Raw genomic sequence first — 72089 nt, 5'->3', positions numbered from 1 at the left:
ATTCCATACACAAACCCATACTAAAATGGGAGTGGCTAGAGAACAAAAAAGGAGAATTTTTACTTATAACCCTGATCATAATATAGTAGAGAATCAGCTACAAGGCAAAACCATGTTAAGTTGCAAGGAGGTGAGGCAAGTTTAAAAGGTTCCGACACACCTAAGTTGAGATGAGTTGGTGAGAGTCCTAGTTCAACTATAAATATCAATGTTACACTAAAGCCGCCTAGTATTCGTGTGCTACATGCAAAATCAATCAACATGGTTTGTCTAGGTGGAAATTTGCACCATTTGGGCCTCATTTAGACTTTTGTGCCCCATATATACATATAAATATTGTGTTGCAAAATGTGTATATGTTGAGTCCTATGTGTCTTAAGATCATACTTGCCAACTCTCCCTGAATGTCAGGGAGACTCCCTGAAATAGGGGTGATCTCCCTCACTCCCTGAAGAGTCTGGCATTCTCCCTGATGCTGAGCCAGTACAAGACGTGGTTGGCTGTGGCATGATGACACAGTTCAGAAATTGTGTCCTATGTCCATGTATTGATGCCAATGGAGGTGGCCATTTTCATGGAGACCAAGATTTAATCAAAGACTGACAGGTAAGACAACATGACTTCAGTAACGGAGACAGAAATGTAAAAGACACTTCAGTCTCTAGAGAGTCATTAGCTTCTTTTCTTTAACGCATAGTTGCCTACTCTCCCGGAATGTCTGGGAGACTCCCGTATTTCTGGGAGACCTCCCAGGCTCCCAGGAGAGCAGGGCAACCTCCCGTTCAAGCCTCCGCAATAGATAAATGGGGGACTTAATGACACAAATATTCCGTCATTTTAGCCCCACCCCTGCTGTAATTGGCCAAAATTGTGACACTCGTTTAGGGGCGGGGCCAACATGATGCAATCTGTCAAGCCCCCCCCCCCCACTTCCACCTCCCCCGGGATCTCCCTAAAGTCAACGAGGAAAAGTTGGCAAGTATGCTTAAGATGTGTCCAACTCAATGCAAAGCAGTAATTCTGCGGAATACATATGTCAGGTGTACAACAGTATTCTTAACAGTAAATGTAAAAGTCGCATTAACCTATTCGTACACAATGTAAGTTAATAGAGTCATGTACAAAAGAGAGAATGATGTCTTCCCACTGTTATTAACTTATTTGAAAATGACAAGTAAGTAATCCAAATAGACCGACTGGATCTGACATACTCATTAGCACCGCTAATGAATTAAGTCCAACTGGAGGGGTCAATATGCGAACAGGCAATTAGAAATGGTTAGTTAGAGCTGCTGGTGTCATCATTATCGTCAAATATCTTTACACCAGGCTCCAGTATCTGCTTCATAAGCAGTATATATAGGGATATGTTTTTTTCCCTTTAAGATGTTTTTGTAACATATAACATTAAACATTAACATGTCACATTAAAAAAAAAAACTAATTTAGAATTTCTGTACTTTTGATAGAAAAATATCACAGGGAACACATTTCAGTGCAGGATGTTTTACTCAGTAATATGATCATATCGGGTCTTACCATATTTTCAATATTCAAGGGTCTGAATACTTTTCAATGTACTGTATTTACTCTTCTTAATATAATTTTTCATTTATTTATGTGTTTGTTATTCATTACCAAGCTTCTATTTTCTAAGGAAAATAATGGAGAAGGATGTTGGGTAGCTTGGTATGAGCATGTGAGGTGCACAACTTGGGTAGTGCTCACAACTAAAGCATCTAAACCATTTTTTTCTTTCATTATAACTCTTTATCACCTCCCACTGAGCTGATGGAACTCAATCTTTGTATTTATGAAGGACATGTAGAAGACAGATTGCACTGCAGTTATAAGTTGAATACATGGTATTTTACAGTAGGAGTATGATGCACCTCCTGTAGAAATGTGTCATGTCTGATTAAATACATACTCATAACTTTGTCTTTATGTATTTTCCTTTCACTTCTTTGGCTGCACTTTACAAAACGAATAATATTTACAAATTATTGATGGTAACTACACATAACAACAATGACTATACTGTAATATACACAGAGTTACACAAGAATAGAAGATTGTACCATGAACGACATACACTCTTAAAGAGCACGTTGAAAAGAGATTGATCCAGGAAATTTATCCAACTTCCAATTTTGGGTCAGGACGGAATTTTTTCCCCTTTTTGCCTCTCTCTGAATCAACACAATTAAAATGATGACAGACTGAACTCCTCACTAATTATGTCTAAAAAATGCTTAAATATAGCATTCTTTGCTAGTAAGACCGTGTATATTTGTGACAGGATGGACCAACTATGCCACCCTGTCTTCTGCTGCTGGGAACCGGATGGGCTTACTTTGCCACCGTTCCCTTACATTATCCCAAGTGCGCCTTCTTGCCGCAGGAGGAGGGGCTTACACATGCTGCCACCACTGGACTCCTTACCGGCATCTAGAACCGGATTTTTTCGTGGTGACTGACGCTGCTAGCGTGCCCTGTTACTGGTGTACCTGGGCTGGTAGCCCTGACCTCCACAGTACCACCACTCTGCCCGCTACCCAGCAGCAGGGCCGGATTAACCCGAGGTCTAACTGGGCTATAGCCCAGGGGCCTCGGGCATCCAGAGGGCCCTTCAAAGTCCTCAGCAGCATTATTGATCGGTCCAGGGGCGGGGGCGCCACCAGGCCCGATTAATGCTGCTGAGCACTGTCAATGCAGTCCTCCGTCCCCGGCGCTGTAGTCTGCTTACTGAGGAGATCTCGCTAGAGTTCATGAACTCTCACAAGATCTCCTCAGTAAGGAGCTTACAGCGCGCTGGGGACGGAGGACTGCACTGACAGGTAAGCGCTTGGGGGTTGGGCATCACTGGGGACGGCGGGCGGCTTACATTGGGGGCCTCGGGGGGAATGGAGGGCCCATTAGCCCAGCCAGGGGCCTCCATTCCCTTAATCCAGCCCTGCCCAGAAGCTCTATAACACGCCCACCTCCAGGGCTCCTTGTACTTACCTACTGACATACGTTCTCTGCAGAGGTTCCTCGGCCATACTCTGCAATTGCAGGCATCCTGACAGCAATCTGAGTTGTTGCCTTGCTATCTGTCTCCATTAGATTACTTACAGGCTGGTCCAATTAACCCCGATCCTTCCCAAATAGCTCCACCCCTCCCATAGAGTGAATTAAAAAAAATTAAAGAAGACAAAAGAAAAGTTGGTGGTCTACAGTACGGGTCCCCTGGCATGCCTGGCCCCGGTAATTAGTACCTGCCTCTCCCCCCTCTCGGTGCCCCTGGGTCCAGGCAAACCCGCTGTTTGATACATTATACTTCAAATGTCTTTTTTGATCCCTCCAGTCTAATCTGTTCAAGTACAAGTATTCACCAAACAGATCAAAAGCATAGGTGGGTGTTCATAGACACTAAATGGTAAGGAGCTTCTTTAGACAACACAAATCTTATTGTGGCACAGAATACTGACTGTATGGAGAGAAAAAAAAATCAGAATATTTAACCACACTGTTCACTTTTTATACATAGGAAAGTATTGAGAATGTCACTCTTTACAATGACTTTTATATGAAGTATGGTGAAAGTATAATGATTTTTTCTGCTGGAAAATGTACATGTTAATGCATCCCCTACTGTGCAACATAAGTGTATTAGAAGTCTCTGAAGAGTTCCCATACCACATAGTGTTGAATGCATGTAGTACATATATCCAGAACCTTGTGTTTAATTATCACTTATGTTACTAACATGTCATGTGTGTTACAGACAATCTACCACTGTAGGGAAAGTGCCCATTGAATGGACCTACAGTCGTGGCCAAAACTATTGCCTCCTTTGCAGTTTCAAATAATGTAATATTTCTTGCAGAAAATTGTAACATTAAAATTTAAATAGAACTATAGAAAATTTGAATATATATTTTAAAAACTATATTGGCATCCACATATGTATTTCCTTGGTTTGCAGTGGAATAGAACATAAAAAGTTATAGCTTATTCACAATTATTGGCATCTTTTACAGCAAACTAAAATGAAAAGAACACCTTCCCTACAGTAAAACATGGAGGAGGTTCAATGATGTTTTGGGATTGCTTTGCTGTATCTGACACAGTGCCAGAAAGCTGGGTGTCCGTCAAAGGTCCTGGGTCTTCCAGCAGGACAACGATCCTAAACACACTTTGAAAAACACCAAGGAATCTAACAAGAAAAGACGCTGGGACTGTACTGAAGTGGCCAGCAATGAGTCTAAATCCCATAGAGCACCTATGGAGAGGAATGAAAACAGCAGATGGGAGAAGGCAACCCACAAAACCCAAAATACTATAACATACAAAATGGTATGATATAAGGGGCCACTAAAATCACACTTGGTTTACATAAAATAAATACTTGTATAAGTAAATGTATAGGAGCTTATCAGAACTAAAGATAGCATAAAGATTTAAAATGAATGTGTTAAATAAGTGTGGTCCAGTTTGAAAGTAGGATTTTCTCTCTAAACAGCTGATGTAAAGCGCTACGGAATATGTTGGTGCTATATAAATAAATGATGATGATGATGATGATGTATATGGTTTGGTGAAAAGATATGCCCCTATTGTTGCAGAAAAGTGAATACTTAACATGTGTGTTATGGTAAAAAATAGATATATCATAGTCTATATTCCAGACTAGGAATAAAAGGATTTATTCTCTGATTAATGTGAGCACAGGATACCCCTCATTGCCAACCATACATTTTACTGAGAAGCCCCCACTGTCAAGAGTATACTGCACCATATATTGCAAAGAAGGTCCCCATTAATGTACCAGACATATAGTGCAACCTTCCAGCACCTCCATGCAGACTAGAGAATTTCTGTGGTCATTGAGGGCTATGCACAGTTCAGAGCGACCTTGAATCTACAGGGTGAGGAGAAAGCCCTGCACTATGTAGGGTCTGTGGACATTTATGAATAATCCTAGGTATATGAATCAGTGACAGCAGAGGTGACTGCAAGAGTAGCCTTCAGGTCCATGTACGGAGGCCAGGAGAATTGTTTGATTCCTTTACATAGGTTATATGGCTCCTGGGTATCCCTTTGTGGACAAAAGATTCCTATGGACCCTCCCTGACTGGGCAGCATGGTGGCTAAGTGGGTAGCACTTCTGCATCACAGTGCTGGGCTCATGAGTTCAATTCCCAACCATGGCCTTATCTGTGTGGAGTTTGTATGTTCTCCCCGTGTTTGCATGGGTTTCCTTCGGGTGCTCCGGTTTCCTCCCACACTCCAAAAACATACTAGTAGGTTAATTGGCTGCTATCAAAAATTTACCCTAGTTTCTCTCTCTCTCTGTCTGTCTGTGTGTGTGTGTTAGGGAATTTAGACTGTAAGCTCCAATGGGACAGGGACTGATGTGAATGAGTCCCTGTACAGTGCTGCGGAATCAGTGGCACTATATAAATAAATGGTGATGATGATGATGATGATGATGACCCTGGGTAACAGGGAGGTCTGGTACCTTTATGAAATGATATTTGTAACCATGCCTTTGATTTCAAAATAATGCTTTGATGTGCAGACAAAAACATTCAGTAGAACAAGTGCAGAGAGGTGTCAGTTACTGGACAAACTGAATTCAGAAATCACAGAATTCCTCAGGACAAGGGCTACAAACAAATAATTCAAATGTCCTCAGTGCTCCCAAACGCTGATTGAATTATAAATGCACTGTGCTCTGTGGTCTTACCTCTATGACTCATCCAACATTCACTATGTACTGTTGTTCTGTACTCGATAGGGATCGCCTTGGTAAGTATTGTACATGCTGCATCCACAATGTGGTGAATGCAGATCAGGGGAGAAGCACCCATGTCTACATTTCAGTAGCACAAAGTGATTTCTCATACAGAACAATCACAGCATCCTCCCTTCTCCTCTTATTTGTGAGATCAGTGATAGCACCTTCTCTTTTTTTTTTTTTTTACAAATAGATGAAATTCCTCCAGCAGCATCCTAACTGTACCTACTATTCTGCTGCATTGGAAAGAACATGATTAAATATATAAAATGTCAATATATAAAATGCAATCTGAATGTATTATTGGTGATAGAAAACACACCATCTAATGAAAACAAGTTGCAATATTGCAGTTTATTTCATATCATGAATAGTTACAAAGTAATTTGTCATTGTAACTTCCGTTACAGAATATCACCAAAATAGTAACAAGGAATCTTTGGTTATAGCTGCAACTTGTGTGCGACATTTGATTAGTTAGGTGCTATGCCTTGACTTTATTTTGTTTTTATATTTATTACATTTAGTTTTTATCACTCTCAACTAGGCTTCTCGAAAAACATGTCTTACACAATGAACAAAGTACAAAATACTCAGAACCTAAATTGTATCGAGCAAAATAAGGGTAATTTAGCAAAGTGCAAACCCCCTACCATCTACTGCAGTGTGCACCTGTTTCTGTGCACCTGTGAAGATCTTATGTAAAGTGAATAGAGTTTACATGTGTCAATGGCGATGTCTGTGGCAATGCAACATTTTATATGAGAAAAGGCAATTCTAGGCCCACTTCCACAAATGTAATAAAAACATTTCAATGCAGAAGAGGGACTCATAATAAATAAATAAATACAGTCCCATTGTCCCCCTACTCTAAGGATTATTTTACAACATAAATGAGGCTAAACTGAGCTGTACTTTATGAGAAAAATCAAAACATTTTCAGTAACAAAGGGAAGGGTCATGAAGCGTTATTAGGATGGACTTTGAAGTGAAATTTTCTACTGTTTCTAACACAGACAGGGAATGTCTGAACAAAGCATTATTACTGAGGCGATTCTAAAAACCAGAATAAAAGCAATAACTGACTGTGCTCCTTGTTATACATAAAGCAGAAAATTAGGTGCATTTGTGCAGCTAGAAATGTATTGCAATCCCAACTATTTTGCATTTTCACACCTGTCCCCTTTTTGGACTTTTCGTCCATTACTAAAAGCATTAAAAAGAGATAAATAGGAGTCAATGGTGCCATTCCCGCCACTGCATTCTACAATGTTGCTGTCAATGGTGACGGGCAAATGGCGGCCCGCTGAACCTTCACCTGTGGCCCCCAGTCAGCTTCACCCACTCTTATTTTCTGCTTTAGCAGAGTATAAGGTAGACCAGGGAAGGCGGCTTCCATGTCACGTGACCACCCATGATGCAGGGAGGTCGCACTGTATAATGGAAGAGGACAGAGTGCAGTGTGCTCTCCCTCCTTCCTCAGTGCTGCTCTTTGTCTTCTTGGAGGGAGCACATGTTAGAATCTAGCACACCCTATTTTTTATGTGTCCCTTGTACTTACCTTCAGAGGCTAATAGCTCTGCGGCCGCAGTCTGAAATGAGATGCAGCCTGGCAGTAGTCTGATTTGTTCTCTGACTACCTGTCTCCATTAGTTCACTGACAGGGCCCTCCCAATTTGCTCCGCTCCTTTTTCAATTATCCCCGCTCCCTGCCTGGCCAGGTGAATGAAGAATGAACAGAACAAAAAACGTAATTTGTGATCTGCAGGGCTGGCCCAGGGCCCCTGGCATGTCCGGACCCCGGTAATTAGTACCTGCCTGCCCCCCCCAGTGCTTCTGCTAGTATATTGCACTGGCAAAAGCATAACGTATGGAAAGCATGTTGAGCACATCACTGACACATGTCTAAAGTAGTTTTAATGTGTTTTTATTTTTCTCCAGTGCTTATGTTTAAATGAGCCTTTATTATTTTACAATTATCCTAGTGACAGGATTGTCTAGATCTTTAAATAATTTCATCAAAATATATGAAATAAACTATTCTACATTGAGGCACTTGTCACAGGAATAGTAAACTGCCAAAATTACCTGAGGAAATCACATCTAGCACCTGGTGAAACAAGATGTCAGTAGGCTGGTGACAGAAAGTCAGCTATTAAGGCTGCTTATAGTTAATCATCAGTTTACTATGACTGGGTGGGTGGCAGTGGGAATGTCTATGCGCTTAGAAAGTGCAATATTCAGATCACTGGTTTAATTGTCATACTTATTTATTATACAACAATTCATCTTTATCTTGCTATAGTAGCAGGAATTTGTTTGTTACTTGTATCTGCACAACTTTAGTCCCATCACCTCACTCCAGCATTCAGGGGTAAATCATTGCAATACAGTTGTTTTTCTGGCCTGTGAGTGCAACATCTATTATTCAGAATTAATTATATAGCTTGAGGTTGTGTAAACGACAGTTTTGTTTATAGCCATTAAGAATTCCATTGTCGGATGTCACGGCACTGAGGTTTCTTTATAATGTTACGAATGTATTGATTTTTTTTGCATGTTGTATATTGTTTATATAGTAAAATAAAGCTTTTAATGCTAGATGTTTCCGGCAAAACTACTTTAGGTTCTTTCAGGCTGCAAGGAGTTAAAGATTCGTGACCACAAAGTTCAAATATCAATCTTTTATTGCAAACAAGTAAAATGATAATAATAAGGTACTTAGCTTGGATAGTTCTCTTAGAAATGTGTTTAATCAGCAATTATCCAGGGCCCCTCTCTCTCTCTCACTCTCTCTCTCTCTCTCTATCGAGCTGGATAGACTAATGACTGGCAACATTAGAGACGGTCCAGGACGAGGCACCTTGGGGTAAATGTATTAATGTCCGTATTCTTCAACTCCGGCGTGTTCAGCGTCTTCGGCGATTAAATTTAAAGCGTCGCTGCATTGTAAAGGGAAACTTCCCTCTACAATGCAGCGCCGCTTTAAATTTAATCGCCGAAGACGCTGAACACGCCGGAGTTGAAGAATACGGACATTAATACATTTACCCCCTTGTGTCAAAGCCAGCTTTTATAGAAAGGAAATTAAGGGTGCCGGATATCACTAACATATAAGTTATAAACATAATTAAGAATTTCTTATTTGTACAGCTATGAGTATTAAACAGTTACACTTATTCTACACCGGTGCAATCAGGGCTGCCGAGAGGAATTCAGGGCCCCAGTACAACAACTTCATGGGGCCCCCCTTATAGTTCAGCATGTAAAAAAAAGTGGTAGTGGGTGTGTTCATACAATTGGGGGTGTAACTATGCATCATTGGGTCGTGGCTAGCAGGTGAAAAGCACTAGGACACCCTCCTACAGAAAAAACCCTGCATTGCTGTGTACACCATTGGCACAAGGGTGCAGTGCCCGCTCACCAGAGCGTGACATATGTCCCAGCACTCCTGACTTTCAGGACATCTGCACCATAGTGTAGTATATAAATAATGTAGTGTGTACATAAAGTTTTGGCCTGCCCCTTACATTGAACAGAACAGTCACAAAAAATTTGGATTGTCCCACTAGAATCACAACATTTCACACACTGTCCTGCTCTCTCCTACCTGTTCTTGTCACTTTCACCAGCTGTGGCTGTAGGTTTCTTTAGTTGCAGATTGTCTAGATCCTGGAATATTGGGGACTCTGTTTGGAAAAAAAAATGGGTAAATTTAGAAAATTCCAACCAGCCCCGGCGTTAATAGCACCACGAGTAATAAATAGGCCTTCCTCCTGCTCCAACATTAAAATAATAGTATTCCCATTTAATAAATAAACCTATTTTCCTCCCTCCAAACAGCCCCAACAATAAATTAATAGTATTGACATTTCAGAAATATACCTATTTCTCGCAACCATCACTGCCATAAAATAATTCATAGTCACATTTAATAAAGAGACAACATTCTCCCTAATCTCACCCCCTCATTCAATAGCCCCCAAACCACCCCATCTTAAATTAATAGTCCCCACTATTAAATTGTCCCACCATCACCCCACAAACAAAATTGCACCCATTAATTAGCCACCACCTACCTCACACTACATTGCCACAAGCCCCCTGTGCCATCACACACACATTACCACAAGCCCCCTGTGCAATCACACACACATTACTGTGCCCCTTCATCATCACCAGTCTGTGCCCCCTTATGAACACACTGCGCCCTCCATGCTGCTTTTCCCCCCTTCACCTGGCATCCCTTCATGACATTGTGCCATGCTGCTCCCCCCCCACATCAAACTGTGCCACCCCCCTTCCTTCTTCACTGTGCCATGCTGCCCCCCTTCATTGCTGTGCTATTCTGCCCCCCCTCTCCTTCATCACTTTGCCATGCTCCCCCCACCTTCATTACACTGTGCCATCCTGCCCCCCCTCTCCTTCATCACTGTGCCATGCTGCCCCCCTTCATTGCTGTGCTATTCTGCCCCCCCCTCCTTCATCACTGTGCCATGCTGTCCTCTTCTCCTTCATCATTGTGCAATCCTGTCCTCCCTTTATCACTGTGCCATCCTGCCCCCCTCTCCTTCATCACTGTGCCATCCTGCCCCCCCCACCCATCTCCTTCATCACTCCGTGCCTTTGTTTTCCTCCCTTTGCCTCGGTTCCTTTACTTACCTTTGTATTGGCTTCTTTCATCTCTTCTCTTCTGTCTTCGGTCTTCTGCCATCTGGGTCCTCTCTATGCCGCTCCTCACCGAATGTTTGCACTGAATGTCGGGTGTGACATCATCACGTCACGCCCGACATTCAGTGCAAACGGAGCAGAGAGGATGGAAGAGGGACACCGGCGCGGCGATCATGTGAGTATTTTATTTTTATTTTTAGTACCCAACCCCCCTGCGCTGCAGGAAAAAAAAAATAACAAAGAAAAAAAGACTTTTATGGGTGTATGGCATCATAGATTTTTCACAGTTAATGTTTTGTAAGAAGACATTATGTCACATGATTTGGAGAAAAATTCATCAAGTCCCAATTCTCAAACAATATTCACTGTTTCCTCTGTCCCACACAAGTTCGCCATCAGTTTTTCTACACTAGCAGAAATGCCCCTCATTAACAGCAAGATCACGATACTCAAACCAATTATCCTGGGACGTAGCTAAGGGCTTCTTCTAATCACTTGCCCTTATGTGTTTCTAGGGTACAACCTTTGGGAAGGAAAATAGACAACATTTGTATCACCTTCCAGTAACTCATAATAAGTCTGTCCTAAACCTTGAGTCCCAATTTCTCCCTTCAGCTTCTCTGTCTGCTGTCCTGCAGGGAGCACCCAAACCTTCCTACCAGGTATTGAGTATTCAATCTCTTCAGAGATATGCACTGTTTTGGGCATAACCAGTTCAGAGCCTATGGGCGCTCCCTCTATTAATTAGAGGTGAGCATGAACTGTGAGGGCAAAGCACCACTCCCCTGTCTCATCTTATGCAGCTCTATCTTCTCATTCAATTGGGATTTCATCCCAATGCCAAAACCTCACATGAACCTCACTATCCTCTATCTGTAATATACCTGTAACAAAAACCAAAGCAACTACTCCATCCTGCCTGTATTCCCCTGGAGGTATATCTTCCCCATATGTTTGTGTAAAAGGTGAATACAGTGAAATGGCATGTTGACAATTAACGTCTAAATGGTTCTTTGTACAAATGATTACAGCAGGTGGGGCCTAGGATTTGGAGAAGTCAGTAATCTTTCTGATATGACTTATATGAGTGATATGACTCTTCCCACTGACCTTTCATTCAACAGACACACTGCATTCTGAAGGACTTTATCCCACCCCTTCGAAGTATGTATGGGCATTCTTTTCTTAATTTGGTCCTTCAGCCCATTCATTCAGTTAATCCTGCTGCTTGAGGATAATAGGAAATGTGGTAAAGCCAGTAAATATCACAATTTCGATTTTTCACTACTTGTCCACTTGTCTAGCAAATTGCATTAATATATATGTTATGTGAAATTGAAGATTATTAATCAGTGCTTTTTTTGTGTATTTAAACCTGCACCACCTAGGAAAACGTTTTCCTAATGTGGACCTCCTCCATAGTTGGGCTGCTCCATCTCTCTCCGAGCCCTGGCTGAAAACTGTGGTGGGGTGGGTGTGGAGGTTTGGGGTTTAAGAGGAAGGACCTATCAAAAGCCGAAATTAAAAGTTTGCTGCTTGTGATTAACACTAATGCTCATGCACCCCCCACCACAGCCATTTAATGTTGAGATAATAGTGTGGGTACACTGATTATATTCTGTTTTTTATAATTGTTATCACAACAAAACATTTAAATGATTCTGGTGATACTGTCCTTTGCATTTTAAAAATGGTTTAGCTTTTGAGTGTATATGTTAATTATTTAGTACTGTACTAGTAGTGCCTTACAGAGGAAATATAGCATCATGATTATATATATTATTATTATCTTTTATTTCTAAGGTCTGCATCACCGTACAAAATAATGATGAAAATATTATGTTAATGTTTGTCATGATCTATCCTATTATCTGAATTTACTTTAGACAAAATGGTTTCCAGCAATCACTGTGGATAAGCAGAAGGGGTCAATGCAATTTGATGAAGGAAACAGACATATTTCATAGGCTTGCTTTCTGTCACCCTACCTTAATTATTTACTTAGAGATACCCTGTCTACACAGAAGAGCAATCAACCCATTTTATTTTTCAATAAAGAGTTCCAAGATTGGTGAAAATTAATTTTGCCAGAAAGAAGCACATTTAGATTATCTGAAGTTCAGTGTACAATTCTTATGGGAAACATATGGATCAAAACAATGCTTCCCATACATGTTTGTGAAGGCCTCTGTATAAATATGCACTCACTGAAAGTAACCAGATATCCTGTGTCAATTATATATACAGGCCTCATAAGAATCAAATGGATTTGATGTATCTCCCCAAGGAATCAATATAACATAATGATGTTTCAAATGTATATGTGCAGAAAATTATACCATGTTTAATGGAACTAATGCCAATTCTCTGCTGTGTTCCAGAATGGAATTATGCAGGGGCAGATTGGGCAAAGGCCTTATCGGAGGCGGCCTCATACATCCCTTTTTTTCTAACATGGTGGGAGGGTTGACATGAGGGGGCAGCGCAGGGGGGGGGGGGGGGTTAGTGATCAAAAAGTTGGTGGTCAGTGGACAGAAAACAGGCAGCCAATCACTAGGCTGCCTGTTGCTGTATGGGGTCCCACAGTACTGTGCAGCAGACAGGAAGTCTCACTTCACCTCCTGTCAGCCTGATCTGAGGAGCGATGCCAGTCAGAGCAACTAAAGGGAAGTGAGCAGGAGGGGGGTGCCTATACTACACTATGGGGTGACTGCCTATACTGAACTATAAGGGGCGCTGGCTATGATAAACTATGGGAGGACTGCCTATACTAAACTATGCAGGGCTACTTATACTAAACTATAGGGAAAGAGGGCTGCCTATACTAAACTATAGGGAGGAGGGGCTGCCGATATTAAACTATAGAGAGGGCGGCTTCCTATACTAAACTATAGGAAAAGAGAGGTGGGCTGCCATACAAAACTATAGGGAGAGATGGGGCTGTCATATAAAACCATAGGGAGGGAGGGGGGTTGTCTATACTAAACTATAGGGAATGAAAAGGGGGCTGTCATACAAAACTATAGGGAGTGGTGGGGGCTGTCATACAAAACTATAGGGAGAGAGAGGGGGGACTGCCAAACAAAACTATAGGGAGGGGACTGTCTATACCAAACTATAAGGAGAGGGGGGCCGGTTATAATGTGTGAGGGAAGAGGGGGGTCTTAATATATTGTGTGATATGTGGGAAGGGAGGGGGGGCTGTCTTAATAGCACTTTGGTGGGAGGTAGACTTTTAATATAATGGTGGAGTTTAGGTAGGGGCTAATTATTTAATGGGTGCTATTTTATTTGTGGGGTGATGGCGGGGCAATTTAATTAAAGATGGGGTGACAGGACTTTTAATTTAATGTTGGGTTGGTTTGGGGCTATTAATTGAATGTGGGGCTGAGTTCAGGGAGGAGAGCTATTTATTAAATGTGAATATTAATTATTTAATGCCGGGGATGGTTGTGGGAAATGGTTTTATGAAACGTAAATGCTATTTAATTTATTGTTGGGGCTGTTTGGAGGGAGAGAAACAGGTTCATTTATTAAATTGGAATACTATTACTTTTATGTCAGGGCTGGATAGAGGGAAAGAGATCTATTTATCAAATGTGAGTACTATTGTTTTAATGTTGGGGTTAGAGAGAGGCCTATTGATTAAATGTGGGAGCTATTGATTTAATTCCGGGACTGGTTGGGGTTTTCTAAATTTCATGTACCCATTTTTTTTCCAAATAGGGCCTCCAACTTTCCAGGATCCAGACAAGCAGCATCTGATTTAAAGAAACCAGCAGCCACAGGTGGTGAAAGTGACAAGAACAGGTAGGAGAGAGCAGGACAGTCTGCCAACTGTCCTGAATCTGTTGGGGCAGTCCCGAATTTGGGTGACTGTCTCGCTTAGTCAGCATTTGATCCAACAACAAGGAGAGTTGGGAGGTATGTCCTGCTTCACACTGTTGTGCTCGTGAAGGCAGAGCTGCGTGCAGCTTTGTCTGTGTATTTGTCTGAAATGTATCTATTATGATAGCCCCCCTGTTTAAAGTGCCCCAGGGCCCCAAAGAGCCTTACTCCAGCTCTGGTCATACTTAAGTGGTTCTTGCATTGATTCCATTGCCTTCCTTCTACCTTTCACTGGTCCCATTCCCAGATCACTTTGTTGAACATATGGCCAGCCCCCATCACACTGACAATATCATTAATCCTGCCTTGTTTCCACTTAGCATATCATCAGCAAACCCTTGTCTGCCATCCCTCCCTGCACTTGTTACTAATTCAAACCACCACCAACCACTGGGCACATTTAGGACTCATACACAATTGTTAAAATATAAGTGTTTTCTTGCAGATGCTTGAAGCATTTCACCTTTCTGGTGATCGCAATGGATAGCCATTTATTATAATTTTTAATGCATTTTATGAAACACACAGTACACATTTTTATATATTAAAAGAGAGATTTGACTGGTAGTTTGCAGCTCACGATGTCAGGGAAAGATGCAACAGTGCGGTGAGGTGCTCATATGCTGCTCTGACAGACTGATCAGATACGATTGTGCAAATATGTTTCATAATAGTTAAACTTATTAAAGAAAGTCAAATATGTTTCTATGTAGGGAATTTTGGGAAGATGAGTTAGTAGGTAACTAAACAAGTTTTAGCACAGAGGCATAAACCAGTCGCAGATCATGCAAAATTATTCATGTATTTTTATAACACAGGACTGGCAGCCTTTTCCTTGCATTGCTTTAGAAATTACACACTGTGTATTAAGTCAGCAAATCTAGATTTTCCTAAATGTTACTACAACCAAATTCCAGTAGTTCTAAATGCTGTCTACATTTGTATGGGCCCCACCTACCGTTGATTTGGTCCCGCCCACATGAGTACACTTCAAGATTTTTTTCCAGGGCCACTTTAAGTTCCCAATCTGCCCCTGGAGTTATGATATATTTTTACAAACCCATTATTAGAATCGATCTTGGAGAATAGGGCAAAAATCTTCTGTAAACAGCACACCTCTTTCAATGATCTCACAAAGGGGAGCTTTGGGCAAGAAAGAACAAGATTTAAAATGTAATGGAATGATTTGGAAAATGGTCAGGTTTAGGGGATCATTTTGTTATTGATAAATTGTACATATCTTCTAACCTCCCACAGGTGGCAAATTACCTAAAAAAAATATTTGAGTGTGGTTGTTCATTTTCTGTGTTTAATATCTGTTTTATTTTAAAGAAACTGTTTTGCATTTATATTAATGTATTCAATTTGTTGTCACCATTTTTATTCAATGAGCATTGTGATTTTTTTCATATCTCACATTTACTTATGTTCTGTCTTTGTGTTCTTAAATGGTTCTAAAGTCAGATAGGCTTGGTTTTTAGAACACTCTGCTTATGTAGGTAATATTTTGGTTTACAGTATCACTAATTAATTAACTTTCGATTGGGATAAGTCAGGGATTAACTGAAGAGATCCAGAGAGTGTCAGCTCTTGAGCAAAATATTAGTGGTGGCAGTACTTGAGGATTTTATAATTTTAGACAATTAGGATGGTTTTGTTTTGATTGACTCTTTCACACCCATATGTCATGCCTGCCTAGCTGGGCCTTGTGGTGACATACAAAAATAAAAAAAAAGGGTACACAATAGTGTGTCAATAAAATAGTAAACATGAGCATGTCAATAAAATTGAAAACTACAATATCTGCAAAGAACTGAAGACACATGTGGGAAGTATAAGACATGACTAATAGAAATGAAATGAGCACCAGATGTTGATGCAGAGCTCTTCCAAGAAAACCATTTAATCAAAGAAAGAGACACCTATCTGTAATAACACATCAGCAGATACATGAAACAAGTATAATCTATAACAAACAAATCTGACATTAAAGAAGGAAGGAGCTGAGGGCCACATGTCGCCCATCACTGAACTAGACAGTAGAAAACACAGAGAGGATATAATAAATTGCAGACTAAGAAATGTTGATCACACACTTATAGAGACTATGCTAGTTCTACAAGTTGAGTTATAGGCTTTACAGAACAAAGAAGAAAGTGGTCTAACAAAAAAAGATGTGACCTAGATAGTTTGGAAGTGTGGCGAGTTTGGTCCCAATTTTTTAAACTAGGTACATTATATATTTTGTATTCTCTCTTTATAAAACACTTAGATATAAGCAGTGCTTTAAAATCATAGAATGTTTATTTATCCACACCAGTCCCTGTCCCACTGGAATTAGAATTTACACACACACAGACAAACACACATACAAAAATAAACCACATACAAGCTTTTTAACCTACCAGTATATCATTGTACAATGGAAGGAAACCAGAGCCTCCAGAGGAAATCCATGAAAACATTGTGAGAAAATACAATGTAATATAATAAAATGCAAAACAATACAATATAGTATAACATTAGATACCCACTCAACAGCTCCAAGCTTTTATTTCCAGCTACACAATTCTGAAATACAAACTTTTGATGTTAATTAAAAATATACTATTCAGCAGTGGGCAGTCATTTTGCTAGTCTCCAGGTCTCAGTTTAAAATATAATTTTATATAACTTTTTTGTACGCACCGGAGTATTTTCACTTTAAATTTACTGGGAGTAGTACAGAAGATGAGCGGTATTGGTCAACACTGAATCATAGTCACATGGTCAAAATTAAAGAGAACCCCGTTGATTAAATGTTGATAGAGACAGTGAAGCCTTGGTCACAGTAATTCTATTTTTGTTGAATCATTCACATGGATTTCTCCCACTGAAATACATGCTTTGTGCAAGAAACATAAACCATTTCCATTACATATATAACAGGATATGATAATTTTACTTTTTTTTTTTTTTTTTTTTAAATTACACTAGTCTATGTCCTCTCCCTATGATTCTACAAAATGAGTTGCAGAACCAGTAATGACACAATAAGGGATAATTATGCACAGAAAAGTTTAAACCCTGTGCACTCACATCTAGAAATAACCCAAAGATGCTGCTAATTCTGCATGATGAGCCAGTTGGTTCTAGAGGGAATTGCTAGCAAAATAGTGAGGCAAGTGCTCACAGAGACAATTACTCATGATCAAGTTCAGACAGTGGATCAAACAGCAAGCTGTTATCATTTGTAGTCAGCATGGTGGAAGGGGGGCTAGGGTTAGCACTAGAAATTAAACTGACTTATAGGATCAAGGATAAATTAAAGTTATGAGCAGGGGAGTTAGGTACAGATTTCCAATTTTATTAGGACAGGAGTGTATTGATGTTAGTGATAAACAGCAATGGCTAAGTTAGGGTTCACTATCTATTTTTAGGGTCAGTGCAGAGAACAGATCCAGCAAATTAGTCCGCCAAAATTTTGATTGATTGCTCATTAAGCAAATTGCTGCCACACAAATGAGCTGCGGTCAATCGCCATCTAGCAGTTTTATTACACTATACTCTGATTGGCTGAAGGACAATGAATGAATTATGAATTATGAAATGTAACTGAATAGCACTTGTACAGATGAGAGTGAATGATTAAACTAGTCATTTGTGGTTGTATGATATGTTGAATATAGATTCCAATATTATCTGCTCCTTATATAGATCTATATTATAGACTGAAAACTTGTATTATATAAAGGATTTCTGGAGCCGTATTATATCATGTATATTTGGGTCTGTATTATTTAATGGACAGGAAGAGATTTAGGGGCAGAATGGCAGGTCTGCACTGGGGGCAGGTTATAATGGGGGTAGATAGGGCAACTAGATTAGAAAATATGGGTTTTATTTCTGTAATCGGGAACTGCCTTGGAGCACATATGTAGTGATGTAAGTGAAGGAATACTAGGAGCTATAGGTACTTGCAGTGGGTACATCTGGGTACCATGAATTGTCAAAGGGATTCACCTTCAATACCAAAATCAAATGGAAATGCTGTTTATATTCCTTTCCCTATTTTTTGTCTCTCCCTCAGTAATGCAACCGCCACTCCCTATTGGCTGATGCTGGTGAGCCCCTGAGCAGCCAGCTGACCTCCCATTTACTGTGAGGACCTGGACAACAGCTGAACCACAGGTCTCTGAAGGAACATTGATTACAGCCGTACTCCGCAGTCCCTGATCACACCAGGCAAAGAAATGATCATGCTGAGGGAATGATGCTGCTTTAAACATTTGTGACTAAAAAGAAACTCTCTAGTTTTATTTCGCTTAGTATTTAAAACTCTTTGTCCCAAGCTGAAAGGTTTGTGGCTCGCAATCAAAAATGTAATTCTTACCACCTCTCAAGTAGATGTTCCTCTTTCCACTAAGCAGTTTCTAAATATGCATATTATTATCTATAAGGCATATTATTGTGGCCGTCACATGCCAGTTTGCAGCTGATCGGGAATCTCCATCAAATTAAGATGTCCTAAAATTAGTATGGCACTCATATTGTATGGAATACATGAAATTGCATTAACAACTCATCAATGTCTTTTTAAACCTTTTAGACCTTGGGCTGCTCATTTTAATACTCATTTACTTTTATAATAATACTCATACAAATACAATACAAAGTGGCTTCACATTAATAGGTCAGAGCGTTAGAAAACCCCCCCTCATTTTACCAATGTGGTTCATTGCAGTTAGACACCACATGGGGTCTAACCGCTACTAACCAATCACAGGGGCTTTCTCATGCTCTGACCAATCAGAGTGATGCTTTTATGTACTGGTTAGATAGCAACAGGCAGCCATGGGTATGATGACACTTGTACAAGCGCCAGCACACCCAAGCAGTTTATGGCTGCCAGGGCATTCACGGACCAGTAGTACCAAATATAGAAATACTGATTTCTTACATTTAACAATTTATTACCCTAGCACCCATTGGCAATGTGATAGGAGGAGCCTCGGTGCTTTCAGCTCAAGCTGTTTTTACCTAGGAGCGGGGACCTGAATCCCAGACTGGGGCAGAGTCACATTAAGACAGGGGACCGGACGCTGCTAAAGTGTGACCAACACAGCCTGTAGTGCACAAGACACAACGTAAATAAAGCACACACCCTCATTTGTAAAATAACTTTATTTTAAATAAATTAAAAACAGCCCTGCATACTCATCAACACCCAGACTCTTCATCTGTAATCCATGCTTGTCCATAAAATAAAATAAAATTATATCCTGGGATCTGGCAGCTTTAAACCTAAAAAAAATAGTCAGGTCCGTAAAATAAAATTATTTCCTGAGATCTGGCAGCTTGAACCCTAAAAATCTGCCATAAAAAAACATTTAAAAAACACATCCTTGGTCCTGCAGCTTTGAAAAAGAAAATGACGTAATTTAGTAAGGACATACTGAAAATTACGATTTTAAAGTGGCAATACCTGGACTCCACACCATGTATAATGGAACACAGGCGTGGGGTCTGAGTATTGTTGCTTTAAAACCACCGTTTTCAGTATGTCCTTACTAAATTACATCATTTTGCAGTGTGGGTGTTTACCTTATTCAAATTTTACAATACACACTCGTTTCAAGGTTCTGAGAAATGTCTCGTCTTTTATATGCTAAGTAGTCCTTTTATTATTGTAGGGCTTATAGGCATCGTTATTGTGCAGTCGTTCAAAACTAGGTTGGAATTCTCGTCTCCATTCTCCCGTACCCCACCCGATTTTGCTAGTATCCGCCTAGGCTGATAGCACTAGGGTTAACCTGTTTGGCGGGGAAGGGGGTACGCTGTTTTCTTTTTCACTATGTTATGTACTGCATTGTGTTAGCGGGTCCGCCAGCTGGCGGTACCATTACCGTTCAGTGTCGACAGATCGTACCCAACCCGCCCACACTTAGTTGATCCCGGGGGGCTGAGCCATGTCTCAGCACTGTGTGGACAGGGGGAGAAAACAACCTCCTATCACTCAGTGTAAAATAAGAGTATGGTCTAGAATGATTCATGTGAAATCAACCTGGACTGGTTAAGGCTACAGGGGGCTTGATGACCTAGTGCCAACACTTGTGTAGAAATCTGCATATTACAAAGTGTCGGCAACCACGTACATGATAAATCAGGGGTGCATGGCCAATACCACGCAAAGGCTGTGACCATCAAAGGCCATCACTGCCCTCAACGTCTCCATGTCCCAACATCAGTCCCAATATCTTCATCACATATACAAAATATCAGTTCTGTTGATATGACAATCACTTTACAACTTACTAGAAAATGGAAGGAGAGTTTTCCTACAGAAGAGAAGTAACATTAGAAATCCAAATTGTTTTATCTTCCCATTCTCCATTTCTGTATGCATCTGGCTGATGTGTCCTAATGTAGGCAATTCTATGCATTTGTAGTATTTGTTCTGCTCTTCTGCTTGATAAGACCACTCAGAGCACATACCCCTGGCAATATGCACATTTATTACATTCCACCATCCGTTTACGAGGTGAGCTAGAGTCTTGCATCACCATTAGCTTGATACATTTATGTGAAATGCTGTAAAAACGAACAATAGTCAGCTAGAAACAGACTGGAAAAAGGAAATCATGATTGAAAATCAGTATATTAGTTCCACTTCAATGTAACTGCGTTAGTTCAACTTGAAATAGTGAGGATTATTTCACCTCTAACTGCTGAGCCCGGTGGCTCAGTGGTAAGCTTTGTTGCCTCACAGCGCTAGCATTATGGGTATAATTCCACCCAGTGCAGTGTATGTTCTTCCCATGTTTGTGTGGTAGATGATTTAAACTGTAAGTAACAGGCCCCTTCTCATTTTGGAGAGGGACGAAGACCCAAGCCCCCTTGCCCCATTGCCCTACTTTTCACCTGCTTGTGCTTTTGCAGCTTCAAACCTCCCCAACTCCCAATCAACTTTACACTTTAGAAGAAGACAGTGTTTCAGAAAACACATCGCCACGCTTTAATTTATTCAAGGTTATCACTGTTTTGTCTATATTAAGTTTTCTAACTCTTGATACTCTGCATCTAATTCTCAGTTAGTTTTAGCTTTGAGAAGGATCATTCTGATCTTGGTCCTGTCCCAGGAAGAATTAAGAATAGTAACAACACTATGCATAGGAGTAGATGATAGACCAGCAGGAGATGTGCAAGGTCCTTCACAGAGGAAGACCTGTAGATTTCCTCCTGAAGTGCAGACAGGAAACTGAGGAAATCTTTCCCAAAGATCTGTTGCAGCTTTGAACAAATCATCATCAGATGTATGCATCAAAGGCTGAATTGTTTAAAACATTTGAAGAACCTACTTCAGCCCTCTGAAGTCCTACAGCTGATGATTTATTCTATCTAAACACCTATAAGCTATGCATTCCTGCAGCAGTATGGCAATGAATTGGTGGTTTTAGGAAATGGGGGTCCAGTGTATCAGAACAATGGACACGATCCCTATGCTGTGTGGACATGTCCTCTATGAGTGTGCTCCCATTTTTCCCGATCCCTCAACTGTGTAAATTGAGCCTTGCTTCAATAAGCTCCCCATACTTAGGTGAATTGAGACTAATCAGAGATGGGCTTTTTCATCACTGACAGATAAAGTTTTGTTGATATCAGTGTCAGGGGCTTTCGTAGACTTTATTATCTGACCACATCACAACTATACCGGTCTGGTTTAAACATCAGACAGATGTGTTGGACTTGACAATCCCAACCTGTCAGCTGTGGGTGTGGTCATCAGACAACCATAATAATTTGGCCAATTAATTGGGCCATACATGATCTAGTCGTTCAGCCTTCCTGTCATGCTAAATATAAGATTAAATTGCTAAAAAATTTAAAAACTAAAGAAACAGATTTTATATATCCATGTAAGATGCATAGATTGAGTAAATTGAAAGTAATGGACTGCTTATTTATTTTGGTCACCAGAGGCTGCCGAAATGTTTCCTGTCAATGTTTGAAGTTGCACATAGTTGCATAAAGAATGGAAACGCCCAAAGGTGAAACAGATAAATGAATGAAGTGCATCTAAAGCAAATACCAGATTGGGCACTTGATATTAGCCTATCAAATGCCATATGCAGATGGTCTTCCATGGTCCTCGGTAGGGTGTACGTCTGACAGGGCAACACAATGTTTCAATAGCACTTAATAGTGTTAAATATTTGCAGATCTTCAATCCCAGATGTAAAGGCTTTTGTTATGGAAACCTATATAACTGAATATCAAGTACACCTAGAAACATACCAATAGGCCATAATAGTGGCCTATAATAATGCTACAGTTCGGCCAATGCCAGTTTAGTCTCACAAGGGAACCAAAATGCCTTCCTAAGTACCAAAACGTCAATCTGATACATTCATTCCCATAATGTCCTCTACTAAGTATAGCTACAATACAACTTCTTGTAACCAAGGCATCCAATTCATTGCTAAAATATGTTGCTGAATTGTTGCAACAGCACCTTATGTAGTAAGGATTCCCACCGTCTAATCACCTTTAAAGTAAAGAATCTTTTCATATATTTTTGGGGAATCATTTACTTTTCTGACCCTTTGTCCTCTTATGGTGCTTGGAACAAAAAGTTAATTAGGCAAATCTTTGTATTGATATGCTTCACATATTTTTTCCAAAGTAAACAATTCTAAAATCGTTTTATAATACACCCCTTTTATTTTCTTTATTAATGAGGTTGCCCACCTGTGAATCTTCTAGAGTTCTTCTCTCTAAACTTCTTACAGTGTGGTGCCCAAAACTTGACACCATTTTAATTTATAATTTTCAAAATACTTGACCATAGCAAATGTCAGCATCCCTGTGTCTGTCTCACTATCCTGTCTCTGAGTTTGTTCCTTTTTTAAAAATATATGTCCCATATTTGCTTTATGTCAGTCTTATGGCACAGAACCATGTATGAGGCAGTCTATAAAAAATAAGACATAGGGGTATGTACTAAACTGTGGGTTTGAAAAAGTGGAGATGTTGCTCATAACAATCAATCACATTCTAACTGTCATTTTATAGAATGCACTAAATAAATGATAGCCAGAATATGATTGGTTGTTATAAGCAACATCTTTACTTTTTCAAATCCAGCTTAGTAAATATACCCCCTGCAGAGCCAGAGGTTGGCCAGGACTGCTCTTGGAGAATCACACTAATGGTATATAGTGGTCTATTAATTACTGAACATCTTTTTACCAGATGGGGATGGGTGCAATCTGATCCAAGTGCTTCCAGAGTTTTAATTTCTTTGTGTGAATGAATATGTTATATATGCCACATTTTACACAACTACTTTGTTGCAATTAGCTACAATTTAAAAAAAAAATTACAAACAGGTAAAAGAGCATAAAAAAGTTGTTTGTAGCATTATGGTCTTTAATTGTTTATCCAAATCAGTGTTTTTGAATACCGAAGAGAGTACAGCAATATATTCACGTATTATTCAACGTCTAACTTATTTTCTAAGGAAAAGTGAAACTGTGCAGATGATCACGCTGTACAATATCTACAAATACCTGTTGTAGTCTCATTATCGCTTTAAATTCTAATTGCATACAAACCTGAAAAAAATACAGCTTTGGGTTTAATAACACGTTACACATTAATCTAAAACATTACTTTCCTGGAGTGCAGCGTTAATCCTCATTTGGGGAGACCCCCAAAGTCTGCTGCAAACTGGCTATGCGCTGCTATTCCACAAAGAGGGGCTTTGTTGATTGACAGCACTGCCGGCAGCAGTGAGGACTTTAGCAGACGGGAGACTCAGGCAGATCTGGTGGAACATATTAGATTAACAATAATCTCCTGCAACTTCACTCTACTCCACAACTGAAACTTCTCTGGTGTGGGTAGTTACCCCTTAAGCCTGCTGTAAGGACATGTCAGGTTTGCGTTAGGAACTAGTATTACTATTATGTTCACAGATAATTGATGAGACATTGTAGAATTCCCCTCTGTGCATTTTTTTGAAGAGTTTATCATTAAAGCAACAAATTACTTTATTCCAACAGTAAACTTGTCCCCACAGATCTGTCAGTCAATGCTACTCCTCTTGACCTCTGTCTCCAATGGCAGCTTGCTCATGTTCACATGCTTGTGTTCTTAACCGCAGTAATATATATATATATATATATATATATATATATATATATATATATATATATATATATATATCATACAGACCAATGTTCAGTCAGATGCACTCGTTAAGCACTAAAACCACAGTAGGAAACATATATATGGTAAACTTTTGAGTATCAATAGGAAATGAGAATGACGACACATAACTTCTGGAATAAAGAGGTGCACATTTGGATGAAATTGTGGTTTAATTCGCATTTCTTGGCTCCTGAAATTAGGACGCATTGCTGTAAATGTATGTATGTCGCATGTTACACAGACCTGCTTTAGACGTCACGAGTAATACTTCTTGATAAAGAATCACAAACTATTTATTGAGTTGAAATATTCACAATGTTCAAAGCACATATAATTTTACACAACCACACACACATACTGTACATAGCTATACAAAGTCTCCAAAAATAAATAATTATTCACATGTAAGTGCAGTATAACCAAACTTGACTTGACTTGACACACAGACGTTTCTGTGCATCCCAGCAAATGTCCATTGTAATAATTGTATAAAAATATATCTGGGTAGAATTGACAAGTCAATTGATTGCATTCTTCACCGATTACCCTGGATGCTAGTTAATTAAATTACCATATGTATGTGTTAAAATTTGCATTTTTAACATAGTTATTTGGAATACTGATATTTAAAAGAATAACAAAAATAATACTTAGGGCTAGATTTACTAAACTGTGGGTTTGGAAAAGTGGAGATATTGCCTATAGCAACCAATCAGATTCTAGCTTTCATTTATTTAGTACATTCTACAAAATGACAGCTAGAATCTGATTGGTTGCTATAGGCAACATCTCCACTTTTTAAAACCCGCAGTTTAGTAAATATACCCCTTTGGCTGAATGTTACAGCGGTCAGTAGATCTAAGAGATAGAGAGTTCTAGCTGGTTACTACTTACTGATTTATTATTAGCTAACATATACTCTTTAAGTCAAATACATATACATTGATGGTTATTTACTGAGATGACTTAAAAGTTCAAGTCTGCACTAAAACCATAGCAACCAATCGGATGTTTGCTTTCATCGTATAATTTGCAGAAGATAGATAAAAGCTAAAATAAGTGACATTCATTGCTAGTCGCTGGTTGCTTCTTATGGTTGAGTGCAGAGCAACACCTTTGAGTGGTTTTAGTAAAAGAACTATCATTAAATCTAAATAACATGAATAGCCTGGCTTACTTTCTAGTAACAGACTTCATAAAAGTTGATGAAACTTTGCCATAATTCCGAATATTCCATAAAGATAATGGAGGGATATTTATGCTATTGATTATAAACCAAATTAAGAGAGAAAGAAATTCAGTACAGTTATATATATATATATATATATATATATATATATATATATATATATATATATATACATACATACATATATTTATATATCCGTCCTTATATTGTGGAAATTTAACCTGGATTTCCCAAACAGCAGATGTCTATTGGTCCTAACTCCAGATTCTTCTGTTATTCTCATTTCTTGGGAGGTTGTTAGTGATGAAAAAAAGTACTTTCATTAGATTTCAAAATCACCTTGTGTACCATATACCTCAGCTTGTAAGCTGCACTTTACTCAATTTATTTACACAGAAATCTATAATTACACTTTTGTTTCACAATAGCTAGAGTTCAGACACATTCAATCAGTACATGTGTGATGTGACATGCGTTGGAAAGGCATAAAGGACTATCAGACTTGCCCACCTGTAAGTGTCCTGTGTTTAGCCACTGACCCCAATGTACCCACTTGATAGTCATAGTCCCGGACTATGTTTAATAACCGTAACCCTGTATAGATAGGGGTACACTCTGGATGGGGTGGATAGACTATGGCATTTTATACACTAAAGTTTCATCTGAGGTTCTGTCTTTACTTGCTGAAGTACTACATCCATATCAGTGTTTTTACACTTATAGTCCAAGGCATGCTGCTCCAAATTTTGCTTCCTCAACATATGACACAGAATTGCTATCAAGACAGTTAACATGGATATAATTCCAATGCATATCCCTAACAGCATGGCTGGCTGTAGACTATGGATGTCTGGAGGGGTAGATGTGGATGGCACGATTTCTGTAGGTTCTTGTGTCCCACCTGAACCTTCCTCAGAAGGAATACATGTAGTTTGGTGGACAGTGAAGCCCTCTGGGCAGATACACTGATATGAGCCAAACGAATTGATGCACATCCCGTCACAAGGGGTATTATCACACTCGTCCACATCAGTACAAATGGGGTTACCTGCGTCATCTTCATCCAATATATAACCATCTGGACATTGACACTTGTCTTTGATATTTACATCGCAATCAGCCTCGCAAAAAGATGTGTTGCAGAACCGTTTGCATTTATTGGAATTCTTTTCATCAATGACAAATCCTTCATCACAAACACATCTGTAATCCCCCGGGGAATTTTCACAGCTATGCTCACATAGGTTTGTTGGGCTGTTACACTCGTCAATGTCCAGACACCCTGATTGACAGTCATCGCGATTCTCACACTCCTCGTCAACCATCTCAAAGCCAGGTTTGCAGCTGCAGACAAAGCTGCCGATCGTGTTGGTGCAATGGTTCTCACAGATATTGGGGTTGACTGCACAGTCATCAATATCTTCACATGTTCTCCCATCGTCTGTAAGGTTATAGCCCTCAGAACACATACAGAAAAAGCCAGGTGGGTCTGGAAATGGGACACAGAGCTGGCTACAAGGGTTGGGATCACACGAAGTGGAACAGGTCCTAAAATCTTCTTTGAGTTCTGATCCCGAGGGGCACATACACTGTGGGGTACCAGATATTTCCATACATTCAGGATTACAGCCCCCATTCTCAACCGCGCAATCCCATGCTCCAGCGGTATTACTGCTCCAAACCCCATTCCCATTACCTTTATCTGCGCAAAACAAAGGATCTTGGAATGTGGCTATGTCTACATTGGTGTCAGGTGGGAAAACAGGTCCCCCACTATTACCAAGTCCAAGGTATGTGTGATAATAAGTGACATTGTAGTCTGTAGGTAAAACAAGTGGTTTACAAGAAGCGGAATAACTTAACTCGCACAAGTAGCCGTCAGCTTTGTAGTTACAATCAGTTTCTTCCCAGGTCCCATCTTTGCGCACAGTGACGCAGAGCACACCGCATTTCTGTTCGTCAGTCTTCCAGTTACTATAGTCAGTGTGACGATCACCTGTTACCCAGGTAAATCCTCTTAGAGGCTGCAGGGCATCTGTACATCTGTTCTTATAAGGTTGTTCCAGTCCTATCCACACTGTAGCGTTGTCGTTCATCACCTTGGCCATAAGTAAAGCGATTGCGTCGGCTTGTACGGAGTTTTTCACTGTCATCAAGTTCCCTTGTATGTCACTGCAGGCTTTCTTTGCCTTAGTATGGCGTTTACTCGTCCATGATATAGAGTAACAGGCCTGTTCTAGGCACACAAACTCCGATGTCAGCTCATCCAATGGAGCCAGATGCACCAACTGCGCTGAGACGAACACTCCGCAGATAATGTGGAAAAGCAGCATCATGTCTGTGTCTTCAGCTAAAGAGCAGCGCACGGTGCTGGCAGTCAGGCAGATGGGCGACTGGTAGTTAGGAAAGTGCAAGTGTCCCAGCCAGAAGTCCTCATGTGTCCGCACACTGAGGTCTGTGTCATGTCTCAAAGTTTGTGCCCAACTTTATATGCTCCCAGCCAGCCCTCCCTGCAGCCCAGTAGAAGAGAGGAAGGAAGGAAGTGCCTGGAAGGAAGGGCTGGAGCCGCTTGGGATGATGATTTGCTTGTAACACTCACAGATTGCTGCACAACTTGCTATGCTGTGACCAGGACACGGTTCATTTGCAGTATCTGGAAGTCCTAGTAAATCATAATCAGTGAAAGTGCATAATGTGATGGGAGGGGGGTTTGGGGAGGGTGTGGATGGGCGGTGAATCTCCTACTGATCCTCTTCTGGGAGACATTGTGTTTATTTATTTTATTGTCATATGGTGACGTTTGTTTTAGATTTTTTTTTGTTACCTTATTCAACTTTTCCTAAACTCGACACAAAATACATTTATGGATTTTATTTTCCCTTAAATAAACAACATCGCTGAATTAAACATATATCGCCAAAGAAGTTCAAACTTTCTCTTCGCCTGTGAGTAAGGCTCCATTAACATCAGAAGAACGCTTGTAGGAATTATGATGCAAATCAGTCTGCTTGTGAGAAATGCGTGCCCAGAATGCGAATTCCTTCACTTGTGTGGCAAACAGACGTGAGCAGACAATTGCTGTAGCCTGACATGGCAATTACGCTAATGAGCTATCTGGTTGATTTTAGAAACTGTATCATAGCATCATGTAATTGTTCTGCAATTGCCTGGAAATCTAAGTGTGCTTTTGTTTTTTAAAAAGTTGTGCTCTATTTTTTTGTACCTTCAAACTTTTGATGTTAGGGATAGTGTAAATAAAATAGTAAAGATTAATCTCCACAATGTGGATTCTGCAATAAATAATGCTACTGTGAAATCAGTGTCAAGGGTAGAATGTTAATTTATACCATTCAGAATGTCTTTTGTAGGTAAAGGGCTTCATTTAGAGTCGTAATACTCATAATACCTTGCCAAGCTGCGCCGCTAACTAACTACTTGTGCCACCTAATTCACTTTTTCAGTCTTGTTTGACGTGTGTTCCGCCTGCGTCTTGGGTAGTTGTTGCGGGTAGACGCCCATAGTATCTAAATTATTCACAGTCACACCTACATAACTCCGTGTTCCACCCTTTCCCTCGTACTGAGACGCAAGCTGTCGCAGTGTACACTTGTGTCTGAAAAGCAGATGCAACTGCAGGGAACTGTTGCTTACTGCGTATGCCCCATCAGTGGAAATGTGCAGGATGCGCCTGAAATGGACTTTGCGTCCGACTCTAAATCAGGCCTAAAATCTCTAATCTTTTCTGTACTTATAAACCACAATATTTGTCACGATCTTACTGTTGCAGTTCTGTAGTAGATATTAAAACATTTTTCAAAGTGGTTAATTATAAAAAGGAATAGCATAAACTTAGAATATTCTCACACCTTTATTGGCAGCAGTGGTGGGTAGTCATGTACAAGGAGATATTGACAGTCTTAGAAATCTCGACATAACTGTTTAGAAAGTCAAAGCATTTCAAGGTGTTTTTTTCCATTTGGGGATGAACGCAAGGGCTGCTATGTGGATTCCAGATATGCTATATATTGGCAATGTTGTACAATCCATAGATTAGTTTTACTGCCCATTTTATAGAATGCATTCTATTTATAAATAAGTTTTATATACTAACCTAGAATCTTCACTTTCTTTTTCTCCAAACATTGCTTAAAAATACTCAATTAAGTTATCATTGGTCATTTTTATTGCGTTCCTTGTTATAACTAGAGAAGCAAATGAAAGCTACTGGAGGTAATGGGGATTGAGACATAATGAAACATGAAATATTTGTTCACACTTTGGTAAAAGTGATATTAGGAGTCTGCATAGATACAATATATTGTCTTTAAATGTGGTTAGGCTTTCTGTGTGCGTAACAGCATTTTTTTTTTCTAATGGAAAGCCCGGATATAGCGATTTCATGCCCTAGAAAAAAAGAGTGTAAAAACTTAAAAACGTGCACAAGGGTGCGTTGCATGGCCCTTCCTCTAAAGACAAAGGACCCTAGTCTCTGACCCTCGGAACCAAAAGGTCCCTTAGGGGGCAAGGGTCTAAAGACCCCCGTCGCCACAAGGCTAAGGGGCCCCTTTAGCCCCTGGGATCCGCTGAAGTTTCACCCAGGGCTCAACAACTGGCCCACCCCCAGAAGAATGGGCAACAATGGAGTTCAGAGGGGCCAGAACCAAAAGGCCACATAGCTCCCCTATATCTTTGAGGATACAGTGCCCATAGGGGTCTACATACAAAATGGTGAATAAATAGAAAAATAAAAGAGAGCCGAGTGGGTACGGCCCCAGCTTCATGACTAGACTGTTTTAAAGATTTTCTCACCCAGCCCTAAGGCCAGGGCAAATAATAAAGGTGGTGCGTATAAAGAAAGTAGTCATAATAGACCTATTTCTCCCCTACCAGCTCCAATATTATCCTAACTGCATTCACTTTAATAAATAGACCTATTACCCCCTAATAAGCTCCAACATTAAATTAATAACATTCAGAATGAATAGATACATCTATTTCCCCCCCCCCCACAATGCCCTGATATTAAATGAATTGTACTAACATTTAATAAATACACCTATTTCTCCAGAAAACCATGCCAATATTAAATAAATAGTATTCCCAGTTAATAATTAAACCTATTCCCCCCCTAATTGCCCCAATATGAAATTAATAAGTAGCCCTCCATCTCCCTAAACTCAGCCCCACATTAAATGAATAAGCCCCATACTACCGTGGCATTAATTAATAATGCCATCATACCACCTTAACTAAATAGTCATTACTATGACTCCACTATTAAATTAAATAGTCCTTACCGTGAAATAAATTGCCCCCATGAAATAGGCATGACTCATACTGTAGACAGGGGGGGCAAAACGAATCTGTAGATCCATGAATGGTCCCGAAGAAGGGGACCAGCCTGACAATGAGTCATGGGTGGAGAACCTGGTACCTCCCCCTCCCCTAAGTGTGCTCCTGCTGTTTGATAAGAAATAAAAATGGAAACTCTAGTTTGAAAGAGTAGATTCTCCTTTTGAAATTGAACTTTCCCTCATTTTTTTTCGGAGCCAAGGGGGTAAGATCTGATTTCACTTTCCCCCTTCCTGTCTACTTTAATGTTATTTATTGACTGATCAGCATGCAGTAATTAAAAGGTGCACCCTATTTATTATGAAACCAAGGGTAAGGGATCTGGGGGTAAATGTATCAATATGCAGGTCCTTCAACACCCGAGGGTTCAGCCTCTTCCGCGATTAAATTTCAGATCTGATTGTATTGTAACACAAACAACGCGGGCGAGCTGCATTATCTGCTTACCTGTCAGCCACTGGGAACATCGGTATAGTGAGCTCTTGCGGAAGCCTCATGCTTCTATCAGGAAAAAGGGAGGCGGGTCACAAATCGCCCCCCCCCTCCCCCTTAAATAAATTCTAGCTCCGCCCCTCATGTTTTGATGTAATGATATGCGTGTGCTTGATACCGTGATCCAGCACTACGAGGAAACCTACCGATAACGGTGGCCAGTGATCATTATGTTTTCTTGTAACCACTTAACTGCAGGGCGAATGTGACTTCCCGTCACAACTTTTGAGCTGCATGTAGAGTCCCACTAGCCCTTAGCAGCCAAGAGGTTAAAATAATTTAATGTAAAGGGGAAGTAAAACTTCACAGCATTCTATTGTTAGGCAGATTGGTTTATTTCTTTGCCCTGTATCAAATGCACAGATCTGAGACAGAGAAAGGGAGAGAAAAATAAGCAAATCTGCCTGGACAACAGAATTCTCTGAAGATGGTATTTCCTTTTAATAAGGAAACCCCTTTTAGAACTTTTAGGTTTCTACACACAAGAATCATGCGCAACACCATGGCTTAGTGGTTAGAACCTCTGCCTCACAGCATTGGGGTCATGAGCTCAATTCTCGACCATATCTGTGTGGAGTTTGTATGTTCTCCCCATGTTTGCGTGGGTTTCCTCCAGGTGCTCTGGTTTCCTCTCACACCACAAAAACATACTAGTAGGTTTATTGGCTGCTATCAAATTGACCCTAGTCTGTCTGTGTGTTTGTGAATTTAGACTGTAAGCTCCAATGGGACAGGGACTGATGTGAGTGAGTTCAGCGCTGTGGAATTAGTGGCGCTATAGCTGCTGATGATGATGATGAAGGATCATCCTGGGGAAATAATTATTTTAGCAGGAGTTTGCTTTTAATCACAAAGGAATTAAATCAAGAAAATGAAAATACTTGTTTTATAACTCCATAAACTCAATTGAAAGTGAACAGTTATCTTTAGTATTTGTTTAAAATGATGCGTTATATTAAATCTACCTACACAGGCTTTGCACTGGGGTCATGAGTTCAGTTCCTGACCATAGATTTATCTGTGTGGCGTTTGTATGTTCTCTCCGTGTTTGTGTGGGTTTGTGTGGGAATTCAGACTGTAAGCTCCAATAGGGCAGGGCCGATGTGAGTGACAAATATATTTTCTGTATAGCGCTGCGGAAATGGTGGTGCTCCTTAAATAAATAAATGATGATAATGAGTAGTGCCGGGCTCTACATTCAGGAGTCAAAGAAGAATTCTATGATAACTGAAATGCTTTATTATATAATATGTGCATTAAACAAGGCTTTTAATAATATGGCAGTGTCAGTGAGCAACTTCCTATTGATTTTCTGATTAAACACAACTGATTTCATAAAGCAAATATAGCGAAACTCGCGTTGGCGTTTTTCGCTGAGTGCTGATGTCCTGTATAATTACCTCTAATAAGAGGTTTAAAATGACAATTTAACTTTAAATATGCAACCTTAGAATGTGGTCTAGTACCGTGAGGGACTAGATAGAATAGAAGGTCAGATCACACAAAGATATTTAGATAGTTTTTACCATCTTGCAACTAACAGATCAGATAGGAGGGATCAATTAACGGATATCCTATACATGACACCCATTAGAGAACAGTTCCTGGGAATGCTTTTTCAAACTATTTTATACAATAAACCTGTGTAAACGATAATATGCAGTCTTATTAGTTTACTATCTGTTGCAAGTGAAATTATAAAGTTTTGTGACTGTATCTGTTTGTAACAGACTACCTCTAGGCAAACAAGCTATCTTACCCCTATGAATACAAAGTTATAAACTGTATATATATATATATATATATATATATATATATATATATATATATATATATACACATACATATATATATATATATACACATATACATACACACACATATACACACACATATACTCACTTATGTTATATAGCTAAACAGTACGAATTTATATAAAAAAGATCATATTAAAAATATATCTGCTATTTCTCTAAGAATAAGAGGAGATTACTAATCCGAAAAGGAGTGAAAAGGCAGACATACTCTCAGTACCTCATGAATATATTTTGATTGGGACCATCATTATAAGAGCTATACCTTCAAAAAGTGGCACTTAGCAATATTTGTAATATCACGTTACACAGAACACTGTATGTCACTTTAACATTTCGCTGGTTCCTTATTTTTATAAGGAGTTTAATGAATAAACAATAAAGTTTTACTTTTTAATTTCAGGAGATTAATTAATCTGTAACAGACTCTCAACATTACTGGCACCATTCTAGAAATACCCTGAATTCTATATTTACCCTAATATGCAAGGAAAGATAAGACCATTGCAGTTCACCCTCCTCTCTAAAGGGCATATTTATTATCTACCAGTTTTTTTGCCACAATTATTTTCATTCCATATTGCAATGATAAGAAATGAAAGATCGTGAGCATTTATTAAAAGTGTAGGGACAACAGTCATGATAAATGACTGTCCTGGCAAACACACATTTTAGCTATGTCTTATGTCATTCTATGGTCACTATCGCAAAGTGCGCACTTTGGGATGGTGACAGGAGAGAAGAGCAGGTAAGACGTGGTAATCTCTCCATAGACTTCAATGGCTAACACCATCTTTAGGGCACAAGTTCCGAAAATATTTGGAACTTGTTAAATGGTGCGAAATAGCTTTCTATGGGGACTGCTTTTGCGTTTGAAGAGACAGGGACAGCGGCAGATATCTCTGCTATTTATGACTATGGCACCGCATCGGTGCCATAGTCATAAATTAGCACAGTACTTAAATATGTGGCTAGCAGTTTTTGGGGGATTTGTAATGAAAAATTTGATTGATAAATAGGCTCCTAAGTTGTGTATATAAATAAAATAATAAAAGCTCACACAGGAACGACCGTTAGCAATGCAGCATGAAAGATAAAAGATGGTTGCATTTTGAGATTTGTAATGTAATAAATCTAGTGGCTTGGTATCAGCACACGGGAAGTAGTGTTACAACATCACAGCACTGGCTTGGGTTTGAAGACATTTTGCACCTTGATGCTATTTGCATGCAGACTGTCACACAAAGTATATATATATATATATATATATATATATATATATATATATATATATATATATATACAGTGGCGCACACAGGGGGGGTTTCTGAGTCTTCAGAAACCCCCTTTGCGCTAACTAAGTGGGCACTATCCTATACAGCAGCCGCAGCGCTGTCAAAGAAGCGTCCGCGGCGGTGCTGTAGTGTATACAGCACCGCCGCGGACGCTTCTTAGACTGCGCGCGCGGCTGCTGTATAGGAGGACAGCGCTGAAATGGAGCTGCTGCTCTCTCTCGTTTTTTGTTTTTTTTTGGGTCGGGGGAAACCCCCCCCCCGGCAATCCTCCGTGCGCCCCTGATTTATATATATAAAACAGTCATTGATTGTCATATTATATACCAAATAAGTGACGACAACAAGTTATTTCTATTAACGAGCCAGTTTATACTAGTGCATGTCACTAGATTAACCCAGGCAAAGGTTGTTTGTTTGTTAAATGACTATTCAAAATACAGCACCACTTCATGGAGATAGCTACCCATATCAAATATTACATTGTATTTCCCCTACCCTCAATTTGTAAAATTCTGGGACCCCAGCTGCTATGGAGACAATGCCCCCCCTGGACCAGATTATGTTCCTAAAAAAGGCAGAGGTCCTGGCCAATGCATCAATGTATCACAGCTGTTTTACCAGTCCTAGGTGACTTTCAATTAATTATGTATATATATCCCCACTAATAATATATATATATATATATATATATATATATATATATATATATTTATATATATCCCCCCCCCCTATGGTTCTATAACATGAAATTAGATTGCAAAGTATTTATTAAATGCAAATATTCACACACTTTGTAAGCATATAACATTTTTTAGATCACCACATATATATACCTGCACAACGTATCCAAAATAATTTATTCTTCACAAGTAAGCACAGTATTACATACAATGTTACATAGAGTCCATGATTCTGACTTATATCCTTCATATTCACTAGCCCAATCCTATCCCAGTCTCACCAGACAGTAGAATGAGATGACCATCGTCAACCCAGCTCTATTCATTCTGCTAAAGGTATATTTACAGACCCACTGGGCCTGAGTCATTAGGGCACACATGCTGAGTACATTGTGAAACCGCGCGACTATCGGCCCAGCATACTAAGCCATTAGGGTGTTCTTAATGTCTACTGTACATAACAGACATTTTTACAGTTGCTCCTGATTGGAAACACTTTTTTCAGCAGGCATACTCAGTACTAACTAGTATTCGGGACTTACTGTAGACTAGACCCTTCGCTGGAGCAAGAGATACGGCAGAGAACCAGCACACTTCTGTGTGCGCCTGCGTTTGATTGGACGTGGCTGCACGGGAACGCCCTCACTGTATATTGTCTTTGTAAATCCGCCCATTCCCCACCCTGTTCACTCCCCTAAATCTAGGGTTGTAGTAAGGACCGTTCTGTTGCGTACTGTCTGCTTCTGAGTACGTGCAGAGTGATTTTTTGCGAACGATACGCTCAAAACAGCCAGATACGTGCCTTAATGACTCAGCTCCACTGTGAGGAATAGCAAAAGCAAAAAAAAAAAAAGGAACATGAAAAATATATCTCCGGAATGTAGCAATTCTGAGACACAATCACATATTCTCTCATCTACCCAGCATGTGATGTAAAGCATATCTAGAAAAAATGTGTAATGCAAATATACCAATTCACATTCTAACCAATAAGACATTTTGTATGACTTTTACAGCTTATAGGAAATTCAAAGCTAACTGAGGTTGCTTGTTGTAGGTGATGGCACAGTCACAATTTGCTGGTACATGACATGCAATGTGTACACGTGTGTGGTAACCCATAGTAACCCAATAAATACAAAGTTCAAACTGCAATTTAGAAAACTAAAGCAAAACTTTGATAGGCTGCTGTGTGAAACAGCACATACTGTATGTGAACACTACACCAAGTTATTAAATAAGTAGCTTTGTGTGCTGGTTTATTGATATAAATCAGTAATTAGACATCTAAACTATATGCTAAGGTATTTACATGTTATGCAAGTAGGAGTCTCAAAGAGTTCCACTTTTCATTTAATTAATGTTTATGAAACATGAACTAATAATAAGGTTTGACTTTTTAGCAGTTCTGAACTACCATACAATGCAATCTTGCTGCTCGCTGGCTGTCTAGATTGGTAATAGCTTGAATGCAGAAAGCTACTGAATATCCTATTTGAATATAATAAATATAATTGCACTCCAGGTCATATGAGTCACATTTACTTCTATCTTGGCCCAGACTTGATAAAGGTTTCTCCAAATACTTTTGCCCAGGATGGCATAAAGGAAGGAGCAGGAGAAAGTTACACGTTCAAGGAATGGCCCATCTCACTAAATAAAATATACAGAAAATAGTTGCACTACCATTTCTCGCAATGTGCAAGCACTTTGTACTGATAGTGCACACTGATCTGTATACTGTTCCAGAACAGGGTGCAGCTGTAGAATGACATTTTTTATTTGTAGAGTGAAAGTCCTTTTGTCTGAAAACCCTAAAGTTGTACCAGATAATGTAGTTGTTGAATTAATATGGCTTCACTTGATACACATCTTCCTTTGTATACAGTACAACTTTATATTGTATAATTATTACCCTTATCCTGGATTCCCACATATTGGGTATATTTCATTAAAAAAAAGAATACAAAACATAGCAAGAAAAGAAAAACTTTTTAAAAATGCATTATAAAGCACAATGGTTGCCTTGCACCTTAGTCTGCTAGCTTCATATATACATATATATTAAAAACTACCAATATAAACATACACATAATATTGTAAGAATGTTTCCAATAATAAAACCTCCAAAGTTCTCTCTATAAAAAGCTTATATTACACCAAGGACGTCAGACTTGTCCACCTGTTTAGGTCTGGGGTTTAGTTTGTGACTCTAAAGTGTCCACTTAGTGGTCATACTCATGTATTAAAATCACTGTAACCCTATGTACAATGGGGGTAAACTATACCTTGGGGTGGATACACTATGGCATTTTAAACACTAAAGTTTCCTCCAATGATCAGTCTTTACATACTGAAGTACTACACACTGCTCAGAGTTGTTACACTTATAGTCCAAGGCATGCTGCTCCATAAAATGCTTCCTCAACATGTGACACATGAATGCTATCAAGACAGTTAACATGGATATAACTGCAATGCATATTCCTAACAGCATGGCTGGTTGTAGACTACGGACGTATGATGGGGGGGACGGTTCTTCTGTCCAATTCCAACCTTCATCCTGAATACATGAGGTTTGCTGTAGACTGAAGCCCTCTGGGCAGATACACTGATATGAGCCAAACGAATTGATGCACAACCATTCACATGGGTCATTTTCACACTCGTCCACATCAGTACAAATGGTGTGATTTGTTACATTTAGATGGACTATATAACCATCTGGGCAGATACACGTCTCTCTTTTCTTGGGATCGCACTCAACAGCCTCGCAGAAAGATGTGTTGCAGAACCGTTTGCATTTATTTGGATTGTTTTCATCGATGACATACCCATTGTTACAAGCACACCTGTAGTAACCTGGATAATTTATACAGACATGCTCACAGATAATGGTGTCACACTCGTCAATGGCCTGACATTCCTTATCAACCATCTCAAAGCCAGGTTTGCAGCTGCAGACAAAGCTGCCGATCGTGTTGGTGCAATTGTTCTCACAGATATCGGGCTTGACTGCACAGTCATCAATATCTTCACATGTTCTCCCATCGTCTGTAAGGTTATATCCCTCAGAACACATACAGAAAAAGCCAGGTGGATCTGGAAGTGGGACACAGAGCTGGCTACAGGGGTTAGGATCACACGAATTGGAACAGGTCCTAAAATCTGCTTTGAGCTCTGATCCCGAGCGGCATATACACTGTGGGGTACCTGATTTTTCCACACATTCAAATTCACAGCCCCCATTTTCAATCAGACAATCCCATGCTCCAGGGGTATTACTGCTCCATACCCCATTCCCATCACCTTTATCTGCGCAAAACAAAGTGTCTCCGAAAGTGGTCACTTCTGCATTGGTGTCAGGTGGGAAATCGAGTCCCTCAATGTGACCAATCCCAATAGACGTGTGATAATAAGTGACATTGTAGTCTGCAGGTAAAACAAGTGGCTTACAAGAAGCGGAATAATTGAACTCGCACAAGTAGCCGTCAGCTTTGTACTTACAATCTGTTTCTTCCCAGGTCCCATCTTTGCGCACAGTGACGCAGAGCACACCGCATTTCTGTTCGTCAGTCTTCCAGTTACTATAGTCAGTGTGAGGATCACCTGTTACCCAGGTAAATCCTCTCAGAGGCTGCAGCACATCTGTACATCTGTTCTTATAAGGTTGTTCCAGTCCTATCCACACTGTAGCGTTATCTTTCCTCATCTTGGCCATAAGTAAAGTGATTGTATTTTCTTCTACGTAGTTTTTCACTGTCATCAAGTTTCCTTGTATGTCTGTGCAGTCTTGTTTTGCCCTAAGAAAGCGTCTGCTGGTCCAGTATATAGAGTAACAGGATTGATCTTGGCAAACAAACTCCGTTGTGAGCTCATCCAAGGGAACCAGATGCGCCAGCTGCGCTAAGACGAGCGCCCCGCAGAAAATGTGGAGAAGCGGCGTCATGTCCCTGTGTGTGCAGCCGCGAGAAGTGCAGGTAGGCCGGCAGTAATGCTGAGGAGTGACAGGTAGTTTGGTGTCTCAGCTCCGTAGTCCTGTAAAGGCTGCTCACAGAGGTCTGAAGCATAACACAAAGCTTATACCCAACTTTATATGCCACCGGCGCTCCGTCCAGCCCAGCAATAGTGAATTAGGAAGGAAGTGCCTGAAAGGAAGGGCTGGAGTCTCTTGGGACGTTTTTGTGTTTGTAACACTAACTGATTACGGCAGAACTTGATAGTGAAGGGAACACGGCTTATTTATGTAGCACTCATAATAAGTCATAAATAGAAGTTAAACTTTATAATTTGCAAATAGAATCAATCTCCCTCCTATCCATTTTTAGGACATGTTCTGTTCTTCACTAACTGTAAAATGATTAATTCCAGCCAAAACTTAAAAACCCTCCTTTGTATATTAACATTAGAATTGTTAGGGATAAGCCACTGTAACTACTCCATGATTAGATGTCTTATCATATATTCCAACAGTCGTACAATATATCACCTCGATTTTGACAGGAAACCACTGCTGAACCCCTTTACTTGTCACGAACCGCCCTCTGTGACTTGGAAGCTTACTGTAAGGGAACACTCAGGATTCCAGCCCAAATCTCACACTCACCTCTTTCTCTCAGGCTACAGATTTCACTGGTCCCTTTTCCCAACACAGACGCACGCTTCACACCTGTCAGCAACTGCCACCAGCTACGTATAAGACCCGTAACAAACCTATCACCTTATCACCCAATTGTGCACACTCTGGGGCCTATTTATCAAAGATCTCCCCCCTGTAATTTAGAGGTAAATCCTTGAAAACTGTTGTTTTCGGGAATTTACAATTAAATTACTATGTATTATTGCAGCATCTCAGCAGATATCTGCTGCTTTGCTTCTCTTATCAGTTTACTGAGCACTCCCCATAACAGTGTATGGGAAGTGCTCAGTAACGCTATGTATCAATGACTGATACTTAATTTTCAATCATGGTAATGTACGCCATCTGAAGTTGGCACCATCTGAAAATGGCGTACATTACCATGATTGAAACGTTTCACTGAAAACAGCTCTGCTCTGAAGAGCAGAGCTGCACAGCGCATGTGTGGAGGGATCATGTGATCCCTCCATCACATGCAGGGCCATAACTAGGGCTGTGCGACATGGGCGACCGCCCAGGGCGCAACGCTGAAAGGGGGCGCAATTTAGGAATATTTTAGGTTAATTTGGTTAAAATTGAGGGCTAGGGGGGCAGCATTTGCCTTTCTCGCCCAGGGCGCTAGAATTCTAAGTTACGGCTCTGATCACATGCCTCAGGTTCCTTCAGACAGGGATCCCTGTGCGCATGCCCGAGTTTACCGGTTGGCGCATGCGCACAGGGATTGAAAGAGGGGCGAGCAGCACCGCAGAGGGAGGGGAAGAGAAGACTTCAGTGAAAGGTAAGTGTTAATCTTCACAGGAGCAGCCGTTTACCGGAACGGCTGTTCCTGTGTTGATTTTTTATGAGAAACTTTTCAATCCACATCTATGCGATGAGGATTGAAAAGTTTCATTCATATTCTGCGGTCATTGGTAAATCGACCCCTCTGTGCTCTGGTAGCTAAACAGTTAACCCTTCACACACTGGTTTCTAAAGAGTTAATCCAGCCAAGCAATCTGTCTCTTCTAAACAGGCAATGAATTCGTTTTAGAGCAATAAGGACAGAACTATTAAATTGTTAGATTTAATATAAAAAAAAGTACAATGCTTACAGAGAATAAAAAAACAATTAGATAAAGATTTGACATACAAGTAAAAAATTGCAAACAGTTATAAAAACAAATGGGATGAAAGTACAGAGCATCACTTACATATAATAATCTGTATGTCTGGGGTAGGCAGAAAAGATGGGCAGTCCTTCAATTAGATTGATCCCCAAGAAGCTGACACCTTGTCCCTTCAAAGCACAGTTTTTTAAGCAAACTCAAATGGGACAGCATTCACAAGGGCAATGTGAATGCTAATGTGGAGTCGGAAATGTCCCTTGGGTGTCACCTAAGGCTTGTTCAAAACTATTCCTAAATTTTAACCTGTCTTAGCTTTTCACAGATATATCCCAGAGACATAACTTTCCCTTCAATAAACCGGTCATAAATTCCCGCACATTTAAATACCAAATATGATGGGGTTACAACAATATCCGATCTCATACTGAAATCCATGTGACTATGGCTGTTCCTTGTATAGTTGATATCTATGTTTCAAAACTCTTATGTGGTTGATCACTACTTTTATTGATTTTAAGTGACATATTTTAAAACTGAATTCCTTTTGTCTATATTACATATAGCCTACGTCAGCACATGGCCTCTTTGAGCCGCCTATTCAGGTGTCACAAACAGGCTATATCTCACCACAGGAGCTCTTTGAAGTTGCCCCAGGTAACACTCCTATCTTCTCACACTGGAATGTGCAAAGCCATCATATACATTTACATCAGACTCTCTGTCTTCACATCTTACACTTTAACTAAACTTATCAATGGATTCATTTAATATAACATTCTTACACTACAATTATGATTTATCCCTTATAAATAACTGTAAGCTCTCTATGTTCACAACAAGAATGATTCCAAATTATGACACCATTGCAATTATTTTAACTTATGGAAACAATAACATTGTCCCGTGCACTAAAGCAGCAGGGAAGTCAGGATTCAAATGTGGGCACTTTTTGGGCACTACAGGAGCAGTCTGTTGCTTTTTTTCCTTATAGTATTGACCCGTAAGAGGGACAGAAGTAAATCAGATTAGTAATCATTCTTCCTGGGACCAGCTAAGGCAGTCACTCTGACCAGAGTCTTCTGGACTGAAGGACTGTAGCTGGTACCAGCGGAGCGCAGCGTATGTATGTATGTATATTTTATCGGCTGTACTTTACTTATTTATTTAACTGTTAAACTTTTGCTTTTGCCAAATAAACTGCTTGTGCATTGGAACCACACAAATCGCTTCGACAATGCAATGCATATTGGAAAATGATGAAATTACTTTAATATAACGCTGGAGGATGATGTCATTTCAATGCTGCAGAGAGATAGGAGAAAGCATGGCACACTGGCTAGAGGAAGAGGTGTGTGAGCTGCTGGCGATTAGAGGAGAGGAGGAAATATAAAACAGATCACAGGCACTATAAAGGATGCAACAGTTTACTATAACATAGCAAAATCACTAACAGAGCGTGGGATAAAGCACAGCAAGCAACAGGTGTGTGAAGATATGTGGTTCCCAAATCACTCAGACACAGTATTAGGGGAAATATAGAAGGATGATTTATTTTGCAGAACAGGATTAAATACAGCACGGCCTCTTAGCGATAACAGGTCCAACAAGTGAGGAAATCAGTTCAAATAAATCCAGTGAGATAGGTTCCACCACACATCTCTGGCAGAGCATCATCTCTTGGCCAAAGTCAGTCACATACATGTCCAGCTACCAGGGTAGCCTCCTTTATCACATCATAATCCCACCTTGGGAACTGCCTGCCCAGGGGAGTTGCAAAAGGTCTCGATTGGTGGGCTTCTCACACTATACAGCCCCCTCCCCTATCTCCCCCAGGTGTCTTCCCTCAGGTGACCCCTGCTGGGTCTGGCTCCTGGCTGCCTGTAGAGCTCACTAGTGGACAATAGGGAGCAAACAGAAATAACAATGGTAGCTTAATTCACTCAACTCCTAAGTGTTCCCTGTAGAGGTGGACTTTAACTCCTGAAGTACTTTTCCAAGGAGATGTTATAGTTCCATCACTGATACTTCCTGAAAACAACATGGCTAAAAAGTGCAGTTCAGGTATGGATTAGATTAAGGGGTCGTAACACCATACACCATGCCTGTTGCTTTACAAGGTGGTAAATAAATTAAAGTCACTTCGAAAACAGTACTCCAAAGTGCATGAACACAACCGGAGAAAGAGTGGTGCTACCGTCATGGAATGGTCATTTTATGACCAATATAACGTGGTGTTCCGCAACTCTGCCCTGGCAAATCTCATAGCACTATCATCATCAAGCTGCCGTGATGCTCACAATCCAACAGCTGAAAGCAGTCAGTCAAGCGTGCCCTCACTGATGATTAGCGATGATTCGCTGGAAGAACATGCTGATTTGGAGTGTTGAAATGTGAATAAAGAAACCATGAATAGGTCAGCAGAGGACTTGGCAGACTCACAACCTTTGCCAATGGCACAACCTTCACCAGACGCACAACCGTTGCAAGAGACACCACCATTGCCAGCGTCACAATCTTTGCCATCGACATTGTCACGGGCACTAGGAGTCTTTACCCAGGGATCACCAGGTGATGGACTTACCAGAGCAGTATAGGTGGTAATATGGTACTCTGGTAGCGGGGTGATCACGGAACAGGAGACAGCAGATGGTAGAGAATGCTCGTGGAAAGTCTATGACTAGCAGCACAGGTAATATATATGTAATAGTACACGAGGAACTGAATGGACAAAGGAAACGTGAGGGTAGTCAGTGGTCTGCGGGTAGCAAGTTGTACCACTGCTATAGTGAGAAGGAATGTCCAGAAATAACGAGGAGGTGATGAGAGTCAGCGGTCTGCGTTTAGCAAGTTGTACCGCTGTCTAGATGAGGGAACGGAATCCAGGTTGAGGTATCCCGGAAGTCAGTGGTCTGCGTTAGCAAGTTGTACCACTGCTATATGGAAGGATACTGAAACAGGAATCAGTGGTCTGCCTCTAGCAAGTTGTACCACTGAAATATATATGTGAGGAGGAGCACGGGGAGATAAATGTAATGCAGAGTATACACGGGCACACTGAACTTGATCCCACGATGATATGCACAAATTAGTAATAGCTGAGCAGCACTGCACAAATATACAAAGTCACAGGAACTATCCAGACTACAAGGTAACACAGTCAAATGATTGCAATAGTCTCAGTGGATAGGTAACTTCAGAGAAGAACAACTCAGTCCAGCAAGGTATGCAATACACGAGCACAGTCAATGATAAGTATGCATACCGTGGTTCAGAAGAGCAGGCTATCAGAAAGGAGTGCAGGGATACCTGAGCGGCAGGAGGCCGGCAGGATGCGAAGTCCCAGGGAAATGGAAGCGGTAACCAAGTAGGTGCAGCGCACAGGTAGGTAGACCAGCAACGATGGAAACAATACTCAGGAAGCAGTAGTATATTGGACAGGTCACCTGGAGATCACTGAAGAGTAGAAGTGATATGGCAGAGAAGACAGCAGCGGAGCATTGATCCAATGCAGACAGGCGAGTTGACACAGGCAGGAACACTGTAGAAGCACGGAGAGCGGATCAGCTGGCTGCAGACACGAGGAGTACTGGAGGGTAGCGACAAGCAGGACACTGCAGATACACGGAGGTAGCGGATAGGAATCAGCAGGTGCAGTCACGATGAAACACGGGAGAGTTGAGGAGAGCTGGAACTGTTGAGCACGGAGGCAGCGGATAGGAATCAGCTGGTGCAGTCTCGATGAAACACAGGAGAGTTGAAGTGAGCTGATAACTGTAGTGCACGGAGGCAGCGGATAGGAATCAGCTAATGCAGTCACGATGAAACACAGGAGAGTTGAAGTGAGCTGATAACTGTAGTGCACGGAGGCAGCGGATAGAAATCAGCTAATGCAGTCACGATGCAACACAGGAGAGTTGAAGTGGTCTGGAAACCACAGGAGAGTTGAAGTGGTCTGGAAACCACAGGAATCAGCTGGGCTGAATACACGAGGAAACACAGGAACACCTTCAGAGGCTCATGGGGAATGAGACTCCAAGATCAGGCAACGAGGTATCGACAGCAGGTGCTTTAAATAGGGAGTGTTGCCTGATCAGCCAATTAACTAAAAGGAACATGTACTGAAGGTTTGAAAGGGCTGCACATGCGCAGACCCTCAGGATGGTGGACGGCCACGGTTCCTAAACATACGGGAAGAAGCACTCACAGTCTGGTGAGTGACAGACATAGACCCAGACATTACTTTCAAACAGTAATATTAATTTTTTTTTTTTTTTTAAGGTAAATGAAATAAATATATGAAAGTTTAATAATAATAAACTAAAAACTAAACAAAACTGCTAAACTGCAAAACTAAACGTAAAAACATGTTGCAGCGTGAAGCTAGTGTGAAGGAGGAAGGAGGCCACAAGCACATATCAGCTTACAACACTGCTATTTAATTTTGAAGCAATATTCATTTATCCTTGGTGGCCCTAATGTATTTCCTTTCTTTTCCCCATTTTGTAGTTTACAATGTTATAAAAGGAAGAAGAAGTTAAATAAGATGGAACAAGCAACAAAAGTCATGACCACAGCAATGGTTGAACAGCTCAAGGATATGGATATGGATATGGCGGCCCAAGAAGGCGCTCAGCTCCAATGCTTCATGGATAATGAGCGCGAGCTGCAGGACTCTCTCATTACCCAAGTAATGGGTATGCAGGAGCAGATTCTGAGGGAAAACTGCAACTTTATGATGGCTTACCTAGATCGCCTGATGTCAAGACTGCAAGGACCTGCACAATCTCAACAACAACCTCCATACCACGTTGAGGGTCCTTACCACTTATATAACAAAGGACAACAGATTTTTCCCCCAAACTCTGGTACATCACTAAACACCCCACATCATCCTCTACAAATGGCTCCACACAACCCTGGGTACCCCGGCTACTCCCCATAACCCTGAGTACCCGGCTACCCCCCATAACCCTGAGTACCCGTCTACCCCCCATAACCCTGAGTACCCGGCTACTCCCTATAACCCTGAGTACCCGGCTACTCCCATAACATGGTGAAAACACTCTGTTTATTTGCAGAAAAAGTATAAATAACAGGTAATCAAGAGTAGTCATAGATACCAGGTGCAAGCTGATGCAGGAAGTAATATGAGTGACCAGAAACCAGCAGGTACACAGCTAATGCAGGGAAGCAGGAGGTATGAACAGATTCCATGCAGCATGTAACCAGAGGAGCAAGGCAGGAGGAAGAATCCACAAGGTGCAACAACAGGATATGACATCAATAACCAGCAATGTGTGCTGGGAGTGACAGGTATATATAAGGGGAATGAGACACACCCAGGTGCATGAGATAATTAGTGAACATAAAGGTTAACTCCTCAAGCACAAGAATAAAGCACAATAGTAGCACCTCTGGTGAATGGAGGTACTGCTGTTAACACATAGAATTAAAAAAAATAGTAAAGTCTGATAGTCCAGGTTAGGAGCTGCCAGGCAAAGCAGTATGCTGCAGACAGATCGTGATAAGAGGATAGTTTTTGGATTTCATTTTACACCTCGCACAACCAGAACAACTGAATGGGGCAAATGACAGGTGAGTGCAATTGTTTGAGGGATTGATCACATTGTTTGTAAATCACGTGACCACTCTCTATACCATGGAAGAGGAAATTAAGTGTCAGAAGATGTCAGCAGATTCAAGGGCTGCAGTTCACTTCATTGATTTGTGTACAACTCAAATATAACACATTCATGAAAATCTAATTCACAAATGGAACGTTGATAGCACTGATCTTTCCTGCAACATTCTCTGCCTTTGTTGTAGACATATGGGAATAGAACAGAAATGGGCAACATGTGTATAACATATGATGACAAAGTGCGTAGGTCTGTCAGAAGCTTTATAACAAATGGAGTGTATCAATAAGATGCCAGAAGTGCTTTGTGGAGAAGAGGAGTTGCCACGTTGTGAAATGATACAGTGGTATGTGCAGAGAAAACAGCAGGAATGTTGTCTTTGGTAAAAAGATCAGTATAGAAAACCTATTAAGGTTAGGATGAGGTGGCCTCAAAGGAGTGAAATCCCTCCACTAAATAAATAACAGCAATAACTTTCTTGGAAGAATTTACATATCTCTTCTATAAAATCATAGTGCCTCCTACATGAGGGATCTAATCTTTATATGACTGTAATAATATTGCTGCTGGGATATACTGTTTGAAAATTCATAAATATTCTTTAAAGTTGCTGGTTTCTTATTCATCTACCTTAGCACAGACCCCTCTGTGCACTTCAATATTTTTATCTGACTTACAAAAACAGTATTCAAGGTTGTAAATGTAATTATATGACAACAAGGAAATTAGTTACTGTCGCCATTCAACGTATACTTAGCTTCCTTAGCTTAAACTGTCCAGAGAAATGAAGGCTACTCATCGCTGAATACTCTCTGGGGTCTATGCATTATTGGTGACAGTGGGGCTGCGGAAACTATAAATATGTATTGCTGCAGAACACGGTGCTACATATTGATGTTCCGCCTGTATGCATCAAGCCTCCCCCCGTTCAGCTGTTGTGCAAAACTCTTCTGAAGCAAAATTTCTTTCCTAATTACCAGCAGTTTAGCGCAGCCGGTGAAAGGAGAAAGTGCTTCCACTGTAACGGATTCAGCAAAGTCAAAGAGGCTTCAGCAGAATCCCATAGGAAAAGGAAGGCATTATCTTTCTGCGCAATCCAAAGCTTCATGCATTGTAGAACATCATAGCCACCATATTAATCTATGGGAACTGCAATGCTGCACGGTATTTGGCCAAACGAGGGAGATTTCTGTGAAATCCAGGCAATTAATGCATAGTCACTAAACTTAAATCATGCGGAAACATCTAAGTGCATTATCGGCTTGATGCGTAGACCCCTCTGTTCTACTGAGCATGTGCGGGTCCCTGAGCATATGAGCATAAGTAGAATCATAATCCTAGTTTGAACTTCCAGTTCCACTGTTATTACAACAAAAGTATATTAAAGCTTTCTTCTTTTTAAAAAGTAAATAAATGATAACAAATTTTATATATATATATATATATATATAGATCTATCTCTATCAGCTGTATTTTTCATATACTCAAATACTACACCAGCAGGCGGTAATTGACGGTTGACTGCTGCAAGCACTTGTGGAGGTATTTTAAGATAAGACTGTTATTTAAGGCTCAATATACCCAGACAATGGGTTAAGCGCCATTTTGATATCTTGACATTGTAATAATATATATATATATATATATATATATATATATATATATATATATATATATATATATATATATCTATATCAGTATATAGGTATGTTATATGTACTATCTTCCTTGTTAACACGATCTTTCCGTTAACATAATAGGTTCTGGATAAATAGGCTTCACCATGCAGAGGACCCCATTGTTTAGGCTGGGTACATACTACAGAATTTTACGACCAATGTGTTATCTATAACGATATAACTAACAACTGAAAATAAAAAGTCCTGATCAGCAGCCGATTCATGCCTACACACTATACATGTTTTAAAAGATTTACCCTCAGATTTGTGCTCTTCAATTTTCATAACCGTCGGCTTGAAAGATCATGACTCTGTAAACTCTTTGGAGATCCTGATGGTGAGCGCATACACACTGCAGGACTGAAAGGATGTCACTCCATAGCTGAATGAGATTTATAATTCTGCTGAACAATAAAAGCAAACAATAATCTGTGCTTTGGAATGTCTATCGTTCATCGTCTAAGTGTATACACAAATGTAATATCGGGCTGAACAGTCAGTTATCGGGCGATTGGCCCGATGCTTGGCTAAAAACAATGTAGTGTGTACCTAGCCCTAGAAATCACATGACTGCTCTCCTCGATGTGGAATAGAGAATGGTCAGAAGACATCAACAGATCCAAGTCCTTCAACTTACCTTATTTTATTTAATTACAATTATGAATGAATGGAGAGACAAATTCACAAATGAGACTGTGAGAGACTCACTGGGTCCCTTTGGCACTCGCCGGACACGTCCGGCGGCGCCTGGAGGTGTCGCCAGGTTGGGGAGCCAATCAGGGCCATTTAGACTTTCGCATCGGATTGGCTCGCGGTGGCACGACGCAGCGATGCGCTGACGTCATCGGGCATCGGTGTGTCTGTGTTTATTTAAGACGCCTGCACCGGCACCCACTGGTGGAGTCATCGGTGGCGATTGAGAGGAGAGGATGGCGTGGGACCACTGGAGAGAGAAGAAAATAAGCAGGCAGAGGAGACAGAGAGCCATTGTCAGGACTACTCTGTCTCCTGAAGACCCGACGGCGACCAGAGGAGTAGAAGAGACTCGCAGGCAGCTCCTGGAGAATGGCGCCTGCAAGAAGAGGACCTACACTAAGGTAACGAGAGGTATCCCTGGATCAGGTAAGTCACCACTGGGTACCACCTCACCCGGGCCCACGCCCGCACTCTTGCTAACATAACCTTTCTACCCATTGCTCTCACACCGGGCACAAGGCCCGAGAGGCTTTCCAGGCACTAGGCCTAAGCACAAGTTTGTGCTGGGCAATAGACCCATAGCTAGGAAGGGGGCGTTGCCCCGTCATCCAGGGCACAAAGTCCTTAGATAGTTGTTACCGGGCATTAGGCACCAGAATGAGGAAAGGCCGCAGTACAGAGTCCAGGGCACAAGGTCCTTAGGTAATTGGCACTGGGCATTAGGCCCCCATAACTAGGAAGGGGTGCAGCCCCGGAGTCCTAGGCACAAGGCCCTTAGGTAGGGTCAAGTTGGGCGCTGAGGCTCACGGTGAGTAGGGACTAGGCTTTTGTCACCTAGGGCACTAGGCCCAGAACACCTTCCAGTTTTAGCAGCAGGCTCTGTGAAGGGTAGGAAGATTTACTGTGCATTGTTGTAATGTATTGCTGTGTACTCCGTGGGTTGTGAGGGGTTTGTTTCCTTCCCAGGAGCAAGACGTCAGCGTCCCATTGGAGGTAAGCTCTGGTATCCTGTCCATTCTCTGACCACACTCAAGGCCAGGAAGGGGTAAAGGAGAACAGGCAAAGAACCACGACAGTTGAAAAGCCACACGGCAGTCTTCCTACCCGGTAAGTCCCCGGGGTGCCCGTAAGGTTCCAGAGATAATGATTGGACTCCGAACTGGCATTGCAGACAGCCCTTTTGAGTTCTGAGGGTGTAACCCATGGTTCCATTTGGGTGTCTCTTTCTGAGTTCCGGCAGGTTAACCTGATGGCTCCAGTGCAGACAGTGTACCGTGGGGTGGGGCGAGGTTAACCTGAGTTCCGGCAGTGCTACTTGACGGTTCCAGGTGGGAACACCTTCCATAGCAGTCTCTCGGGATCAGGTGAGTACCTTCAGGGGTAGACCAGGGAAATCGCCCTGGTGGGTTCGCATAGTAGCGCTCTCACAAGACATTAGCAGACTTGATCTTCTGTTCTGCTCTCTAGCTGCCTGTCTATACAGTAAACACATGGGAATGTAACAGAGATGAGTAACACGTGCACAACATGCCTATATTATGATGAAGTGTGTAGACCCTACAGAAGCCTTAAAACATATTGAGGGTAATAATAAAATGCAGTAATCATTTTGTGGAGAAGAGGAGTGCCATGTTGTGAGATTATTTAGTAACTTTACATGGGAAATAATACCTTTAGTAAAAGATCAATGCATAGGCATGGGGAATACTTAAAGCCCACGAGGTTGTCACCAGCGATAGCGATGCCTGGTGGAAATCCCTTACAAATATTGGGCAAGGCGAAAAAAGTCCTTTTGCTGGCGAAAAGCACCCATTTTTGCTGGGCAATAGAAACTCTTAATTTTAGATGCACGTAAATAAACATGTTAGGAGTTTAATGACAAGTTGATAAGCTTGAAGGTGGAGGCTGAATGCCCTACAAGTGTTGTGATATCATGCATTTGTGAAAAGCAAAGGCCTTGGTAAGTGTTGTCTATTTTGTAGTTATGCAAGCTTGCAATGATTGCAGAGATTGGATGTGCTGGTGAACATTGGCGTTGGTCTGTGGACGCTTGAACACAGGAATGTCAATAACATGGAAATCTGAAACTGCAGCACATTTTGGGGGGAACAAAATTATGGAAATTAATTAAAAAAATGCCATCACACATTTCTCAAGGTGAGTAATATTTATCTTGTTGTTAAATCTAATAAAAATATCAATATTTGACTTGAATAAAACTGCACACAACTTACATGTAGTTTGTATGAAGGATGAGACGGGCGCTATTTCAGTTGCTGTCTGTGGCTAGGCGAATTCTGCATATATGCATGAATGTACTAACTTATAAAAGTAGGGACAAATATTCATACATTTATGTGCTGCATTGTGAACATTTTTCTCTTAGTAATTGATCCTATTTATGTGCTACTCTGCAGTTTGTCATCTGCTAGAGACGAGTGAACCATTTAGCTTTGTATAAGTTTAACAGGAAAATTGTTCTGTAGAGTCTAAAGTGCCTTGGATAGCACAAAGTGGTTTGATACAAGTTTTGGTTAGATTGAATCCAAAAATAACTTTTGAACAAAACATTTCTCAGAGCTCCCTGTCGTATTCAGCAACATGAACAGAATGTGCTTTTACAGAGTAAAATTATTGTCTAGTCGTTTCTATTGTTATTATATATAATTGTATTTATTGTATGATTGAAAAGAACAAATGTGTTTATTGAGAATGGAAATTTGCATAAAGTCCTGAACTTATAATTTGATTATTAGATAAATATGAAATTCTTCTGTAAATGATGTACAATGATTCTTAGGATTCTTATATCAATTGACTCTTCTTAAATACTAATGTTATTAAGTGTTCAGTTATTACTGGAAAACAATAAACAGCCTTGTTGTCTTTAATTAGCTAATAGAGATAAATATGCTTTGGTTTCTGCTCAAATAGACTGCTCACATATGCAGCAGTTGGCTGTTCAGCACAATTGCTGAACAACGAAATGAATGAACAATTTGGCCAGGCTCAGGAATCAGCACACGGAAGGTCTGTCTTCTACTGCCTACCAAAGAAGTGATGGGGTCATGTTCAATACAGTTTTCCACCTTACTGGAAATTTTGACTGCAAATTTGATCCAATCGGTCTTTGATATTATGGTCCACACATGATACAATGGTTGGTCAGTTTGGGTGAGTTAACCAAATTATCCCCATAAAATCTTCTTTGCAGCTTTAGAGGCTCAAATATCAGTAAATAATGATTCATCTTATTGCAAGAAATACCTGTAATACTGGTTCCACAATGACAGATCTAAGCCATATGTGTTTTCCAAATTTGGGTTCATGGCAAATTGGTCCCTTGTTTCCTTGGGGCATGTTAGTGTGGTCAGAAGATGGCCATGCATACGGGTCATTATCCTGACTGGAAATACAAACATTCCAACTGGTCGATTAATATTTTTGTAGCGATATAGGGCCTGATTCATATCCATACTTGTACATAAGCTGCGTGTTTAAAAAGAACCCAGAACTTGTGCTTTAATTCTATAATAAATTAAAATAACAACTACTAACAGTATAATAATTTGTATGAATATTTACTTTCAAATATTATGGTTATTTACGTAAATAAAGATGATTTCAATACAAACCATACTATCAATCATCATCATCATCATCATTTATTTATACACACAGACAGACAGAGAGACTAGGATCAATTTTGATAGCAGCCAGTTAATCTACCAGTATGTTTTTGGAGTGTGGGAGGAAACCAGTGCACCCGGAGGAAACCCACGCAAACACAGGGAGAACATACAAACTCCTCACAGATAAGGCCATGGTCGGGAATTGAACTCATGACCCCAGTGTTGTGAGGCAGAAGTGCTAACCACTAAGCCACCGTGCTGCCCTAATGCATTTTTATAGTCTTTTTTTAGTTGCATACAGATAGCTACTAGCACACTTACGTGTAATTTTTAGTTCAGAGACTATGCCCTGTAAGTCATCATAATCAATCAGCAGTTACAACTGCCCTGTAGCAGGTGCAAAAGATTCAGCTGAAAACAAGCGCACTTTGGACAAATATGAGACTTGTCTCAGATGCATCTGCATTGGAACGCAGTTTGCACAGCATTACTATACATGGCCTACTTTAGTCTGCCCCTTCCAAGCTTCCATTCCGCCTCTTAAGTCATAGGGAGTCTTGAGTGTCAGTTGTGTGCGTACATGAATTGAATGCAATTGTGCTCATTGGCGTAATGTCCATTTCTAGCCATGCTCAGTGCAGAGTCAGGCAAGATACGGTACGTAAACCGACGTACGTCCGAACAATATTCAGGCGCATAGTGGCCAATTACATAATGTTGACATGTGTGGCAAGTTCAAGAGTTTGACAGACACAAATGAACACACAAAATATTTCCAAATCTGTAAACTTTGAATAAGAATTCCAAAGATAGAAGCAAAATATAATAATAAAAAGCAAAGCAATCAAAGATATATCTCAATGTATTTTATTGAGCTTTTGGACAACATGTAAACATCTGATTTAATGTACGAGATGACTTTTATTATTTACCATAGTGTGTGATGCATAATACAAGAAGCATATGTAATTCAATGAATAATGAAAATTTTGTATGTACACATATGTAATGTTATCCTACAGGCTGGCTAACACAACAGGAGAGCAACCAGAACATTCTCTAATTTGGCCAAGCGCATAAACGGTCTAATTGCCCTAATCTGGTTGTTCAGGTGCTGATCCAACCCACTGGATCTGAAGCCCGTGCACCTACATATTTCGCAATGAGCAAATGATATTCCCACTCACTAGGAGACTGTGATCATAGCTCAGGTTTCCAACATTGTACAATCTTAGCCAGTTCTGTCAAAAATGGCTAAATCGGTCAACTGAAATATCATCATGTGTGTCTAATTTAATTGTTAGGATATTTTTGTGTCTCATTGTAAAGGAAAGATGTATAGTGAGATTAGGATATACTGTTTCTATGGATATAGAATTTCTCTACTCATTACCTACAATTTAGTTTGCACATGAAGTTCAAGCATATACGTACTGTGTCCTGACTAAATTTCATATGATCAAATAACTTCCATGGAAACTTTTGTTGTTGTTATAAGAATAATAATAATTTGCTGACATGTATTTAGCTGCTATGCCTAAATAAAGGGTTTTTGAAATTTATGACTGGGACATTTTTTTAAATTAATGACTCACTAATAAAAATAGGGAAGTTTCAAAATGAAAAAAAAATGTTGGTTCACACAACCTTTATAGCACAAGTGTCACAATGAATGTCACTTTTAAAGTCATCACCAACGTTTGGAGTTATCAGTAGTACAAATGTTAGAGGTAAAATGCGTAGAGTTAATACTAATATTATATCCAAAGGGCCTCATTTAGAATTGGATATAATTACGTTTCTGGGACATGCAAAAAAAGCATTACCATACTAAGTAAGCGTACCAAAATACTTCTGTAATAAGAATTGAGCATATATTATAATTTTATTGTAGTTTATGTGTGTTTTTTATAGTAATAGGTTGACTATTCAGCTATTCTATATATTTGTTGGTCTAAATACATTTTTACAATACACGTGCATAGGGTCTTAGCCTATTCTCTAAGATATTTTGACTGCTATGACTGATAGATATTATTTTTAAACTTGAGTGAGATAATTTTTATATGAACAAGGCACTCCATCTTAGCGCTGTCTTCTGGTGAAAGTATGTTAGACTTGCAGCCCCTTTATGCCTGGAAAGACAGAATAGGGCGGACAAGCTAAATTGAATTCAGTAAGGACGTGTGTGTAGCGCGCCCCCTGTAGATGTAGCCTAATTATACTTGGCTGCATCTTTAAATGCGCTTCTTAAGAGGTATATCTTCTGTGGGTACTGGAGGCCTGGTGTAAAGATACAGGAATTGTTTGCACATTGACCCCACTAGCCTATAGTACTGCATTCATTAGAGTTACAACCAGTGGTCGAAGTGAGGGTGTACATGGTTGTATGCCATACAGCCACTTCTCCTTCTGCCTTCAATGTAACACCATCAAATCCCATTCATTTACATTCCCATTACATTTTTCCTACCACTACTTCTAAATTTCCACTTCGAACACTGTGTCACACTCCGCTCCCCAGGTATCTCTACCTGAGCCGAAAACACTGACTATCACTCTGGGGTCCAGATTTACTAAGCTGCGGGTTTGAAAAAGTGGGGATGTTGTCTATAGCAACCAATCAGATTCTAGCTTTCATTTATTTAGTATCTTCTGCAAAATGATAGCTAGAATCTGATTGGTTGCTATAGGCAACATCCCCACTTTTTCAAAACTGCAGCTTAGTAAATCTAGCCCTAAATCTCTCTTCTTAGTCAGCCTGTCAGCCATGGTTGCACCTGTGATTGTTTCACCTGTATGTTTGTCAGTTCTGCCCTTGCTCAGCCTCCCTTTATAAGGCCCCTTCTTTCACCTTTTCCTTGCTGGTTCTTCAAGTTATACCTGACCTGATTCTATGCCTGCTTTGTGATGCATGTCCTGTGAAAGCTGTGCTGCATTGCTGACTGCTGTTACCTGTTCCACAATTCGCGGTAAGCTGCTATTCATCGCTGCTGTGTGTCCATCACTGCTGTATGTTGGACTTCCTCAATCTCTGCATACCTGTTCCACTGTTCGTGGTAAACGCTATGATCTACACCTGTTACCTACTTGGCTTGCATTGCTGACTACTGTTATCTGTTCCACAATCCGTGGTAAGCTGCTATTCATCTCTGCTGTATGTTAGACTGTCACGATATCTGCATACCGTTTCCACTGTTTGCGATGAACGCTATGATTCACATCTGTTATTTACTTGGCCGGCATTGTGGAGTTATCAGTTCCATCATCCGTGACAAGCTCTGCCAATAGTGGCTGAATATGTTTGGACTTTGTTAATGCCTGTGCCTCAATTCTACTATTAATAGAGACTCTGGTTATTGCATGTGTAGCTTGTATTAATGAATGTTGCTGACAGTTGTTATTCTTGCACGTCTTCGTGATCATCACCTGCAAATTACTCAAGTCTTCATAGAACCCTTGTATCAATGTTTTATAATATGGGCATTATGGGCAGCACGGTGGCCTAGTGGTTAGGACTTCTGCCTCACAGCACTGGGGTCATGAGTTCAATTCCCAACCATGGCCTTATCTGTGTGGAGTTTCTTCCCGTGTTTGCGTGGGTTTCCTCCGGTGCTCCGGTTTCCTCCCACACTCCAAAAACATACTGGTAGGTTAATTGGCTGCTATCAAAATTGACCCTAGTCTCTGGCTGTCTGTGTGTATGTTAGGAAATTTAGACTGTAAGCTCCAATGGGGCAGGGACTGATGTGAATGAGTTCTCTGTACAGCGCTGCGGAATCAGTGGCGCTATATAAATAAATGGTGATGATGATGATGATAATATAATGGTATTCTTTGTTACCACTATTTGATGTCCGAATTGGATTATTCTTCTGCTATGTAACTTGTTCTCTAGCTTTCCTGGAGGGCCGCAACCTACATGGTGGGAGCCACAGAAGCCCATATTCCCTTGCCGGAATCCCTGGTGAACATCTCCCATTTTGTTAGACTCCGCGCCTCCAGTGAAGTTTAGTCAATACTCATTGAGACAGCAGGATCTCACTCAATTATTCGTGAGCTAACCTGACACGCCGGTTACAACTACATTATGTCAATCCATGGCCGTCCATTCGGAGTTCTTATGTGTCACTTCCATTTACTACTGCTGGAAAGAATATACCATTGGGTTTATAAAGTAGTAAACACCACATAGATATTCAGAATAGAACCCAGTTTTGTGAGGCAACAATGCTAAACATTGTCTCACTATACCATCCTTAGTTGTGACATAGATATACTGCCTGGTAGAGTTTATTTCACAATCACACGATCGTCATCTGTGGCTTGCAATGCGTAGCTTGTAGCACTATTGGCTTTAGTTAATTCAAATCCAGTAACTTTGGCTTGTGATGCACTCTTGAATTCACATACACTGTTATTAGCAAGGACAGCCCTCCCCTTGGCCATTGGCAGTGGTGGTAACGGTAAATGATTCTTAACTGCCAACTGTATATTTATGGAAGTAGCCAACAGTCCTTGGTGACAGATTAGTGTGCTGACCAAGGGCAGCAGAGTAAGGTCACAAACCTCAGGTTCCAGTGAAGTGGCCAGGAACTATCACTTATGGTTCTTGGCCACTTGATTGCTGCACCTAGACTTCCCAATCAAGCACAGGAAATCCTGTGGCACAATTTTCAAGTACACATAACCTTCTTCTTGATTTATTAAAGCCTGAGTCAACAGTCCAATATATAAACACACCCACATGTAGGCTCTTTCAGTGTCTCTGATGAAATCACAATTAACGTGAAGAAATGCATAAAGCTGCTTGGAACATTTAGCAGATTTTCAGAAATGGAGATCTACTCTGCTATCTTCTCTACATCAATCTATACTATTATAATCTTATGGTGTTACTTTGGTCTATCAGAGCATTCCCATGTGTGTATATACAGTTCTGCGGGTATATTTACTAAACTGTGAGTTTGAAAAGGTGGAAATGTTGCCTACAGCACCCAATCAGATTCTAGCTGTCATTTTGTAGAATGTACTACATAAATGATATCTAGAATCTCATTGGTTAGACAACATCTCCACTTTTTCAAACCCGCAGTTTAGTAAATATACCCTCTGAAGTCCTATCACAGTCAGCAGTAAAGCCTCTGGAACAGAATCACAGAGTGTCAACTGACCTCTGGGATTGCCATTCGCTATCTGCAGTAAGCCTCTACCACGGATAAGCATTGGGTGGTCCTGCATTGCAAACACAACAGGTTTGATTCAGAACAACTGACAATGGAGACAAGTGTGGATTGGTCTGTATGAGTCATGTATGCAGCCATAAAGTGTTTTTCCTTTTACTGATTTAGAATTTTATTTGGAATATTTGACTGAAATACACTTAGCTCCAATCCAGTGGAGATATCTGTTATAAGTTGTCTTTACTACTAGGTTTCTCATAATAGGATCAGAATATATGACACCTCTGTCTTTGACATATATATTGATATTAACATTAATACCACCTACCACCTGTTAAGTTACTTACTACACACACACTTATAGCCAGCATCCTATCAAATACATTAAATGGGAGGTAACAACCCAAAAACATTGCAGTGCTTATCATTATTTGCTAGAGATCTTGGAAGTAGCTTGGGTTATCTTTATAAAGAAAACATCCGAGGATTGAAAGCATCATAAGAAATCCCCTGGCTCATTGTGATTAATATTGTGATGTGACTGGGGGTTTCCCTCACCTACTCATAACCAACCTGTATAATCCTCTATAGCAGGGGTAGCCATCCAGTCAGACATTCAGGGGTTAATGTATCAAACCTTCTAAAAAGTGAACATGTTGCCCATAGCAACCAATCTCATTCATTCTAGCTATCATTTTCTGATTGGTTGCTATGGGCAACACTTACACTTTTTTTTTCTTTTTTATAAATCTACCCTTAAGAAAAAAATATACCTCAAAGAGCCATGCCTCTCAGACCTCTTCACATGCCCATCAGACCTCTCCACATGTCATCAGACCTCCCCATGTGCCACATACATGCCCATCAGAACACTCCACATGTCATCAGACCTCCCCATGTGCCACATATATGCCCATCAGACCTCTCCACATGTCATCAGACCTCCCCATGTGCCACATACATGCCCATCAGACCTCTCCACATGTCATCGGACCTCCCCATGTGCCACATACATGCCCATCAAACCTCTCCACATGTCATCAGACCTCCCCATGTGCCACATACATGCCCATCAGACCTCTCCACATGTCATCGGACCTCCCCATGTGCCACATATATGCCCATCCAGACCTCTCCACATGTCATCAGACCTCCCCATGTGCCACATACATGCCCATCAGACCTCTCCACATGTCATCAGACCTCCCCATGTGCCACATACATGCCCATCAAACCTCTCCACATGTCATCAGACCTCCCCACGTGCCACATACATGCCCATTAGACCTCTCCACATGTCATCAGACCTCCCCATGTGCCACATATATGCCCATCCAGACCTCTCCACATGTCATCAGACCTCCCCATGTGCCACATACATGCCCATCAGACCTCTCCACATGTCATCAGACCTCCCCATGTGCCACATATATGCCCATCAGACCTCTCCACATGTCATCAGACCTCCCCATGTGCCACATACATGCCCATCAGACCTCTCCATATGTCATCAGACCTTCCCATGTGCCACATATATGCCCATCAGACCTCTCCACATGTCATCAGACCTCCCTATGTGCCACATACATGCCCATCAGACCTCTCCACATGCCATCAGATCACACAACATGCCCCATATATGCCCATCAGACCTCCTCACATGCAATGAGATCTCACCAATTGCCCCTGACATGCCAATCAGACCACCCACATGCCTCTTACATGCCCATCAGACCTCTCCACATGTCATCAGTCCTCCCCATGTGCCACATACATGCCCATCAGACCTCTTCACATGCCATCAGATCTCACCACATGCCCCATATATGCCCATCAGACTTCCTCACATGCCATCAGATCTCACCAATTGCCCCTGACATGCCAATCAGACCACCCCACATGCCTCTTACATGTTCGTCACACCTTCCCACATACCTTCAGATCTCCCCATATGCCCAATACATGTAATCAGTCCTCATCACATACCCATCAGACCTCCCCACATGCCCAGATGAACTCCCACATATGCCCATCAGGTCTCCCCGTCATGCTCATCAGACACATCACCATCAGTGGTGCATGCAGGGGGGGTTTCTGAGTCTCCAGAAACCCCCCCTTGCTAAAAAAGTGTATACAGCACCGCCGCGGACGCTTCTTTGACAGCGCCGTGGCTGCTGTATACTACAGTGCAGCCGAAACGGAGCGGATGCGCGGCAGGACTCTAGGGTTTTGGTTTTTTTTTCGGGGGTGGAGGAAACCCCCCCTGAAAAATCCTCTGTGCGCCCCTGACCATGTCTCTCGTACGATCCCCATGTGCCTTCTTACACCACCCCCACTTACCTTTATAGCTTGCAGACTCTGAGGCACATAGAAAGGAAGGAGAGCACACTGCACTCCCCTCCCGTCCGCTGGTTGGTTGTGCTGTGAGAAGTCCCTGCTTGTGCAGAGGAGGTCATGTGACATGGAAGACAAGTGCTCCTGGTCAGTCTTATTCTCTGGTTTATAACAGCGCAGAGAATAAGTCAGATTGTGAGCAGCTGGTGGGGGGGTCACATTTAAAAGTTCAAAGAACCGCATGTGGCTCCGAGAGCAGTAGGTTGGCAACCGCTACTCTAAAGCTCAATGCCTGTGAATCATACTGATTCTCTGCAGTATTATGTGAGGCCCAAAGATATGCAAAATAACTTATTTAAGTCCATTTTCTGAGTGTCAACCATCTGAAGATGTGTCCAGCTCTGCTTGTGTAGCATGTGCCAGGTTTACAGCAGACGTACTTACACCCATATAACCATACAAAGAACCAGGTCGCAAGCGCAATAAAAGGTTGCAAACATTTGTTTTCATAGGGAAAGACGCATTTGCTATTAGGATTCATATATTACAGCAGATATAACCTTTTTTTCTCGTGCACACAGGAAAGTAGCACAGAGAGCGTGTAAACAATTGAAGGCTGTGGGAGAGTGTGGTAGTGAGTAGTGGCACATGATAGGTTTTGTAGACAGAAGTGACAGGTTATTACCAGTGATGATGCGAGGTGCAGGGCAGAGATAAATCTCAGAGGGCAAGAGGGAAAGTATTTTGAGATGAGATCTGAGATGTATGAAGTGGTGGAGTTGATGAGGGATTTATAAGTTGGTGAGTAATTTGAATTGGATTCTGTAGGACACAGAAGCCAGTGTAGGGATTTGCAAAGTGGTGCGGCAGATGTGAAGCGGTGGGAGAAGATCAGTCTTGTATTCTCTATTGTATATAGGTCATTATAAAGTTGTTTGTATTATACTGAGATCATTAGAATGTTCTCTGTACTGAATAGAGGTCACTAGGATGATCTCTGTATTGGATAGAGATCACTAGGCAGCATAGTGCTTCAAATGGCAGCCTAGTGCTTCAACCTGGGTGTAACCACATCCCCCATTGTGACATGGTCATGCCTTAAATTGTGAGGTTGCACATCCCCTGTCCTGATGCTGCCTACCCAAATGTTGGGTGGTATGGTATGTATATCAGTCGGTGTATTGTATAGAGATCTCTAGAATGCTCTCTGTATTGTATAGAGATTGCTAGAATGCTCTCTGTATTGTATAGATGTCACTAGAATGTTCTCTGTATTGTATAGATGTCGCTAGAATGCTCTCTGTATTGTATAGATGTCACTAGAATGCTCTCTGTATTGTATAGATGTCACTAGAATGCTCTCTGTATTATAAAGATGTCACTAGAAGGCTCTCTGTATTGTATAGAGATCGGTAGAATTTTATATGCATTGAATACTAGGCAGATTGTGTTGTGTTTGATTATAGCAATTTTTCATATACTTCATTAGCCTTATAAAACCACACCCATATTAAGCGAACCGTGACCCCCACAGTTTCCATCAAACCTAGGTTTCCACTGCAGCACACTGGCAGAAGAGCAGGGCAACTTGCTTGTGTTTGTTCCACAGTCTTCCCCTGCTGTTTGTAATGTTTTATGTCAGCTTGCTAAGCATGTCTTGTGATTTGTATAGATTCTCCTGCTTAAAATGAGAATAACATCACATGTGTTTTGGCTTGTTTTCCCTCTTAACTACGGCTATAAGGAAGTGGAGTTTCATTTAACCCCAAACTTCTGAAAAGAGTCACTGAACTGACAGTGAATGTAACAATGCGCATAGAGCGAACTACAAATTATTACAATTTTTCAGTGTCTGGGTGACTTTGTAAAACCTCTGATATTATTAAGAGCTATGTGAGGTCATTGTTTGGCCACAATTAATTTGATGAATCCCTGTTTCCTGTACGCCACGAAAACCTCAAAAGTATGTCAAGTTTCTCTTTTTTAAGAGAGATTAAATAGGTTGTGGTTTCTTGCTCATTCAAAAGCGAGTCAGTGGGGAATCCTGAAATGATCAAGTGCTGGTAGGGATAAGGAAGCGACATAAAGAGTATTGCACTCTGACGAAAGACATGCTCTGTTATAAATAATATTGCAATTTTAAAGGAGACATGCTTTAATCCAGCGAGAGAACATTTTATAACAGATCTATACATAAACACTGGCTTCTCCTTTATTGATTGATTGTATTAAAGTTATGATCACTTGTTCAACTCACAAAATAGCTGCCTCAAGCTTGTCATAAGTTCCTTGCGAATAGTTAGGTTACATTTTCTTGAATAATGTTTATTCATTAAGGAACACAAAGTGAATGCAATTTGTCTACCATAAGAGGTGGCTAATACAGTAAAGCAATTTAGACTAGCTTGGGATAGCCATAAGGATATCATCATCATCATCAACATTTATTTATATAGCGCCAGCAAATTTACAATTGGGAACAAACACTAATAAGACAATACTGGGTAATACATCCTTACAAAGAATAAAGGATCAAATAGGGTTTGAGATTACCATGGGTTAAAAAATGGGCAGACTAGATGGGCCAAGCCAGGGTTTCCCAAACCCAGTCCTCAGGGCTCCCTAACAGTGCAGGTTTTACAGATCACATGTGACATAATTAGGACCACCTGTGGGTCTGTTACAATGTGTCAGTCAGTAATGAATACACCTGTGCTCCAGCAAGGAGATATGGAAAACCTGCACTGTTAGGGAGCCCTGAGGACTGGGTTTGGGAAACCCTGGGCCAAGCGGTTCTTGTCTGCCATCAAATTCTATATTGTTGTTTTTTTTCAAACGTATGAACAATGTAAACAGTTACGCTCCTATTCAATAAGAAGAGGATCTCAAGAAACGTTTCTAGTTGAATAATGTCCAAGTGCACTCTGCCTAGTCATCACTTGCCGTATGCAGACAGACACAAAACACTGCAGGATACACACAATACATAAGTATATATAAAGTCCCAACAGAATACACAGATAAATTTATTTTATAAAAGAGATTATCACCTGTTAATAGTATATCATTAATAAAAAATACTTTTTTAAAAAATGTTTTTTTTCAACCCCCCCCCCATGAAATACATTTATCAGGATGTTATTTGTTATTAATGCCCACTGTACATAAAATATTTTTTACAGTTGCTTTTGATTGCAAATGCATGTTCTATCATGAATATCATCATTATCACTCTCCCGTTACACCTTCACTGTACCTTGTGCAAGTGATACGGCTAAAAATCACGTAACTGAGAGATGCCCAGAGCTTGAATCGGATGGATGTGCGCGTGCTCCACTTCGACACATCCTTAATTTACAATGCCTACGTCCATAATCCTCTCCCCTCCCCCGTTCCAACCTTGAAAACGTGTCCTTTGCGTTCACTGCCATATAGTCCATTTGTGAGCATGCACAAGCAATTTTACATTCCTTAGTGAATCAGGCCCAAAATAACTACCTTCATTATAAATTGGTTCACCTTACTCGTCAGTATGTACTACATTAAGCTATCCATTACTTTGTACATTGTGTATAATATATAAAAATATAAAAGTTAATGGCAGGCTCTCGGACATTGTGGCTCTGAAGTGTTATGACTCGTCTATCCAGGATAGACAGCACTATAACAGGAACATACAGTCCACTACAGATAATATTACAAGGCCATTGCTGATTGTTTCTTCTTATTAAAATTCGCTGCAGCATAAATATACTTCTGGTTATTGAGAAAAATTCAGGATGTCAGAATGACCCCAGCTGTCCATTTGTGTCTAACATAAGTTTTAAAATGTAACTAAAGACAAAATGAACAAAGAAAATGTAAGGAGCATAATAAAGGTTTTTATTTGTATAGTGATATTTTGGACATTTTCTATTATTCAACAAATTATTTCACATTTTGAGTGCGCCTTATACTTACAGAGGACACATATAAGCCATGTGGTGTCTTTAAAACATCAAGCCAAGTTTCTTGACTTCATTGTTTGCTAGAATGGAAATATAAGAGTCAACGACAAAAGATGAAGGTTAAAAACTAAGTAACAGAGAAAGAATTCCTGGAATAAATGATTCCAATGACATTAGGGAAGCCAGGAACTAGGTGATATTAATACTCGGTGTGATTGAACAACCCAACCAGGGGCTCTCATGGTGGACCTCCCATCTAGATCACTTCGTTTTAAAATTACTAAAAGGAAGGATGTTGATTGTACATTCACAGAAGACGCCAGCAATCAGTGAGCAATGCCTAATTCATTCCGATACAGTTCCCCACCTCTACAAATATAAAAATATTTTTGAGTCATTGGTTCCATTTTAGCACCTTTTAACTATAATCTTGGGGAATAAACAATACTAGATATTATACATTGACTGAGAAAAGGCCATCGCTCGGCAGCATGCAGTTAGGAACATCTGATTAATGTTTTCAATAGCCGGAACTGTTTTAGCTTTCCAGTAGACGTAAGACAATAAAGTTGATCCTATTCTAAGACATATCAACATATTTGTTTTAATGACAAATATGCTTTTCTCTTTATAAAAAAAAATAGGGATTATTCTATAAAAGTGAATTAGGCAGACAATTTATTTAAATTGTTCTTGAAATAGTGTTAAAATAACTCTATATTCTATATAAAAAAAACATGTTTATCTCCAATTAAGTACTACAAATTCTGAATCACACTCAAATTAGTGCAAAACTTTTTGGAATTGCCTTAAAATAGCCTTAAAGTAGCGCTACCAGGTAGGTTTAACAAATCACCCTACCACACTGCTTTCCTTATCTGGAATCCCAGAGCTGGAGAGGGGGAGGGGTAACCTATGGACCAATGACAAGTCTTAAATCACAGATTGCAGTTTCTTATTGGCTCTCCTTCTCCCACCCCCTCCCAGGACCTTTGCTATCATTAAGCGATCCTAGGCGGTTGCCTTGGGTACTTCTGGTTAGAGGGCACCTAAAACACTGAATAAGTGACATGATGTCACTCATTAAGTGTTTTTAATGTCCCCGTAGTGCCCCACATGGAGCCAGGGGAGGGCTGGCAAATTTTATCCTGGGGGGCAAGACTCAATTTAGCAGCCTATTTTAATGGGAAAAATGCAGGGGGCCCAGTGGCCCAGCCCAAGGTAGTGCACTATGCCCCCCGCCCTCCCAGCCCAGCCTGACCCTGCATGGAGTGATGGCCATTGACATGAAGGAGAAGCAACCATCAACTTCTTACATGTGAAGCTTCCGTCTGTTGCTTCTCCATGTCAGTGTTACACTGGGATTGTAGCACTTGGGTATGATTTCATAGCCAATCTCCATAGTCCTAGTCTTTGGACCAGAGGATGCCACCCCCACCTCCCGCCATGAAAGGTAAGAAGCAGCAGGAGTGGGGGAGCAACTGCCGAGGGGGCTTGTGCCAACCCTGCCCCTTCCTCAGCTATTCTAATGTGCTGAGCTGGATAGATTAGTGGTGTTCTGTAATACAGAAACTGAGGAGCTGCAGGTCCCGGGGCTCCATTGTAGCCAGCCGGTCGGTGACAACTGATCCATTAGCTGGGATTGGTGCTTTAAATCTTACAGCAAGTAATAAAGAAAACATAAAAGCTACTTCAGAATGTAAAGTTAGAAAAACTATCAAGATAAGTGATTTTTATAGTCTTAAAACAGCTTTTCAAACAGCATTTTCCCTTAAAGAACCTTTTAGATCCCATTTCACTGAACCAATTTAGCCAGTATTTTTACTTAAGATATAACTTTTTACACTTTAAGTTATTGTACAACTTCCAGGTAACACGCACCTCCGCCATGAAGACTGGTGTTGGCTGCATCATTAATATACGAATTGTGAGACTTTTCAGGTAATTTATTGCTGTTTGCAATTACAAGGGGCGGGAATACGTTTTAAATGCAATCATTTCTGCTTGTTTATTTTAGTCATTTGTGGAAAGATTTTGGGAGATTTACTTCGATTTAACTTAATACTCAGTGCTTTGTGGATTAGTGACAAAAGAAATCACATTTCAGCCTAGTTCAAATTCAGAATCTGCAGCAACTAACTCTGAGATATGTGTTTGGAGCTGAATACGTTTTAAAGACTATAAGTGTGATTTTATGTGACTCTGATAGCTCTAATTCAGCGGTCTGAAATAAACAGGCAAAATATTAATGCATTATACTCACATGTGTAAATACTGATAGCATGATGATTAATGCAGGATTCTTGACAGGTGGGACCATAAGGGGGGAGGAATTGTTCACTGGTCGTTAAAGAGTGAATCCAATGGAATGTGTAAGAATTGTAAATACTTTGTGTAAGTTATGGGACCCATAACATTACCACTATGATAGCTTGAAAATATAAACCGAATAAAGGAAAAATGGAATGCTTTGCACAGCTCTATTACATCAGGAGATACATACTTCTCACACTATGGAATGAGAGTATAGAATGCTCTGGGATACCACGGTGTAGAACACACATGTCTCAGGTCCATATTTTAGCTTTTGTCTAATGAATTACACAAATAGATTGATTTATGTTTTCTATGAGTTTTTACTGGTATATGTATCAGTGGAGGAAGTGGGCTGGTTTACACTGGTATACCATACCGCCACTTCTCCTACTGCCTTCATTGTAATACTTTGAAATTCATTCACTTATATTTTCCATACCGCCACTTCTAAATTTCCATTTCGACCACTGGTTTGTTTGCTTTATAATGCGCTGAAAGGGACAAATGCACATAGATGGACATTAGCATTCCAAAATATCTGCATCGCAACACAATGTAAAAACATTAATGGATATATAAATAAATGGTGATGATGATGATGATGATATGATATCAATGATTTTTAGTGTTAGATCCATTTACATGCATTTTTGCAAAACTTACAAATGTTAAAAATACATGTAAAATTTTAAGAAAGAGCCAGTAGCCATGCCGTCATAAGATGTTATAGGGCAGCACGGTGGCTTAGTGGTTAGCAATTCTGCCTCACATCACTGGGGTCATGAGTTCAATTCCCGACCATGGCCTTATCTGTGTGGAGTTTGTATCTCCCCGTGTTTGCGTGGGTTTCCTCCGGGTGCTCCAGTTTCCTCCCACACTCCGAAAACATACTAGTAGGTTAACTGGCTGCTATCAAATTGACCCTAGTCTCTCTCTCTCTCTCTCTGTCTGTCTGTCTATGTGTGTGTGTATGTTAGGGAATTTAGACTGTAAGCTCCAATGGGGCAGGGACTGATGTGAATGAGTTCTCTGAACAGCGCTGCGGAATTTGTGGCGCTATATAAATAAATGGAGATGATAGGGATGCTTCTCTGTATCGATGGGAAGATGAATGGTGAATCTTACACACAAGCCCTATACAAAAAAAAAAATATTGCTACTGCTCTGTGCTAAAAAGCTCAAACCGAGGAGGAAATGTGTCTTTCAAAAGGGGAGCAATGCAAAGCACACTGCAGGTCTGATTAACCAAGGCATGCATTTTGAGCACACCCCAAGTTTAGTATTAAACACCTGTATTTCCGCTTTGCGGACTCCCAAATTCATCAAGACACAGATCTACGTGCGCTGTTGAAATCGGAGGCAGGTCTGCAGTGCTCTATTATACGTCCAATACCTATGTGAATCATAAATTTGCAAAAGAACGCACAGGAAAAATAAATACATATTGAATTAATGTCACCTGTTAATAATCTAGGCATTCATTTTTTTTCCCATGAAACACATTTATTAGATCTTAAAGTCTACTGAGTATAAAATACATCTTGCAGTTGCTCCTGATTTAAAACACATTTTCTAGCTTGCATACCAGATAACTTTGAAACGCTCAGAACCTGATTTGGAGGTGCCTGCGTGCACAGGCAGGCTCATCGGGCTGGTCCCATAGTGGGCTAGCTTGTGCTTGGTCACTGGGCCACCTGCAATTTTTTTCCTTTAAAATGTTTAACACTAGGTCAGAGTGCAGACCAAATAGAGCATTATGCGTCCAACAGCCTAGACACAGCTGTTCACAGGAAGAGGGCTGAAATATTCTGGGTTTGATCAGGTGGTGGATTGGGACGAGAGGGACCATTGTAGATGAACCAATCACCCCAAAATTGGGAGAAATTCTGGGTTTTCTAATTAAGGTACGCCGAAATTTTCTCCATGGATACTCTATTAATTCACTTTAAGTTTAGTTGTACTCAAACATGATGTAGAACAATTCAAACATATTTTGCATTAATTATATTTAATTATAACTGTAACACTTTGTTCATTATGCCCCATGTAGTCTTTCTTTTTATTCCAGCACAGATTCCATCTCTGTTGTGTGCGTTTTCCTTTTCAGACGTCACTATACTGAGGATGTCATAAAAAACAGCCTTTGCAATAATAATAGTAATAATAATAATAATAATAATAATAATAATAATAATAACACAAAGTGTAGCATCTACAAAGTAAAACTCCTAGATTTGCATATAATAATAACATTTTGTGGAGTAAATAACATGCAATTCATGTGTAAGTCTTGTCCAGCCTACAGACAGATTAAGATGTAGCCAGGTGTTTCTTCCATGCACTAAAACAAAATCACTGAGCTTTTTGATTTCTATGTTGTTTACTGGGAAGCACAGAGCAACATTTACATGAACAGTGTTGTAGCTGCCACTTACCGTTGAATAATTTTTGTAACCATTACAGAACACTGTAATTTGATGTTGTAGCACAGATTCTTGGTAAAGTGTAGTTGCTACAAAAGTCCCCAGTATTGGAAAGTAGGACCGAAGTTCTGTACTGTGGAAGAAAAGTGGTGGATGCCTGAGAGAAATCAAAGATTTACAGATGAATTGACATAAGTGAAAGCGATACATTGGTAATATACTGGTAATACCACATAATTATCAGTTTGGCTCTTTGCACCACTGGATTCACAAACATGCATACATCAGGGCCGGATTAACCCGAGGTCTAACTGGGCTACAGCCCATGGGCCTCGGGCATGCAGGGGGCCCTTGAAAATGCTCAGCAGCATAATTGATCAGTGCGGGGGCTGAGTCTGTCACTGTAGTCCTTCCCCAGCGCTCAGTAACCTCCTTACTGAGGAGATCTCATCAGAGAGGCTATGGGGCATATTCAATTGTTGGCGTTACAGCCAAAATTAACGCACCATGCGCTATTACCGTCAGTACGGTAATAGTGCGCTTAAATACCGGTATAACGGTACTTTTCTCGCTGGATTTAAGCTCGTGGCTCAGGGAGCTCCGAGCTGAAATCCGTGCTTACTATTACCGTAATACCGGTAATATTTTTTTCATGGCGGAAACCGCGGACAGTTGAATATGCCCCTATGAGTCTCACTCTCACAAGATCTCCTCAGCAAGAAGCTTACATCGCGCCGCGGAAGGACTACAGTGACAGGAGAAGGAGGTAAGCAATTGGGGGGGGGGGAAATGGTGGGTGGCTCGCAGGGGGAGCCTCACGGGGGAATGGAGGCCCTCTTAGCCCAGGGGCCTCCATTCCCTTAATCAGGCCCTGGCATACACGCACTGCAAGGTTAAAGTAGGGGCAGGGGGTATATATGAGTGCACTTCAAAAACAAAGTGTCATCCACCTAGTAAAAGTAGAGGTGGGCATACTCATACATTTGTAGCCATTGAGTTCCTGTAGATGACAATGTGTTGGAGATATGCAGTACCATTGTTGATGGTGAGCTGCTAGGGGCACACAAATCTAAAAGCTAGGATGAGTACATTTTATAGTGATGGAAGGAAGGTACGTGTAATGGTACGAGCTAGTGGAAGATGGATGTGGCTGTACGGTGAGTGTAAGGTTGGAAAAGGACGGGGAGCCAATGGAAAGAAGGAACAGGAAGTAGGGTTTAAATGGTGATCGGAATGTTCAGAGAGAATGTGGTAGGTTAAAAATACATTTTGGGAGAGTGCAGTAAGTAGAGACCTGTAGAGTGGCAGAGAGACAGAGGGAGAAGGGTTGGAGCTTCAGAGGGAGGGGGGCAGAGGTGAAGTAGGGCAGGTATTGGGTAAGGATGTGTGTGTGTGGAGGTAGCAGAAAGAGTGAATAGGTATTAATAGAAGTAGGAATTTGTGTAGACAAATCATTAATATAAGTTGCGCTGTAGCCAGTAACAGGTATGAGTAAGAATAGAGAATACATAGGATAGTGATGTACATAAGAAGAATAAATATAGGTGTGTGAATGTAGAAGGATTTAAAAAGAGACCACTGAGTTTTTAGGTAGTTAAAGTATAATTAAATAAATGTGTGTGGAAAAACAGGAGAATGATATGATATGAGGGATCAAGCAAGAGATGAAAATAAGAATAAATAAAAGTGAATACAATCACAATAAGGTATATATTAAAGAAATAATGTAAACTAAAGATGTGTGAGATCAAATAAAGGGTATAAGTTCTTCTCTCCAGTAGTAAGAAATAAATACAAAAATAAATCTCTTTATTATTCGGTTAAGCTGGAGCTGACATATAATCTTCAATATGAACAGTCACTTTATTAACTCACCTTTGTTTATTCTTGTACTTTTCTTCACTCATTTGTCTTCTTCTTTGGTCATTTATTTCTCCTATTCTTTTGCTTGAATCCTTATTCTGTCTATTATTCCATGCCATGTGGCACAATGAATTGAATTTAGTATAATTTCATATATATAGACATGGTGGGACCTCAGTTGCACGTGATTGGGTGCCAAGGTGAGCTAGTAAGACGTACCTGCACAGGGCCCAAACAGCGCATAGAACAAGGGCCAGTGACAAACAGGCTTTAGTCCAAATAAGATTATTTATGAAATAAGGTTTTTGTGCTTATGTTTTAATATTTATTCTTTCACTTTAATGCTATCAGGATTTGTATTCTGGTCAGATGTCTAGGCGATGCATTGGACTATTTTTTCTATTTTTATTATTAGTGAGTACATTTAGTAGGGTTGTCTTGTCTTGAGCATCCTTCATCAATGAAAACTGAAGTCTTGAAGTGGCTGTCGTGCATTTGGTAGCATGATGTAGACTAATGTAAACCAGTTAAGAAATTGTAGATTTGGTCTGCTTTATATACAGGTCCCAGAAGTGGAAACCTAGTTAAAACTTTAGCAGATGGGAGGTCTTCTTTATTTTCTATCCACCAGACATGACATCTGCTTTACATTCTAGCCAGCGAATTGGATATCCGCTTTATATGTTAATCACCAGGTTGGAGACTGCTATATATAATCACTAGCAGATTGGAGGTTTACTTTATGTACTAGCCACCAGATTGGAGGTCTGCTTTCTATGCTAGCCACCAAATTGGAGGTCTGCTTTATATGCTAGCCACATGATTGGAGGTCTGCTTTATATGCTAGCCACATGATTGGAGGTCTGCTTTCTATGCTAGCCACCAGATTGGAGGTCTGCTATCTATGCTAGCCACCAGATTGGAGGTCTGCTATCTATGCTAGCCACCAGATTGGAGGTCTGCTTTATATGCTAGCCACCAGATTGGAGGTCTGCTTTATATGCTAGCCACCAGATTGGAGGTCTGCTTTCTATGCTAGCCACATGATTGGAGGTCTGCTTTCTATGCTAGCCACCAGATTGGAGGTCTGCTATCTATGCTAGCCACCAGATTGGAGGTCTGATTTATATGATAGCCACCCGGTTGAATAACCACTAGCCACATGATTGGAGACTGCTAATTCTGATCACCAGCAGATTGGAGGTCTACTTTATAAACTAGCCACCAGATTGGAAGTCTACTTTATTTACTAGCCAACAAATTAGAGACCTGCTT

At 40.6% G+C, this 72089-nt stretch overlaps 2 protein-coding genes across 2 annotated transcripts; both read right to left on the bottom strand.

Moving 5' to 3' along the window:
- Window positions 1–24810: 24810 nt before the first annotated feature.
- On the bottom strand, window positions 24811–28379 carry LOC142144813 (thrombomodulin-like). Its single transcript, XM_075204019.1, has one exon. It carries the CDS (start codon window positions 28058–28060, stop codon window positions 26375–26377), a length of 1686 nt encoding a protein of 561 aa, XP_075060120.1. The 5' UTR covers window positions 28061–28379; the 3' UTR covers window positions 24811–26374.
- Window positions 28380–35515: 7136 nt separating this feature from the next.
- On the bottom strand, window positions 35516–39470 carry LOC142144812 (thrombomodulin-like). Its single transcript, XM_075204018.1, has one exon. The coding sequence runs from the start codon at window positions 39304–39306 to the stop codon at window positions 37678–37680; it is 1629 nt and encodes a 542-aa protein (XP_075060119.1). The 5' UTR covers window positions 39307–39470; the 3' UTR covers window positions 35516–37677.
- Window positions 39471–72089: the final 32619 nt, after the last annotated feature.

The sequence above is a fragment of the Mixophyes fleayi genome, chromosome 3 (genome assembly GCF_038048845.1).
Source record: "Mixophyes fleayi isolate aMixFle1 chromosome 3, aMixFle1.hap1, whole genome shotgun sequence".
NCBI classification, from domain to species: Eukaryota; Metazoa; Chordata; class Amphibia; order Anura; family Limnodynastidae; genus Mixophyes; species Mixophyes fleayi.
Note: the sequence above shows the minus strand (reverse complement) of the source record. Positions and strands in the feature narration are given on the sequence as shown.

Bases quoted from the DNA above. Each gene is read 5' to 3' on its own strand.
- LOC142144812 (XM_075204018.1), bottom strand. From the start codon at position 39,306: ATGACGCCGCTTCTCCACATTTTCTGCGGGGCGCTCGTCTTAGCGCAG.
- LOC142144813 (XM_075204019.1), bottom strand. From the start codon at position 28,060: ATGATGCTGCTTTTCCACATTATCTGCGGAGTGTTCGTCTCAGCGCAG.